At 40.5% G+C, this 72,089-nt stretch overlaps 1 protein-coding gene across 3 annotated transcripts; it reads right to left on the bottom strand.

The window, feature by feature from the left end:
- Positions 1-41,488: 41,488 nt before the first annotated feature.
- Positions 41,489-66,722, bottom strand: znf185 (zinc finger protein 185 with LIM domain). 3 transcript variants are annotated; one of them, XM_089134674.1, is made up of 26 exons: positions 66,638-66,722; positions 65,103-65,153; positions 63,788-63,911; positions 63,606-63,710; positions 61,781-61,810; positions 61,644-61,703; positions 61,410-61,457; positions 61,234-61,314; positions 61,061-61,141; positions 57,823-57,879; positions 56,347-56,409; positions 54,931-56,165; positions 54,720-54,804; positions 54,294-54,353; positions 53,007-53,045; positions 52,358-52,441; positions 50,565-50,615; positions 50,443-50,478; positions 50,312-50,362; positions 48,854-48,913; positions 48,633-48,659; positions 47,284-47,352; positions 47,148-47,195; positions 44,511-44,582; positions 42,119-42,221; positions 41,489-41,956 (listed from the first exon to the last, which is right to left on the bottom strand). In XM_089134674.1, exons 2-26 carry the CDS (start codon positions 65,110-65,112, stop codon positions 41,858-41,860), a joined length of 2,778 nt encoding a protein of 925 aa, XP_088990800.1. In that variant the 5' UTR covers positions 65,113-65,153; positions 66,638-66,722; the 3' UTR covers positions 41,489-41,857. The 3 variants fall into 3 exon arrangements, with proteins under 3 accessions (XP_088990800.1, XP_088990801.1, XP_088990802.1); XM_089134675.1 differs by having other exon boundaries at positions 42,119-42,218; XM_089134676.1 differs by having other exon boundaries at positions 48,633-48,656.
- Between the last annotated feature and the right edge of the window lie 5,367 nt (positions 66,723-72,089).

The raw sequence follows: 72,089 nt of genomic DNA, 5'->3' as shown, positions 1-72,089 counted from the left end.
CCAAAACTCTGGATTTTGATAGAGGGCCATGAGACTTAGACCTGAGTGCAAAAATGGAGGCTCTAGCCCCTTCCAGAGCTGAGATATCGAAACTCAAAAATTCGGCCCGAAAAAAAAACGACAGTGGTACCCCTTACGTTTTTTTTTTTTGGGCGAAAAATTAAGTTTCTCCAATCTTCCAAAAACTCTGGATTCTGATAGAGGGCCATGAGACTTAGACCTGAGTGCAAAAATGGAGGCTCTAGCCCCTTCCAGAGCTGAGATATCGAAACTCAAAAATTCGGCCCGAAAAAAAAACGACAGTGGTACCCCTTACGTTTTTTTTTTTTGGGGCGAAAAATTACGTTTCTCCAATCTTCCCAAAACTCTGTATTCTGATAGAGGGCCGTGAGACTTAGACCTGAGTGCAAAAATGGAGGCTCTAGCCCCTTCCAGAGCTGAGATATCGAAACTCAAAAATTCGGCCCGAAAAAAAAACGACAGTGGTACCCCTTACGTTTTTTTTTGGGGGGGCGAAAAATTAAGTTTCTTCAATCTTCCCAAAACTCTGGATTCTGATAGAGGGCCGTGAGACTTAGACCTGAGTGCAAAAATGGAGGCTCTAGCCCATTCCAGAGCTGAGATATCGAAACTCAAAAATTCGGCCCGAAAAAAAAACGACAGCGGTACCCCTTACGTTTTTTTTTTTGGGCGAAAAATTAAGTTTCTTCAATCTTCCCAAAACTCTGGATTCTGATAGAGGGCCATGAGACTTAGACCTGAGTGCAAAAATGGAGGCTCTAGCCCATTCCAGAGCTGAGATATCGAAACTCAAAAACTCGGCCCGAAAAAAAAACGACAGTGGTACCCCTTACGTTTTTTTTTTTTGGGCGAAAAATTAAGTTTCTCCAATCTTCCCAAAACTCTGGATTCTGATAGAGGGCCATGAGACTTAGACCTGAGTGCAAAAATGGAGGCTCTAGCCCCTTCCAGAGCTGAGATATTGAAACTCAAAAATTCGGCCCGAAAAAAAAACGACAGTGGTACCCCTTACGTTTTTTTTTTTTGGGCGAAAAATTAAGTTTCTCCAATCTTCCCAAAACTCTGGATTCTGATAGAGGGCCATGAGACTTAGACCTGAGTGCAAAAATGGAGGCTCTAGCCCCTTCCAGAGCTGAGATATCGAAACTCAAAAATTCGGCCCGAAAAAAAAAACGACAGTGGTACCCCTTACGTTTTTTTTTTTTGGGCGAAAAATTAAGTTTCTCCAATCTTCCCAAAACTCTGGATTCTGATAGAGGGCCATGAGACTTAGACCTGAGTGCAAAAATGGAGGCTCTAGCCCCTTCCAGAGCTGAGATATCAAAACTCAAAAATTCGGCCCGAAAAAAAAACGACAGTGGTACCCCTTACGTTTTTTTTTTTTGGGGCGAAAAATTAAGTTTCTTCAATCTTCCCAAAACTCTGGATTCTGATAGAGGGCCATGAGACTTAGACCTGAGTGCAAAAATGGAGGCTCTAGCCCATTCCAGAGCTGAGATATCAAAGCTCAAAAATTCGGCCCGAAAAAAAAACGACAGTGGTACCCCTTACGTTTTTTTTTTTTGGGGCGAAAAATTAAGTTTCTCCAATCTTCCAAAAACTCTGGATTCTGATAGAGGGCCATGAGACTTAGACCTGAGTGCAAAAATGGAGGCTTTAGCCCCTTCTAGAGCTGAGATATCGAAACTCAAAAATTCGGCCCGAAAAAAAAACGACAGTGGTACCCCTTACGTTTTTTTTTTTTTGGGCGAAAAATTACGTTTCTACAATCTTCCCAAAACTCTGGATTCTGATAGAGGGCCGTGAGACTTAGACCTGAGTGCAAAAATGGAGGCTCTAGCCCCTTCCAGAGCTGAGATATCGAAACTCAAAAATTCGGCCCGAAAAAAAAACGACAGTGGTACCCCTTACGTTTTTTTTTTTTGGGCGAAAAATTAAGTTTCTCCAATCTTCCCAAAACTCTGGATTCTGATAGAGGGCCGTGAGACTTAGACCTGAGTGCAAAAATGGAGGCTCTAGCCCCTTCCAGAGCTGAGATATCGAAACTCAAAAATTCGGCCCGAAAAAAAAACGACAGTGGTACCCCTTACGTTTTTTTTTTTTGGGCGAAAAATTAGGTTTCTCCAATCTTCCCAAAACTCTGGATTCTCATAGAGGGCCATGAGACTTAGACCTGAGTGCAAAAATGGAGGCTCTAGCCCCTTCCAGAGCTGAGATATCGAAACTCAAAAATTCTGCCCGAAAAAAAAACGACAGTGGTACCCCTTACGTTTTTTTTTTTTTTGGGCGAAAAATTAAGTTTCTCCAATCTTCCCAAAACTCTGGATTCTGATAGAGGGCCGTGAGACTTAGACCTGAGTGCAAAAATGGAGGCTCTAGCCCCTTCCAGAGCTGAGATATCGAAACTCAAAAATTCGGCCCGAAAAAAAAAACGACAGTGGTACCCCTTACGTTTTTTTTTTGGGGGGCAAAAAATTAAGTTTCTTCAATCTTCCCAAAACTCTGGATTTTGATAGAGGGCCATGAGACTTAGACCTGAGTGCAAAAATGGAGGCTCTAGCCCCTTCCAGAGCTGAGATATCGAAACTCAAAAATTCGGCCCGAAAAAAAAACGACAGTGGTACCCCTTACGTTTTTTTTTTTTGGGCGAAAAATTAAGTTTCTCCAATCTTCCAAAAACTCTGGATTCTGATAGAGGGCCATGAGACTTAGACCTGAGTGCAAAAATGGAGGCTCTAGCCCCTTCCAGAGCTGAGATATCGAAACTCAAAAATTCGGCCCGAAAAAAAAACGACAGTGGTACCCCTTACGTTTTTTTTTTTTGGGGCGAAAAATTACGTTTCTCCAATCTTCCCAAAACTCTGTATTCTGATAGAGGGCCGTGAGACTTAGACCTGAGTGCAAAAATGGAGGCTCTAGCCCCTTCCAGAGCTGAGATATCGAAACTCAAAAATTCGGCCCGAAAAAAAAACGACAGTGGTACCCCTTACGTTTTTTTTTTTTGGGCGAAAAATTAAGTTTCTCCAATCTTCCCAAAACTCTGGATTCTGATAGAGGGCCGTGAGACTTAGACCTGAGTGCAAAAATGGAGGCTCTAGCCCCTTCCAGAGCTGAGATATCGAAACTCAAAAATTCGGCCCGAAAAAAAAACGACAGTGGTACCCCTTACGTTTTTTTTTTTGGGCGAAAAATTAGGTTTCTCCAATCTTCCCAAAACTCTGGATTCTCATAGAGGGCCATGAGACTTAGACCTGAGTGCAAAAATGGAGGCTCTAGCCCCTTCCAGAGCTGAGATATCGAAACTCAAAAATTCTGCCCGAAAAAAAAACGACAGTGGTACCCCTTACGTTTTTTTTTTTTTTGGGCGAAAAATTAAGTTTCTCCAATCTTCCCAAAACTCTGGATTCTGATAGAGGGCCGTGAGACTTAGACCTGAGTGCAAAAATGGAGGCTCTAGCCCCTTCCAGAGCTGAGATATCGAAACTCAAAAATTCGGCCCGAAAAAAAAAAACGACAGTGGTACCCCTTACGTTTTTTTTTTGGGGGGCAAAAAATTAAGTTTCTTCAATCTTCCCAAAACTCTGGATTTTGATAGAGGGCCATGAGACTTAGACCTGAGTGCAAAAATGGAGGCTCTAGCCCCTTCCAGAGCTGAGATATCGAAACTCAAAAATTCGGCCCGAAAAAAAAACGACAGTGGTACCCCTTACGTTTTTTTTTTTTGGGCGAAAAATTAAGTTTCTCCAATCTTCCAAAAACTCTGGATTCTGATAGAGGGCCATGAGACTTAGACCTGAGTGCAAAAATGGAGGCTCTAGCCCCTTCCAGAGCTGAGATATCGAAACTCAAAAATTCGGCCCGAAAAAAAAACGACAGTGGTACCCCTTACGTTTTTTTTTTTTGGGGCGAAAAATTACGTTTCTCCAATCTTCCCAAAACTCTGTATTCTGATAGAGGGCCGTGAGACTTAGACCTGAGTGCAAAAATGGAGGCTCTAGCCCCTTCCAGAGCTGAGATATCGAAACTCAAAAATTCGGCCCGAAAAAAAAACGACAGTGGTACCCCTTACGTTTTTTTTTTTTGGGCGAAAAATTAAGTTTCTCCAATCTTCCCAAAACTCTGGAATCTGATAGAGGGCCATGAGTCTTAGACCTGAGTGCAAAAATGGAGGCTCTAGCCCCTTCCAGAGCTGAGATATCGAAACTCAAAATTCGGCCCGAAAAAAAAACGACAGTGGTACCCCTTACGTTTTTTTTTTTTGGGCGAAAAATTAAGTTTCTCCAATCTTCTAAAAACTCTGGATTCTGATAGAGGGCCATGAGACTTAGACCTGAGTGCAAAAATGGAGGCTCTAGCCCCTTCCAGAGCTGAGATATCGAAACTCAAAAATTCGGCCCGAAAATAAAACGACAGTGGTACCCCTTACGTTTTTTTTTTTGGGGCGAAAAATTAAGTTTCTTCAATCTTCCCAAAACTCTGGATTCTGATAGAGGGCCATGAGACTTAGACCTGAGTGCAAAAATGGAGGCTCTAGCCCCTTCCAGAGCTGAGATATCGAAACTCAAAAATTCGGCCCGAAAAAAAAACGACAGTGGTACCCCTTACGTTTTTTTTTTTTGGGCGAAAAATCAAGTTTCTCCAATCTTCTAAAAACTCTGGATTCTGATAGAGGGCCATGAGACTTAGACCTGAGTGCAAAAATGGAGGCTCTAGCCCCTTCCAGAGCTGAGATATCGAAACTCAAAAATTCGGCCCGAAAAAAAAAACGACAGTGGTACCCCTTACGTTTTTTTTTTTGGGCGAAAAATTAAGTTTCTCCAATCTTCCCAAAACTCTGGATTCTGATAGAGGGCCATGAGACTTAGACCTGAGTGCAAAAATGGAGGCTCTAGCCCCTTCCAGAGCTGAGATATTGAAACTCAAAAATTCGGCCCGAAAAAAAAAACGACAGTGGTACCCCTTACGTTTTTTTTTTTTGGGCGAAAAATTAAGTTTCTCCAATCTTCCAAAAACTCTGGATTCTGATAAATGGCCATGAGACTTAGACCTGAGTGCAAAAATGGAGGCTCTAGCCCCTTCCAGAGTTGAGATATCGAAACTCAAAAATTCAGCCCGAAAAAAAAAAACGACAGTGGTACCCCTTACGGTTTTTTTTGGGGGGCGAAAAATTAGGTTTCTCCAATCTTCCCAAAACTCTGGATTCTGATAGAGGGCCATGAGACTTAGACCTGAGTGCAAAAATGGAGGCTTTAGCCCCTTCCAGAGCTGAGATATCGAAACTCAAAAATTCGGCCCGAAAAAAAAACGACAGTGGTACCCCTTACGTTTTTTTTTTTTTGGGCGAAAAATTACGTTTCTACAATCTTCCCAAAACTCTGGATTCTGATAGAGGGCCGTGAGACTTAGACCTGAGTGCAAAAATGGAGGCTCTAGCCCCTTCCAGAGCTGAGATATCGAAACTCAAAAATTCGGCCCGAAAAAAAAACGACAGTGGTACCCCTTACGTTTTTTTTTTTTGGGCGAAAAATTAAGTTTCTCCAATCTTCCCAAAACTCTGGATTCTGATAGAGGGCCGTGAGACTTAGACCTGAGTGCAAAAATGGAGGCTCTAGCCCCTTCCAGAGCTGAGATATCGAAACTCAAAAATTCGGCCCGAAAAAAAAACGACAGTGGTACCCCTTACGTTTTTTTTTTTTGGGCGAAAAATTAGGTTTCTCCAATCTTCCCAAAACTCTGGATTCTGATAGAGGGCCGTGAGACTTAGACCTGAGTGCAAAAATGGAGGCTCTAGCCCCTTCCAGAGCTGAGATATCGAAACTCAAAAATTCGGCCCGAAAAAAAAAACGACAGTGGTACCCCTTACGTTTTTTTTTGGGGGGGCAAAAAATTAAGTTTCTTCAATCTTCCCAAAACTCTGGATTTTGATAGAGGGCCATGAGACTTAGACCTGAGTGCAAAAATGGAGGCTCTAGCCCCTTCCAGAGCTGAGATATCGAAACTCAAAAATTCGGCCCGAAAAAAAAACGACAGTGGTACCCCTTACGTTTTTTTTTTTTGGGCGAAAAATTAAGTTTCTCCAATCTTCCAAAAACTCTGGATTCTGATAGAGGGCCATGAGACTTAGACCTGAGTGCAAAAATGGAGGCTCTAGCCCCTTCCAGAGCTGAGATATCGAAACTCAAAAATTCGGCCCGAAAAAAAAACGACAGTGGTACCCCTTACGTTTTTTTTTTTTGGGGCGAAAAATTACGTTTCTCCAATCTTCCCAAAACTCTGGATTCTGATAGAGGGCCGTGAGACTTAGACCTGAGTGCAAAAATGGAGGCTCTAGCCCCTTCCAGAGCTGAGATATCGAAACTCAAAAATTCGGCCCGAAAAAAAAAACGACAGTGGTACCCCTTACGGTTTTTTTTGGGGGGCGAAAAATTAGGTTTCTCCAATCTTCCCAAAACTCTGGATTCTGATAGAGGGCCATGAGACTTAGACCTGAGTGCAAAAATGGAGGCTTTAGCCCCTTCCAGAGCTGAGATATCGAAACTCAAAAATTCGGCCCGAAAAAAAAACGACAGTGGTACCCCTTACGTTTTTTTTTTTTTGGGCGAAAAATTACGTTTCTACAATCTTCCCAAAACTCTGGATTCTGATAGAGGGCCGTGAGACTTAGACCTGAGTGCAAAAATGGAGGCTCTAGCCCCTTCCAGAGCTGAGATATCGAAACTCAAAAATTCGGCCCGAAAAAAAAACGACAGTGGTACCCCTTACGTTTTTTTTTTTTTGGGCGAAAAATTAAGTTTCTCCAATCTTCCCAAAACTCTGGATTCTGATAGAGGGCCGTGAGACTTAGACCTGAGTGCAAAAATGGAGGCTCTAGCCCCTTCCAGAGCTGAGATATCGAAACTCAAAAATTCGGCCCGAAAAAAAAACGACAGTGGTACCCCTTACGTTTTTTTTTTTTGGGCGAAAAATTAGGTTTCTCCAATCTTCCCAAAACTCTGGATTCTGATAGAGGGCCGTGAGACTTAGACCTGAGTGCAAAAATGGAGGCTCTAGCCCCTTCCAGAGCTGAGATATCGAAACTCAAAAATTCGGCCCGAAAAAAAAAACGACAGTGGTACCCCTTACGTTTTTTTTTGGGGGGGCAAAAAATTAAGTTTCTTCAATCTTCCCAAAACTCTGGATTTTGATAGAGGGCCATGAGACTTAGACCTGAGTGCAAAAATGGAGGCTCTAGCCCCTTCCAGAGCTGAGATATCGAAACTCAAAAATTCGGCCCGAAAAAAAAACGACAGTGGTACCCCTTACGTTTTTTTTTTTTGGGCGAAAAATTAAGTTTCTCCAATCTTCCAAAAACTCTGGATTCTGATAGAGGGCCATGAGACTTAGACCTGAGTGCAAAAATGGAGGCTCTAGCCCCTTCCAGAGCTGAGATATCGAAACTCAAAAATTCGGCCCGAAAAAAAAACGACAGTGGTACCCCTTACGTTTTTTTTTTTTGGGGCGAAAAATTACGTTTCTCCAATCTTCCCAAAACTCTGGATTCTGATAGAGGGCCGTGAGACTTAGACCTGAGTGCAAAAATGGAGGCTCTAGCCCCTTCCAGAGCTGAGATATCGAAACTCAAAAATTCGGCCCGAAAAAAAAACGACAGTGGTACCCCTTACGGTTTTTTTTTTGGGCGAAAAATTAAGTTTCTCCAATCTTCCCAAAACTATGGATTCTGATAGAGGGCCATGAGACTTAGACCTGAGTGCAAAAATGGAGGCTCTAGCCCCTTCCAGAGCTGAGATATCGAAACTCAAAAATTCGGCCCGAAAAAAAAAACGACAGTGGTACCCCTTACGTTTTTTTTTTTTGGGCGAAAAATTAAGTTTCTCCAATCTTCCCAAAACTCTGGATTCTGATAGAGGGCCATGAGACTTAGACCTGAGTGCAAAAATTGAGGCTCTAGCCCCTTCCAGAGCTGAGATATCAAAACTCAAAAATTCGGCCCGAAAAAAAACGACAGTGGTACCCCTTACGTTTTTTTTTTTTGGGCGAAAAATTAAGTTTCTCCAATCTTCCCAAAACTCTGGATTCTGATAGAGGGCCGTGAGACTTAGACCTGAGTGCAAAAATGGAGGCTCTTGCCCCTTCCAGAGTTGAGATATCGAAACTCAAAAATTCGGCCCGAAAAAAAAAACGACAGTGGTACCCCTTACGTTTTTTTTTTTTGGGTGAAAAATTAAGTTTCTCCAATCTTCCCAAATTCTGATAGAGGGCCATGAGACTTAGACCTGAGTGCAAAAATGGAGGCTCTAGCCCCTTCCAGAGCTGAGATATCGAAACTCAAAAATTCGGCCCGAAAAAAAAAACGACAGTGGTACCCCTTACGTTTTTTTTTTTGGGCGAAAAATTACGTTTCTCCAATCTTCCCAAAACTCTGGATTCTGATAGAGGGCCATGAGACTTAGACCTGAGTGCAAAAATGGAGGCTCTAGCCCCTTCCAGAGCTGAGATATCGAAACTCAAAAATTCGGCCCGAAAAAAAAAACGACAGTGGTACCCCTTACGTTTTTTTTTTTGGGCGAAAAATTAAGTTTCTCCAATCTTCCCAAAACTCTGGATTCTGATAGAGGGCCGTGAGACTTAGACCTGAGTGCAAAAATGGAGGCTCTTGCCCCTTCCCGAGTTGAGATATCGAAACTCAAAAATTCGGCCCGAAAAAAAAAACGACAGTGGTACCCCTTACGTTTTTTTTTTTTGGGTGAAAAATTAAGTTTCTCCAATCTTCCCAAATTCTGATAGAGGGCCATGAGACTTAGACCTGAGTGCAAAAATGGAGGCTCTAGCCCCTTCCAGAGCTGAGATATCGAAACTCAAAAATTCGGCCCGAAAAAAAAAACGACAGTGGTACCCCTTACGTTTTTTTTTTTGGGCGAAAAATTACGTTTCTCCAATCTTCCCAAAACTCTGGATTCTGATAGAGGGCCATGAGACTTAGACCTGAGTGCAAAAATGGAGGCTCTAGCCCCTTCCAGAGCTGAGATATCGAAACTCAAAAATTCGGCCCGAAAAAAAAAACGACAGTGGTACCCCTTACGTTTTTTTTTTGGGCGAAAAATTAAGTTTCTCCAATCTTCCCAAAACTCTGGATTCTGATAGAGGGCAGTGAGACTTAGATCTGAGTGCAAAAATGGAGGCTCTAGCCCCTTCCAGAGCTGAGATATCGAAACTCAAAAATTCGGCCCGAAAAAAAAAACGACAGTGGTACCCCTTACGTTTTTTTTTGGGGGGCGAAAAATTAGGTTTCTCCAATCTTCCCAAAACTCTGGATTCTGATAGAGGGCCATGAGACTTAGACCTGAGTGCAAAAATGGAGGCTTTAGCCCCTTCCAGAGCTGAGATATCGAAACTCAAAAATTCGGCCCGAAAAAAAAACGACAGTGGTACCCCTTACGTTTTTTTTTTTTTGGGCGAAAAATTACGTTTCTACAATCTTCCCAAAACTCTGGATTCTGATAGAGGGCCGTGAGACTTAGACCTGAGTGCAAAAATGGAGGCTCTAGCCCCTTCCAGAGCTGAGATATCGAAACTCAAAAATTCGGCCCGAAAAAAAAAACGACAGTGGTACCCCTTACGTTTTTTTTTTTTGGGCGAAAAATTAAGTTTCTCCAATCTTCCCAAAACTCTGGATTCTGATAGAGGGCCGTGAGACTTAGACCTGAGTGCAAAAATGGAGGCTCTAGCCCCTTCCAGAGCTGAGATATCGAAACTCAAAAATTCGGCCCGAAAAAAAAACGACAGTGGTACCCCTTACGTTTTTTTTTTTTGGGCGAAAAATTAGGTTTCTCCAATCTTCCCAAAACTCTGGATTCTCATAGAGGGCCATGAGACTTAGACCTGAGTGCAAAAATGGAGGCTCTAGCCCCTTCCAGAGCTGAGATATCGAAACTCAAAAATTCTGCCCGAAAAAAAAACGACAGTGGTACCCCTTACGTTTTTTTTTTTTGGGCGAAAAATTAAGTTTCTCCAATCTTCCCAAAACTCTGGATTCTGATAGAGGGCCGTGAGACTTAGACCTGAGTGCAAAAATGGAGGCTCTAGCCCCTTCCAGAGCTGAGATATCGAAACTCAAAAATTCGGCCCGAAAAAAAAAACGACAGTGGTACCCCTTACGTTTTTTTTTTGGGGGGCAAAAAATTAAGTTTCTTCAATCTTCCCAAAACTCTGGATTCTGATAGAGGGCCATGAGACTTAGACCTGAGTGCAAAAATGGAGGCTCTAGCCCCTTCCAGAGCTGAGATATCGAAACTCAAAAATTCGGCCCGAAAAAAAAACGACAGTGGTACCCCTTACGTTTTTTTTTTTTGGGGCGAAAAATTACGTTTCTCCAATCTTCCCAAAACTCTGGATTCTGATAGAGGGCCGTGAGACTTAGACATGAGTGCAAAAATGGAGGCTCTAGCCCCTTCCAGAGCTGAGATATCGAAACTCAAAAATTCGGCCCGAAAAAAAAACGACAGTGGTACCCCTTACGTTTTTTTTTTTTGGGCGAAAAATTAAGTTTCTCCAATCTTCCCAAAACTCTGGAATCTGATAGAGGGCCATGAGACTTAGACCTGAGTGCAAAAATGGAGGCTCTAGCCCCTTCCAGAGCTGAGATATCGAAACTCAAAATTCGGCCCGAAAAAAAAACGACAGTGGTACCCCTTACGTTTTTTTTTTTTGGGCGAAAAATTAAGTTTCTCCAATCTTCCCAAAACTCTGGATTCTGATAGAGGGCCGTGAGACTTAGACCTGAGTGCAAAAATGGAGGCTCTAGCCCCTTCCAGAGCTGAGATATCGAAACTCAAAAATTCGGCCCGAAAATAAAACGACAGTGGTACCCCTTACGTTTTTTTTTTTTGGGGCGAAAAATTAAGTTTCTTCAATCTTCCCAAAACTCTGGATTCTGATAGAGGGCCATGAGACTTAGACCTGAGTGCAAAAATGGAGGCTCTAGCCCCTTCCAGAGCTGAGATATCGAAACTCAAAAATTCGGCCCGAAAAAAAAACGACAGTGGTACCCCTTACGTTTTTTTTTTTTGGGCGAAAAATTAAGTTTCTCCAATCTTCTAAAAACTCTGGATTCTGATAGAGGGCCATGAGATTTAGACCTGAGTGCAAAAATGGAGGCTCTAGCCCCTTCCAGAGCTGAGATATCGAAACTCAAAAATTCGGCCCGAAAAAAAAAACGACAGTGGTACCCCTTACGTTTTTTTTTTTGGGCGAAAAATTAAGTTTCTCCAATCTTCCCAAAACTCTGGATTCTGATAGAGGGCCATGAGACTTAGACCTGAGTGCAAAAATGGAGGCTCTAGCCCCTTCCAGAGCTGAGATATTGAAACTCAAAAATTCGGCCCGAAAAAAAAAACGACAGTGGTACCCCTTACGTTTTTTTTTTTTGGGCGAAAAATTAAGTTTCTCCAATCTTCCAAAAACTCTGGATTCTGATAAATGGCCATGAGACTTAGACCTGAGTGCAAAAATGGAGGCTCTAGCCCCTTCCAGAGTTGAGATATCGAAACTCAAAAATTCAGCCCGAAAAAAAAAACGACAGTGGTACCCCTTACGTTTTTTTTTTTGGGCGAAAAATTACGTTTCTCCAATCTTCCCAAAACTCTGGATTCTGATAGAGGGCCATGAGACTTAGACCTGAGTGCAAAAATGGAGGCTCTAGCCCCTTCCAGAGCTGAGATATCGAAACTCAAAAATTCGGCCCGAAAAAAAAAACGACAGTGGTACCCCTTACGTTTTTTTTTTTGGGCGAAAAATTAAGTTTCTCCAATCTTCCCAGAACTCTGGATTCTGATAGAGGGCAGTGAGACTTAGATCTGAGTGCAAAAATGGAGGCTCTAGCCCCTTCCAGAGCTGAGATATCGAAACTCAAAAATTCGGCCCGAAAAAAAAAACGACAGTGGTACCCCTTAAGTTTTTTTTTTGGGGGGCGAAAAATTAAGTTTCTCCAATCTTCTAAAAACTCTGGATTCTGATAGAGGGCCATGAGATTTAGACCTGAGTGCAAAAATGGAGGCTCTAGCCCCTTCCAGAGCTGAGATATCGAAACTCAAAAATTCGGCCCGAAAAAAAAAACGACAGTGGTACCCCTTACGTTTTTTTTTTTGGGTGAAAAATTAAGTTTCTCCAATCTTCCCAAAACTCTGGATTCTGATAGAGGGCCATGAGACTTAGACCTGAGTGCAAAAATGGAGGCTCTAGCCCCTTCCAGAGCTGAGATATTGAAACTCAAAAATTCGGCCCGAAAAAAAAAACGACAGTGGTACCCCTTACGTTTTTTTTTTTGGGGCGAAAAATTAAGTTTCTCCAATCTTCCAAAAACTCTGGATTCTGATAAATGGCCATGAGACTTAGACCTGAGTGCAAAAATGGAGGCTCTAGCCCCTTCCAGAGTTGAGATATCGAAACTCAAAAATTCAGCCCGAAAAAAAAAACGACAGTGGTACCCCTTACGGTTTTTTTTTTGGGCGAAAAATTACGTTTCTCCAATCTTCCCAAAACTCTGGATTCTGATAGAGGGCCATGAGACTTAGACCTGAGTGCAAAAATGGAGGCTCTAGCCCCTTCCAGAGCTGAGATATCGAAACTCAAAAATTCGGCCCGAAAAAAAAAACGACAGTGCTACCCCTTACGTTTTTTTTTTTGGGCGAAAAATTAAGTTTCTCCAATCTTCCCAGAACTCTGGATTCTGATAGAGGGCAGTGAGACTTAGATCTGAGTGCAAAAATGGAGGCTCTAGCCCCTTCCAGAGCTGAGATATCGAAACTCAAAAATTCGGCCCGAAAAAAAAAACGACAGTGGTACCCCTTAAGTTTTTTTTTTGGGGGGCGAAAAATTAGGTTTCTCCAATCTTCCCAAAACTCTGGATTCTGATAGAGGGCCATGAGACTTAGACCTGAGTGCAAAAATGGAGGCTCTAGCCCCTTCCAGAGCTGAGATATCGAAACTCAAAAATTCGGCCCGAAAAAAAAACGACAGTGGTACCCCTTACGTTTTTTTTTTTTTTGGGGCGAAAAATTAAGTTTCTTCAATCTTCCCAAAACTCTGGATTCTGATAGAGGGCCGTGAGACTTAGACCTGAGTGCAAAAATGGAGGCTCTAGCCCCTTCCAGAGCTGAGATATCGAAACTCAAAAATTCGGCCCGAAAAAAAAACGACAGTGGTACCCCTTACGTTTTTTTTTTTTGGGGCGAAAAATTACGTTTCTCCAATCTTCCCAAAACTCTGGATTCTGATAGAGGGCCGTGAGACTTAGACCTGAGTGCAAAAATGGAGGCTCTAGCCCCTTCCAGAGCTGAGATATCGAAACTCAAAAATTCGGCCCGAAAAAAAAACGACAGTGGTACCCGTTACGTTTTTTTTTTTTGGGCGAAAAATTAAGTTTCTCCAATCTTCCCAAAACTCTGGATTCTGATAGAGGACCATGAGACTTAGACCTGAGTGCAAAAATGGAGGCTCTAGCCCCTTCCAGAGTTGAGATATCGAAACTCAAAAATTCGGCCCGAAAAAAAAAACGACAGTGGTACCCCTTACGTTTTTTTTTTTTGGGCGAAAAATTAAGTTTCTCCAATCTTCCCAAAACTCTGGATTCTGATAGAGGGCCATGAGACTTAGACCTGAGTGCAAAAATGGAGGCTCTAGCCCCTTCCAGAGCTGAGATAACGAAACTCAAAAATTCGGCCCGAAAAAAAAAACGACAGTGGTACCCCTTACGTTTTTTTTTTTTTGGGCGAAAAATTAAGTTTCTCCAATCTTCCCAAAACTCTGGATTCTGATAGAGGGCCGTGAGACTTAGACCTGAGTGCAAAAATGGAGGCTCTAGCCCCTTCCAGAGCTGAGATATCGAAACTCAAAAATTCGGCCCGAAAAAAAAACGACAGTGGTACCCCTTACGTTTTTTTTTTTTTGGGCGAAAAATTAAGTTTCTCCAATCTTCCCAAAACTCTGGATTCTGATAGAGGGCCATGAGACTTAGACCTGAGTGCAAAAATGGAGGCTCTAGCCCCTTCCAGAGCTGAGATATCGAAACTCAAAAATTCGGCCCGAAAAAAAAAACGACAGTGGTACCCCTTACTTTTTTTTTTTTGGGCGAAAAATTAAGTTTCTCCAATCTTCCCAAAACTCTGGATTCTGATAGAGGGCCATGAGACTTAGACCTGAGTGCAAAAATGGAGGCTCTAGCCCTTCCAGAGCTGAGATATCGAAACTCAAAACTTCGGCCCGAAAAAAAAACGACAGTGGTACCCCTTACGTTTTTTTTTTGGGCGAAAAATTAAGTTTCTCCAATCTTCCCAAAACTATGGATTCTGATAGAGGGCCATGAGACTTAGACCTGAGTGCAAAAATGGAGGCTCTAGCCCCTTCCAGAGCTGAGATATCGAAACTCAAAAATTCGGCCCGAAAAAAAAAACGACAGTGGTACCCCTTGCGTTTTTTTTTTTTGGGCGAAAAATTAAGTTTCTCCAATCTTCCCAAAACTCTGGATTCTGATAGAGGGCCGTGAGACTTAGACCTGAGTGCAAAAATGGAGGCTCTAGCCCCTTCCAGAGCTGAGATATCGAAACTCAAAAATTCGGCCCGAAAAAAAAACGACAGTGGTACCCCTTACGTTTTTTTTTTGGGCGAAAAATTAAGTTTCTCCAATATTCCCAAAACTCTGGATTCTGATAGAGGGCCGTGAGACTTAGACCTGAGTGCAAAAATGGAGGCTCTAGCCCCTTCCAGAGCTGAGATATCGAAACTCAAAAATTCGGCCCGAAAAAAAAACGACAGTGGTACCCCTTACGTTTTTTTTTTTGGGCGAAAAATTAAGTTTCTCCAATCTTCCCAAAACTCTGGATTCTGATAGAGGGCCATGAGACTTAGACCTGAGTGCAAAAATGGAGGCTCTAGCCCCTTCCAGAGCTGAGATATCGAAACTCAAAAATTCGGCCCGAAAAAAAAAACGACAGTGGTACCCCTTACGTTTTTTTTTTTTGGGCGAAAAATTAAGTTTCTCCAATCTTCCCAAAACTCTGGATTCTGATAGAGGGCCATGAGACTTAGACCTGAGTGCAAAAATGGAGGCTCTAGCCCCTTCCAGAGCTGAGATATCGAAACTCAAAAATTCGGCCCGAAAAAAAAACGACAGTGGTACCCCTTACGTTTTTTTTTTTTGGGGCGAAAAATTAAGTTTCTCCAATCTTCCCAAAACTCTGGATTCTGATAGAGGGCCGTGAGACTTAGACCTGAGTGCAAAAATGGAGGCTCTAGCCCCTTCCAGAGCTGAGATATCGAAACTCAAAAATTCGGCCCGAAAAAAAAACGACAGTGGTACCCCTTACGTTTTTTTTTTTGGGCGAAAAATTAAGTTTCTCCAATCTTCCCAAAACTATGGATTCTGATAGAGGGCCATGAGACTTAGACCTGAGTGCAAAAATGGAGGCTCTAGCCCCTTCCAGAGCTGAGATATCGAAACTCAAAAATTCGGCCCGAAAAAAAAAAACGACAGTGGTACCCCTTACGTTTTTTTTTTTGGGCGAAAAATTAAGTTTCTCCAATCTTCCCAAAACTCTGGATTCTGATAGAGGGCCATGAGACTTAGACCTGAGTGCAAAAATTGAGGCTCTAGCCCCTTCCAGAGCTGAGATATCAAAACTCAAAAATTCGGCCCGAAAAAAAACGACAGTGGTACCCCTTACGTTTTTTTTTTTTGGGCGAAAAATTAAGTTTCTCCAATCTTCCCAAAACTCTGGATTCTGATAGAGGGCCATGAGACTTAGACCTGAGTGCAAAAATTGAGGCTCTAGCCCCTTCCAGAGCTGAGATATCGAAACTCAAAAATTCGGCCCGAAAAAAAAACGACAGTGGTACCCCTTACGTTTTTTTTTTTGGGCGAAAAATTAAGTTTCTCCAATCTTCCAAAAACTCTGGATTCTGATAGAGGGCCATGAGCCTTAGACCTGAGTGCAAAAATGGAGGCTCTAGCCCCTTCCAGAGTTGAGATATCGAAACTCAAAAATTCGGCCCGAAAAAAAAACGACAGTGGTACCCCTTACGTTTTTTTTTTTTGGGTGAAAAATTAAGTTTCTCCAATCTTCCCAAATTCTGATAGAGGGCCATGAGACTTAGACCTGAGTGCAAAAATGGAGGCTCTAGCCCCTTCCAGAGCTGAGATATCGAAACTCAAAAATTCGGCCCGAAAAAAAAAACGACAGTGGTACCCCTTACGTTTTTTTTTTGGGCGAAAAATTACGTTTCTCCAATCTTCCCAAAACTCTGGATTCTGATAGAGGGCCATGAGACTTAGACCTGAGTGCAAAAATGGAGGCTCTAGCCCCTTCCAGAGCTGAGATATCGAAACTCAAAAATTCGGCCCGAAAAAAAAAACGACAGTGGTACCCCTTACGTTTTTTTTTTGGGGCGAAAAATTAAGTTTCTCCAATCTTCCCAAAACTCTGGATTCTGATAGAGGGCCGTGAGACTTAGACCTGAGTGCAAAAATGGAGGCTCTAGCCCCTTCCAGAGCTGAGATATCGAAACTCAAAAATTCGGCCCGAAAAAAAAACGACAGTGGTACCCCTTACGTTTTTTTTTTTGGGCGAAAAATTAAGTTTCTCCAATCTTCCCAAAACTATGGATTCTGATAGAGGGCCATGAGACTTAGACCTGAGTGCAAAAATGGAGGCTCTAGCCCCTTCCAGAGCTGAGATATCGAAACTCAAAAATTCGGCCCGAAAAAAAAAAACGACAGTGGTACCCCTTACGTTTTTTTTTTTGGGCGAAAAATTAAGTTTCTCCAATCTTCCCAAAACTCTGGATTCTGATAGAGGGCCATGAGACTTAGACCTGAGTGCAAAAATTGAGGCTCTAGCCCCTTCCAGAGCTGAGATATCAAAACTCAAAAATTCGGCCCGAAAAAAAACGACAGTGGTACCCCTTACGTTTTTTTTTTTTGGGCGAAAAATTAAGTTTCTCCAATCTTCCCAAAACTCTGGATTCTGATAGAGGGCCGTGAGACTTAGACCTGAGTGCAAAAATGGAGGCTCTAGCCCCTTCCAGAGCTGAGATATCGAAACTCAAAAATTCGGCCCGAAAAAAAAACGACAGTGGTACCCCTTACGTTTTTTTTTTTGGGCGAAAAATTAAGTTTCTCCAATCTTCCAAAAACTCTGGATTCTGATAGAGGGCCATGAGCCTTAGACCTGAGTGCAAAAATGGAGGCTCTAGCCCCTTCCAGAGTTGAGATATCGAAACTCAAAAATTCGGCCCGAAAAAAAAACGACAGTGGTACCCCTTACGTTTTTTTTTTTGGGTGAAAAATTAAGTTTCTCCAATCTTCCCAAATTCTGATAGAGGGCCATGAGACTTAGACCTGAGTGCAAAAATGGAGGCTCTAGCCCCTTCCAGAGCTGAGATATCGAAACTCAAAAATTCGGCCCGAAAAAAAAAACGACAGTGGTACCCCTTACGTTTTTTTTTTGGGCGAAAAATTACGTTTCTCCAATCTTCCCAAAACTCTGGATTCTGATAGAGGGCCATGAGACTTAGACCTGAGTGCAAAAATGGAGGCTCTAGCCCCTTCCAGAGCTGAGATATCGAAACTCAAAAATTCGGCCCGAAAAAAAAAACGACAGTGGTACCCCTTACGTTTTTTTTTTGGGTGAAAAATTAAGTTTCTCCAATCTTCCCAAAACTCTGGATTCTGATAGAGGGCAGTGAGACTTAGATCTGAGTGCAAAAATGGAGGCTCTAGCCCCTTCCAGAGCTGAGATATCGAAACTCAAAAATTCGGCCCGAAAAAAAAAACGACAGTGGTACCCCTTACGTTTTTTTTGGGGGGGCGAAAAATTAGGTTTCTCCAATCTTCCCAAAACTCTGGATTCTGATAGAGGGCCATGAGACTTAGACCTGAGTGCAAAAATGGAGGCTCTAGCCCCTTCCAGAGCTGAGATATCGAAACTCAAAAATTCGGCCCGAAAAAAAAACGACAGTGGTACCCCTTACGTTTTTTTTTTTTGGGCGAAAAATTAAGTTTCTCCAATCTTCCCAAAACTCTGGATTCTGATAGAGGGCCATGAGACTTAGACCTGAGTGCAAAAATGGAGGCTCTAGCCCCTTCCAGAGCTGAGATATCGAAACTCAAAAATTCGGCCCGAAAAAAAAAACGACAGTGGTACCCCTTACGTTTTTTTTTTTTTGGGCGAAAAATTAAGTTTCTCCAATCTTCCCAAAACTCTGGATTCTGATAGAGGGCAGTGAGACTTAGATCTGAGTGCAAAAATGGAGGCTCTAGCCCCTTCCAGAGCTGAGATATCGAAACTCAAAAATTCGGCCCGAAAAAAAAAACGACAGTGGTACCCCTTACGTTTTTTTTTTTTGGGGCGAAAAAATTGGTTTCTCCAATCTTCCCAAAACTCTGGATTCTGATAGAGGGCCATGAGACTTAGACCTGAGTGCAAAAATGGAGGCTCTAGCCCCTTCCAGAGCTGAGATATCGAAACTCAAAAATTCGGCCCGAAAAAAAAAACGACAGTGGTACCCCTTACGTTTTTTTTTTGGGCGAATAATTAAGTTTCTCCAATCTTCCCAAAACTCTGGATTCTGATAGAGGGCCTTGAGACTTAGACCTGAGTGCAAAAATGGAGGCTCTAGCCCCTTCCAGAGCTGAGATATCAAAACTCAAAAATTCGGCCCGAAAAAAAAACGACAGTGGTACCCCTTACGTTTTTTTTTTTTTTTGGGCGAAAATTTAAGTTTCTCCAATCTTCCAAAAACTCTGGATTCTGATAGAGGGCCATGAGACTTAGACCTGAGTGCAAAAATGGAGGCTCTAGCCCCTTCCAGAGCTGAGATATCGAAACTCAAAAATTCGGCCCGAAAAAAAAACGACAGTGGTACCCCTTACGTTTTTTTTTTTTGGGCGAAAAATTACGTTTCTCCAATCTTCCCAAAACTCTGGATTCTGATAGAGGGCCGTGAGAATTAGACCTGAGTGCAACAATGGAGGCTCTAGCCCCTTCCAGAGCTGAGATATCGAAACTCAAAAATTCGGCCCGAAAAAAAAACGACAGTGGTACCCCTTACGTTGTTTTTTTTTGGGCAAAAAATTAAGTTTCTCCAATCTTCCCAAAACTCTGGATTCTGATAGAGGGCCATGAGACTTAGACCTGAGTGCAAAAATGGAGGCTCTAGCCCCTTCCAGAGCTCAGATATCGAAACTCAAAAATTCGGCCCGAAAAAAAAAACGACAGTGGTACCACTTACGTTTTTTTTTTTTGGGCGAAAAATTAAGTTTCTCCAATCTTCCCAAAACTTTGGATTCTGATAGAGGGCCATGAGACTTAGACCTGAGTGCAAAAATGGAGGCTCTAGCCCCTTCCAGAGTTGAGATATCGAAACTCAAAAATTCGGCCCGAAAAAAAAAACGACAGTGGTACCCCTTACGTTTTTTTTTTGGGCGAAAAATTACGTTTCTCCAATCTTCCCAAAACTCTGGATTCTGATAGAGGGCCATGAGACTTAGACCTGAGTGCAAAAATGGAGGCTCTAGCCCCTTCCAGAGCTGAGATATCGAAACTCAAAAATTCGGCCCGAAAAAAAACCACAGTGGTACCCCTTACGTTTTTTTTTTGGGGCGAAAAATTAAGTTTCTCCAATCTTCCCAAAACTCTGGATTCCGATAGAGGGCCGTGAGACTTAGATCTGAGTGCAAAAATGGAGGCTCTAGCCCCTTTCAGAGCTGAGATATCGAAACTCAAAAATTCGGCCCGAAAAAAAAACGACAGTGGTACCCCTTACGTTTTTTTTTTTGGGGGCGAAAAATTAGGTTTCTCCAATCTTCCCAAAACTCTGGATTCTGATAGAGGGCCATGAGACTTAGACCTGAGTGCAAAAATGGAGGCTCTAGCCCCTTCAAGAGCTGAGATATCGAAACTCAAAAATTCGGCCCGAAAAAAAAACGACAGTGGTACCCCTTACGTTTTTTTTTTTTGGGCGAAAAATTAAGTTTCTCCAATCTTCCCAAAACTCTGGATTCTGATAGAGGGCCATGAGACTTAGACCTGAGTGCAAAAATGGAGGCTCTAGCCCCTTCCAGAGCTGAGATATCGAAACTCAAAAATTCGGCCCGAAAAAAAAAACGACAGTGGTACCCCTTACGTTTTTTTTTTTTGGGCGAAAAATTAAGTTTCTCCAATCTTCCCAAAACTCTGGATTCTGATAGAGGGCCGTGAGACTTAGACCTGAGTGCAAAAATGGAGGCTCTAGCCCCTTCCAGAGCTGAGATATCGAAACTCAGAAATTCGGCCCGAAAAAAAACCGACAGTGGTACCCCTTACGTTTTTTTTTGGGCGAAAAATTAAGTTTCTCCAATCTTCCCAAAACTCTGGATTCTGATAGAGGGCCATGCGACTTAGACCTGAGTGCAAAAATGGAGGCTCTAGCCCCTTCCAGAGCTGAGATATCGAAACTCAAAAATTCGGCCCGAAAAAAAAACGACAGTGGTACCCCTTACGTTTTTTTTTTTTGGGCGAAAAATTAAGTTTCTCCAATCTTCCCAAAACTCTGGATTCTGATAGAGGGCCATGAGACTTAGACCTGAGTGCAAAAATGGAGGCTCTAGCCCCTTCCAGAGCTGAGATATCGAAACTCAAAAATTCGGCCCGAAAAAAAAACGACAGTGGTACCCCTTACGTTTTTTTTTTTTGGGCGAAAAATTAAGTTTCTCCAATCTTCCCAAAACTCTGGATTCTGATAGAGGGCAGTGAGACTTAGATCTGAGTGCAAAAATGGAGGCTCTAGCCCCTTCCAGAGCTGAGATATCGAAACTCAAAAATTCGGCCCGAAAAAAAAAACGACAGTGGTAGCCCTTACGTTTTTTTTTTTTGGGGCGAAAAATTAGGTTTCTCCAATCTTCCCAAAAATCTGGATTCTGATAGAGGGCCATGCGACTTAGACCTGAGTGCAAAAATGGAGGCTCTAGCCCCTTCCAGAGCTGAGATATCGAAACTCAAAAATTCGGCCCGAAAAAAAAAACGACAGTGGTACCACTTACGTTTTTTTTTTTTTTGGGCGAAAAATTAAGTTTCTCCAATCTTCCCAAAACTCTGGATTCTGATAGAGGGCCATGAGACTTAGACCTGAGTGCAAAAATGGAGGCTCTAGCCCCTTCCAGATTTGAGATATCGAAACTCAAAAATTCGGCCCGAAAAAAAAAACGACAGTGGTACCCCTTACGGTTTTTTTTGGGCGAAAAATTACGTTTCTCCAATCTTCCCAAAACTCTGGATTCTGATAGAGGGCCATGAGACTTAGACCTGAGTGCAAAAATGGAGGCTCTAGCCCCTTCCAGAGCTGAGATATCGAAACTCAAAAATTCGGCCCGAAAAAAAACCACAGTGGTACCCCTTACGTTTTTTTTTTTGGGCGAAAAATTAAGTTTCTCCAATCTTCCCAAAACTCTGGATTCCGATAGAGGGCCGTGAGACTTAGATCTGAGTGCAAAAATGGAGGCTCTAGCCCCTTTCAGAGCTGAGATATCGAAACTCAAAAATTCGGCCCGAAAAAAAAACGACAGTGGTACCCCTTACGTTTTTTTTTTTTGGGGGCGAAAAATTAGGTTTCTCCAATCTTCCCAAAACTCTGGATTCTGATAGAGGGCCATGAGACTTAGACCTGAGTGCAAAAATGGAGGCTCTAGCCCCTTCCAGAGCTGAGATATCGAAACTCAAAAATTCGGCCCGAAAAAAAAACGACAGTGGTACCCCTTACGTTTTTTTTTTTGGGGCGAAAAATTAAGTTTCTCCAATCTTCCCAAAACTCTGGATTCTGATAGAGGGCCATGAGACTTAGACCTGAGTGCAAAAATGGAGGCTCTAGCCCCTTCCAGAGCTGAGATATCGAAACTCAAAAATTCGGCCCGAAAAAAAAACGACAGTGGTACCCCTTACGTTTTTTTTTTTTGGGCGAAAAATTAAGTTTCTCCAATCTTCCCAAAACTCTGGATTCTGATAGAGGGTCGTGAGACTTAGACCTGAGTGCAAAAATGGAGGCTCTAGCCCCTTCCAGAGCTGAGATATCGAAACTCAGAAATTCGGCCCGAAAAAAAACCGACAGTGGTACCCCTTACGTTTTTTTTGGGGCGAAAAATTAAGTTTCTCCAATCTTCCCAAAACTCTGGATTCTGATAGAGGGCCATGCGACTTAGACCTGAGTGCAAAAATGGAGGCTCTAGCCCCTTCCAGAGCTGAGATATCGAAACTCAAAAATTCGGCCCGAAAAAAAAACGACAGTGGTACCCCTTACGTTTTTTTTTTTGGGGCGAAAAATTAAGTTTCTTCAATCTTCCCAAAACTCTGGATTCTGATAGAGGGCCATGAGACTTAGACCTGAGTGCAAAAATGGAGGCTCTAGCCCCTTCCAGAGCTGAGATATCGAAACTCAAAAATTCGGCCCGAAAAAAAAACGACAGTGGTACCCCTTACGTTTTTTTTTTTTGGGCGAAAAATTAAGTTTCTCCAATCTTCCAAAAACTCTGGATTCTGATAGAGGGCCATGAGACTTAGACCTGAGTGCAAAAATGGAGGCTCTAGCCCCTTCCAGAGCTGAGATATCGAAACTCAAAAATTCGGCCCGAAAAAAAAACGACAGTGGTACCCCTTACGTTTTTTTTTTTTTGGGCGAAAAATTACGTTTCTCCAATCTTCCCAAAACTCTGGATTCTGATAGAGGGCCGTGAGAATTAGACCTGAGTGCAACAATGGAGGCTCTAGCCCCTTCCAGAGCTGAGATATCGAAACTCAAAAATTCGGCCCGAAAAAAAAAACGACAGTGGTACCCCTTACGGTTTTTTTTTTTGGGCGAAAAATTAAGTTTCTCCAATCTTCCCAAAACTCTGGATTCTGATAGAGGGCCATGAGACTTAGACCTGAGTGCAAAAATGGAGGCTCTAGCCCCTTCCAGAGTTGAGATATCGAAACTCAAAAATTCGGCCCGAAAAAAAAGACGACAGTGGTACCCCTTACGGGTTTTTTTTGGGCGAAAAATTACATTTCTCCAATCTTCCCAAAACTCTGGATTCTGATAGAGGGCCATGAGACTTAGACCTGAGTGCAAAAATGGAGGCTCTAGCCCCTTCCAGAGCTGAGATATCGAAACTCAAAAATTCGGCCCGAAAAAAAAACGACAGTGGTACCCCTTACGTTTTTTTTTTTGGGCGAAAAATTAAGTTTCTCCAATCTTCCCAAAACTCTGGATTCCGATAGAGGGCCATGAGACTTAGACCTGAGTGCAAAAATGGAGGCTCTAGCCCCTTCCAGAGCTGAGATATCGAAACTCAAAAATTCGGCCCGAAAAAAAAAACGACAGTGGTACCCCTTACGTTTTTTTTTTTTTTGGGCGAAAAATTAAGTTTCTCCAATCTTCCCAAAACTCTGGATTCTGATAGAGGGCCATGAGACTTAGACCTGAGTGCAAAAATGGAGGCTCTAGCCCCTTCCAGAGCTGAGATATCGAAACTCAAAAATTCGGCCCGAAAAAAAAAACGACAGTGGTACCCCTTACGTTTTGTTTTTTTTGGGCGAAAAATTAAGTTTCTCCAATCTTCCCAAAACTCTGGATTCTGATAGAGGGCCATGAGACTTAGACCTGAGTGCAAAAATGGAGGCTCTAGCCCCTTCCAGAGCTGAGATATCGAAACTCAAAAATTCGACCCGAAAAAAAAAACGACAGTGGTACCCCTTACGTTTTTTTTTTTTGGGCGAAAAATTAAGTTTCTCCAATCTTCCCAAAACTCTGGATTCTGATAGAGGGCCATGAGACTTAGACCTGAGTGCAAAAATGGAGGCTCTAGCCCCTTCCAGAGTTGAGATATCGAAACTCAAAAATTCGGCCCGAAAAAAAAAACGACAGTGGTACCCCTTACGTTTTTTTTTTGGCGAAAAATTACGTTTCTCCAATCTTCCCAAAACTCTGGATTCTGATAGAGGGCCATGAGACTTAGACCTGAGTGCAAAAATGGAGGCTCTAGCCCCTTCCAGAGCTGAGATATCGAAACTCAAAAATTCGGCCCGAAAAAAAAAACGACAGTGGTACCCCTTACGTTTTTTTTTTTGGGGCGAAAAATTAAGTTTCTCCAATCTTCCCAAAACTCTGGATTCTGATAGAGGGCCGTGAGACTTAGATCTGAGTTCAAAAATGAAGGCTCTAGCCCCTTCCAGAGCTGAGATATCGAAACTCAAAAATTCGGCCCTAAAAAAAAACGACAGTGGTACCCCTTACGTTTGTTTTTTTTGGGGCGAAAAATTAGGTTTCTCCAATCTTCCCAAAACTCTGGATTCTGATAGAGGGCCATGAGACTTAGACCTGAGTGCAAAAATGGAGGCTCTAGCCCCTTCCAGAGCTGAGATATCAAAACTCAAAAATTCGGCCCGAAAAAAAAACGACAGTGGTACCCCTTACGTTTTTTTTTTTTTTGGGCGAAAAATTCAGTTTCTCCAATCTTCCCAAAACTCTGGATTCTGATAGAGGGCCGTGAGACTTAGACCTGAGTGCAAAAATGGAGGCTCTAGCCCCTTCCAGAGCTGAGATATCGAAACTCAAAAATTCGGCCCGAAAAAAAAAACGACAGTGGTACCCCTTACGTTTTTTTTTTTTTGGGGGCGAAAAATTAAGTTTCTTCAATCTTCCCAAAACTCTGGATTCTGATAGAGGGCCGTGAGACTTAGACCTGAGTGCAAAAATGGAGGCTCTAGCCCCTTCCAGAGCTGAGATATCGAAACTCAAAAATTCGGCCCGAAAAAAAAACGACAGTGGTACCCCTTACGTTTTTTTTTTTTGGGCGAAAAATTAAGTTTCTCCAATCTTCCCAAAACTCTGGATTCTGATAGAGGGCCATGAGACTTAGACCTGAGTGCAAAATGGAGGCTCTAGCCCCTTCCAGAGTTGATATATCGAAACTCAAAAATTCGGCCCGAAAAAAAAAACGACAGTGGTACCCCTTACGTTTTTTTTTTGGGCGAAAAATTACGTTTCTCCAATCTTCCCAAAACTCTGGATTCTGATAGAGGGCCATGAGACTTAGACCTGAGTGCAAAAATGGAGGCTCTAGCCCCTTCCAGAGCTGAGATATCGAAACTCAAAAATTCGGCCCGAAAAAAAAAACGACAGTGGTACCCCTTACGTTTTTTTTTTTTGGGCGAAAAATTAAGTTTCTCCAATCTTCCCAAAACTCTGGATTCTGATAGAGGGCCATGAGACTTAGACCTGAGTGCAAAAATGGAGGCTCTAGCCCCTTCCAGAGCTGAGATATCGAAACTCAGAAATTCGGCCCAAAAAAAAAACGACAGTGGTACCCCTTACGTTTTTTTTTTTTTGGGCGAAAAATTAAGTTTCTCCAATCTTCCCAAAACTCTGGATTCTGATAGAGGGCCATGAGACTTAGACCTGAGTGCAAAAATGGAGGCTCTAGCCCCTTCCAGAGCTGAGATATCGAAACTCAAAAATTCGGCCCGAAAAAAAAACGACAGTGGTACCCCTTACGTTTTTTTTTTTGGGCGAAAAATTAAGTTTCTCCAATCTTCCAAAAACTCTGGATTCTGATAGAGGGCCATGAGACTTAGACCTGAGTGCAAAAATGGAGGCTCTAGCCCCTTCCAGAGCTGAGATATCGAAACTCAAAAATTCGGCCCGAAAAAAAAACGACAGTGGTACCCCTTACGTTTTTTTTTTTTGGGCGAAAAATTAAGTTTCTCGAATCTTCCCAAAACTCTGGATTCTGATAGAGGGCCGTGAGACTTAGACCTGAGTGCAAAAATGGAGGCTCTAGCCCCTTCCAGAGCTGAGATATCGAAACTCAAAAATTCGGCCCGAAAAAAAAAACGACAGTGGTACCCCTTACGTTTTTTTTTTTTGGGCGAAAAATTAAGTTTCTCCAATCTTCCCAAAACTCTGGATTCTGGTAGAGGGCCGTGAGACTTAGACCTGAGTGCAAAAATGGAGGCTCTAGCCCCTTCCAGAGCTGAGATATCGAAACTCAAAAATTCGGCCCGAAAAAAAAACAACAGTGGTACCCCTTACGTTTTTTTTTTTGGGCGAAAAATTAAGTTTCTCCAATCTTCCCAAAACTCTGGATTCTGATAGAGGGCCATGAGACTTAGACCTGAGTGCAAAAATGGAGGCTCTAGCCCCTTCCAGAGCTGAGATATCGAAACTCAAAAATTCGGCCCGAAAAAAAAACGACAGTGGTACCCCTTACGTTTTTTTTTTTTGGGCGAAAAATTAAGTTTCTCCAATCTTCCCAAAACTCTGGATTCTGATAGAGGGCCATGAGACTTAGACCTGAGTGCAAAAATTGAGGCTCTAGCCCCTTCCAGAGTTGAGATATCTAAACTCAAAAATTCGGCCCGAAAAAAAAAACGACAGTGGTACCCCTTACGTTTTTTTTTTGGGCGAAAAATTACGTTTCTCCAATCTTCCCAAAACTCTGGATTCTGATAGAGGGCCATGAGACTTAGACCTGAGTGCAAAAATGGAGGCTCTAGCCCCTTCCAGAGCTGAGATATCGAAACTCAAAAATTTGGCCCGAAAAAAAAACGACAGTGGTACCCCTTACGGTTTTTTTTTTTGGGCGAAAAATTAAGTTTCTCCAATCTTCCCAAAACTCTGGATTCTGATAGAGGGCCATGAGACTTAGACCTGAGTGCAAAAATGGAGGCTCTAGCCCCTTCCAGAGTTGAGATATCGAAACTCAAAAATTCGGCCCGAAAAAAAAGACGACAGTGGTACCCCTTACGTTTTTTTTTTGGGCGAAAAATTACATTTCTCCAATCTTCCCAAAACTCTGGATTCTGATAGAGGGCCATGAGACTTAGACCTGAGTGCAAAAATGGAGGCTCTAGCCCCTTCCAGAGCTGAGATATCGAAACTCAAAAATTCGGCCCGAAAAAAAAACGACAGTGGTACCCCTTACGTTTTTTTTTTTGGGCGAAAAATTAAGTTTCTCCAATCTTCCCAAAACTCTGGATTCCGATAGAGGGCCGTGAGACTTAGATCTGAGTGCAAAAATGGAGGCTCTAGCCCCTTTCAGAGCTGAGATATCGAAACTCAAAAATTCGGCCTGAAAAAAAAACGACAGTGGTACCCCTTACGTTTTTTTTTTTGGGGGCGAAAAATTCGGTTTCTCCAATCTTCCCAAAACTCTGGATTCTGATAGAGGGCCATGAGACTTAGACCTGAGTGCAAAAATGGAGGCTCTAGCCCCTTCCAGAGCTGAGATATCGAAACTCAAAAATTCGGCCCGAAAAAAAAACGACAGTGGTACCCCTTACGTTTTTTTTTTTGGGCGAAAAATTAAGTTTCTCCAATCTTCCCAAAACTCTGGATTCTGATAGAGGGCCGTGAGACTTAGACCTGAGTGCAAAAATGGAGGCTCTAGCCCCTTCCAGAGCTGAGATATCGAAACTCAAAAATTCGGCCCGAAAAAAAAACGACAGTGGTACCCCTTACGTTTTTTTTTTTTGGGCGAAAAATTAAGTTTCTCCAATCTTCCCAAAACTCTGGATTCTGATAGAGGGCCATGAGACTTAGACCTGAGTGCAAAAATGGAGGCTCTAGCCCCTTCCAGAGCTGGGATATCGAAACTCAAAAATTCGGCCCGAAAAAAAAACGACAGTGGTACCCCTTACGTTTTTTTTTTTTGGGCGAAAAATTAAGTTTCTCCAATCTTCCCAAAACTCTGGATTCTGATAGAGGGCCATGAGACTTAGACCTGAGTGCAAAAATGGAGGCTCTAGCCCCTTCCAGAGCTGAGATATCGAAACTCAAAAATTCGGCCCGAAAAAAAAACGACAGTGGTACCCCTTACGTTTTGTTTTTTTTGGGCGAAAAATTAAGTTTCTCCAATCTTCCCAAAACTCTGGATTCTGATAGAGGGCCATGAGACTTAGACCTGAGTGCAAAAATGGAGGCTCTAGCCCCTTCCAGAGCTGAGATATCGAAACTCAAAAATTCGACCCGAAAAAAAAACGACAGTGGTACCCCTTACGTTTTTTTTTTTTGGGCGAAAAATTAAGTTTCTCCAATCTTCCCAAAACTCTGGATTCTGATAGAGGGCCATGAGACTTAGACCTGAGTGCAAAAATGGAGGCTCTAGCCCCTTCCAGAGTTGAGATATCGAAACTCAAAAATTCGGCCCGAAAAAAAAAACGACAGTGGTACCCCTTACGTTTTTTTTTTGGCGAAAAATTACGTTTCTCCAATCTTCCCAAAACTCTGGATTCTGATAGAGGGCCATGAGACTTAGACCTGAGTGCAAAAATGGAGGCTCTAGCCCCTTCCAGAGCTGAGATATCGAAACTCAAAAATTCGGCCCGAAAAAAAAAACGACAGTGGTACCCCTTACGTTTTTTTTTTGGGGCGAAAAATTAAGTTTCTCCAATCTTCCCAAAACTCTGGATTCTGATAGAGGGCCATGAGACTTAGACCTGAGTGCAAAAATGGAGGCTCTAGCCCCTTCCAGAGCTGAGATATCGAAACTCAAAAATTCGGCCCTAAAAAAAAAACGACAGTGGTACCCCTTACGTTTGTTTTTTTTGGGGCGAAAAATTAGGTTTCTCCAATCTTCCCAAAACTCTGGATTCTGATAGAGGGCCATGAGACTTAGACCTGAGTGCAAAAATGGAGGCTCTAGCCCCTTCCAGAGCTGAGATATCAAAACTCAAAAATTCGGCCCGAAAAAAAAAACGACAGTGGTACCCCTTACGTTTTTTTTTTTTTTGGGCGAAAAATTCAGTTTCTCCAATCTTCCCAAAACTCTGGATTCTGATAGAGGGCCGTGAGACTTAGACCTGAGTGCAAAAATGGAGGCTCTAGCCCCTTCCAGAGCTGAGATATCGAAACTGAAAAATTCGGCCCGAAAAAAAAAACGACAGTGGTACCCCTTACGTTTTTTTTTTTTTGGGGGTGAAAAATTAAGTTTCTTCAATCTTCCCAAAACTCTGGATTCTGATAGAGGGCCGTGAGACTTAGACCTGAGTGCAAAAATGGAGGCTCTAGCCCCTTCCAGAGCTGAGATATCGAAACTCAAAAATTCGGCCCGAAAAAAAAACGACAGTGGTACCCCTTACGTTTTTTTTTTTTGGGCGAAAAATTAAGTTTCTCCAATCTTCCCAAAACTCTGGATTCTGATAGAGGGCCATGAGACTTAGACCTGAGTGCAAAATGGAGGCTCTAGCCCCTTCCAGAGCTGAGATATCGAAACTCAAAAATTCGGCCCGAAAAAAAAACGACAGTGGTACCCCTTACGTTTTTTTTTTTGTGCGAAATATTAAGTTTCTCCAATCTTCCAAAAACTCTGGATTCTGATAGAGGGCCATGAGACTTAGACCTGAGTGCAAAAATGGAGGCTCTAGCCCCTTCCAGAGTTGATATATCGAAACTCAAAAATTCGGCCCGAAAAAAAAAACGACAGTGGTACCCCTTACGTTTTTTTTTTGGGCGAAAAATTACGTTTCTCCAATCTTCCCAAAACTCTGGATTCTGATAGAGGGCCATGAGACTTAGACCTGAGTGCAAAAATGGAGGCTCTAGCCCCTTCCAGAGCTGAGATATCGAAACTCAAAAATTCGGCCCGAAAAAAAAAACGACAGTGGTACCCCTTACGTTTTTTTTTTTGGGCGAAAAATTAAGTTTCTCCAATCTTCCCAAAACTCTGGATTCTGATAGAGGGCCATGAGACTTAGACCTGAGTGCAAAAATGGAGGCTCTAGCCCCTTCCAGAGCTGAGATATCGAAACTCAGAAATTCGGCCCAAAAAAAAAAACGACAGTGGTACCCCTTACGTTTTTTTTTTTTGGGCGAAAAATTAAGTTTCTCCAATCTTCCCAAAACTCTGGATTCTGATAGAGGGCCATGAGACTTAGACCTGAGTGCAAAAATGGAGGCTCTAGCCCCTTCCAGAGCTGAGATATCGAAACTCAAAAATTCGGCCCGAAAAAAAAACGACAGTGGTACCCCTTACGTTTTTTTTTTTGGGCGAAAAATTAAGTTTCTCCAATCTTCCAAAAACTCTGGATTCTGATAGAGGGCCATGAGACTTAGACCTGAGTGCAAAAATGGAGGCTCTAGCCCCTTCCAGAGCTGAGATATCGAAACTCAAAAATTCGGCCCGAAAAAAAAACGACAGTGGTACCCCTTACGTTTTTTTTTTTTTGGGCGAAAAATTAAGTTTCTCGAATCTTCCCAAAACTCTGGATTCTGATAGAGGGCCGTGAGACTTAGACCTGAGTGCAAAAATGGAGGCTCTAGCCCCTTCCAGAGCTGAGATATCGAAACTCAAAAATTCGGCCCGAAAAAAAAAAACGACAGTGGTACCCCTTACGTTTTTTTTTTTTGGGCGAAAAATTAAGTTTCTCCAATCTTCCCAAAACTCTGGATTCTGGTAGAGGGCCGTGAGACTTAGACCTGAGTGCAAAAATGGAGGCTCTAGCCCCTTCCAGAGCTGAGATATCGAAACTCAAAAATTCGGCCCGAAAAAAAAACGACAGTGGTACCCCTTACGTTTTTTTTTTTTGGGCGAAAAATTAAGTTTCTCCAATCTTCCCAAAACTCTGGATTCTGATAGAGGGCCATGAGACTTAGACCTGAGTGCAAAAATGGAGGCTCTAGCCCCTTCCAGAGCTGAGATATCGAAACTCAAAAATTCGGCCCGAAAAAAAAACGACAGTGGTACCCCTTACGTTTTTTTTTTGGGCGAAAAATTACGTTTCTCCAATCTTCCCAAAACTCTGGATTCTGATAGAGGGCCATGAGACTTAGACCTGAGTGCAAAAATGGAGGCTCTAGCCCCTTCCAGAGCTGAGATATCGAAACTCAAAAATTCGGCCCGAAAAAAAAAACGACAGTGGTACCCCTTACAGTTTTTTTTTTGGGCGAAAAATTAAGTTTCTCCAATCTTCCCAAAACTCTGGATTCTGATAGAGGGCCGTGAGACTTAGATCTGAGTGCAAAAATGGAGGCTCTAGCCACTTCCAGAGCTGAGATATCGAAACTCAAAAATTCGGCTCGAAAAAAAAAACGACAGTGGTACCCCTTACGTTTTTTTTTTTGGGGCGAAAAATTAGGTTTCTCCAATCTTCCCAAAACTCTGGATTCTGATAGAGGGCCATGAGACTTAGACCTGAGTGCAAAAATGGAGGCTCTAGCCCCTTCCAGAGCTGAGATATCGAAACTCAAAAATTCGGCCCGAAAAAAAAACGACAGTGGTACCCCTTACGTTTTTTTTTTTGGGGTGAAAAATTAAGTTTCTCCAATCTTCCCAAAACTCTGGATTCTGATAGAGGGCCATGAGACTTAGACCTGAGTGCAAAAATGGAGGCTCTAGCCCCTTCCAGAGCTGAGATATCGAAACTCAAAAATTCGGCTCGAAAAAAAAAAACGACAGTGGTACCCCTTACGTTTTTTTTTTTTGGGCGAAAAATTAAGTTTCTCCAATCTTCCCAAAACTCTGGATTCTGATAGAGGGCCATGAGACTTAGACCTGAGTGCAAAAATGGAGGCTCTAGCCCCTTCCAGAGCTGAGATATCGAAACTCAAAAATTCGGCCCGAAAAAAAAACGACAGTGGTACCCCTTACGTTTTGTTTTTTTTGGGCGAAAAATTAAGTTTCTCCAATCTTCCCAAAACTCTGGATTCTGATAGAGGGCCATGAGACTTAGACCTGAGTGCAAAAATGGAGGCTCTAGCCCCTTCCAGAGCTGAGATATCGAAACTCAAAAATTCGACCCGAAAAAAAAACGACAGTGGTACCCCTTACGTTTTTTTTTTTTGGGCGAAAAATTAAGTTTCTCCAATCTTCCCAAAACTCTGGATTCTGATAGAGGGCCATGAGACTTAGACCTGAGTGCAAAAATGGAGGCTCTAGCCCCTTCCAGAGCTGAGATATCAAAACTCAAAAATTCGGCCCGAAAAAAAAAACGACAGTGGTACCCCTTACGTTTTTTTTTTTTTGGGCGAAAAATTCAGTTTCTCCAATCTTCCCAAAACTCTGGATTCTGATAGAGGGCCGTGAGACTTAGACCTGAGTGCAAAAATGGAGGCTCTAGCCCCTTCCAGAGCTGAGATATCGAAACTGAAAAATTCGGCCCGAAAAAAAAAACGACAGTGGTACCCCTTACGTTTTTTTTTTTTTGGGGGTGAAAAATTAAGTTTCTTCAATCTTCCCAAAACTCTGGATTCTGATAGAGGGCCGTGAGACTTAGACCTGAGTGCAAAAATGGAGGCTCTAGCCCCTTCCAGAGCTGAGATATCGAAACTCAAAAATTCGGCCCGAAAAAAAAACGACAGTGGTACCCCTTACGTTTTTTTTTTTTGGGCGAAAAATTAAGTTTCTCCAATCTTCCCAAAACTCTGGATTCTGATAGAGGGCCATGAGACTTAGACCTGAGTGCAAAATGGAGGCTCTAGCCCCTTCCAGAGCTGAGATATCGAAACTCAAAAATTCGGCCCGAAAAAAAAACGACAGTGGTACCCCTTACGTTTTTTTTTTTGTGCGAAATATTAAGTTTCTCCAATCTTCCAAAAACTCTGGATTCTGATAGAGGGCCATGAGACTTAGACCTGAGTGCAAAAATGGAGGCTCTAGCCCCTTCCAGAGTTGATATATCGAAACTCAAAAATTCGGCCCGAAAAAAAAAACGACAGTGGTACCCCTTACGTTTTTTTTTTGGGCGAAAAATTACGTTTCTCCAATCTTCCCAAAACTCTGGATTCTGATAGAGGGCCATGAGACTTAGACCTGAGTGCAAAAATGGAGGCTCTAGCCCCTTCCAGAGCTGAGATATCGAAACTCAAAAATTCGGCCCGAAAAAAAAAACGACAGTGGTACCCCTTACGTTTTTTTTTTTGGGCGAAAAATTAAGTTTCTCCAATCTTCCCAAAACTCTGGATTCTGATAGAGGGCCATGAGACTTAGACCTGAGTGCAAAAATGGAGGCTCTAGCCCCTTCCAGAGCTGAGATATCGAAACTCAGAAATTCGGCCCAAAAAAAAAAACGACAGTGGTACCCCTTACGTTTTTTTTTTTTGGGCGAAAAATTAAGTTTCTCCAATCTTCCCAAAACTCTGGATTCTGATAGAGGGCCATGAGACTTAGACCTGAGTGCAAAAATGGAGGCTCTAGCCCCTTCCAGAGCTGAGATATCGAAACTCAAAAATTCGGCCCGAAAAAAAAACGACAGTGGTACCCCTTACGTTTTTTTTTTTGGGCGAAAAATTAAGTTTCTCCAATCTTCCAAAAACTCTGGATTCTGATAGAGGGCCATGAGACTTAGACCTGAGTGCAAAAATGGAGGCTCTAGCCCCTTCCAGAGCTGAGATATCGAAACTCAAAAATTCGGCCCGAAAAAAAAACGACAGTGGTACCCCTTACGTTTTTTTTTTTTTGGGCGAAAAATTAAGTTTCTCGAATCTTCCCAAAACTCTGGATTCTGATAGAGGGCCGTGAGACTTAGACCTGAGTGCAAAAATGGAGGCTCTAGCCCCTTCCAGAGCTGAGATATCGAAACTCAAAAATTCGGCCCGAAAAAAAAAAACGACAGTGGTACCCCTTACGTTTTTTTTTTTTGGGCGAAAAATTAAGTTTCTCCAATCTTCCCAAAACTCTGGATTCTGGTAGAGGGCCGTGAGACTTAGACCTGAGTGCAAAAATGGAGGCTCTAGCCCCTTCCAGAGCTGAGATATCGAAACTCAAAAATTCGGCCCGAAAAAAAAACGACAGTGGTACCCCTTACGTTTTTTTTTTTTGGGCGAAAAATTAAGTTTCTCCAATCTTCCCAAAACTCTGGATTCTGATAGAGGGCCATGAGACTTAGACCTGAGTGCAAAAATGGAGGCTCTAGCCCCTTCCAGAGCTGAGATATCGAAACTCAAAAATTCGGCCCGAAAAAAAAACGACAGTGGTACCCCTTACGTTTTTTTTTTGGGCGAAAAATTACGTTTCTCCAATCTTCCCAAAACTCTGGATTCTGATAGAGGGCCATGAGACTTAGACCTGAGTGCAAAAATGGAGGCTCTAGCCCCTTCCAGAGCTGAGATATCGAAACTCAAAAATTCGGCCCGAAAAAAAAAACGACAGTGGTACCCCTTACGGTTTTTTTTTTGGGCGAAAAATTAAGTTTCTCCAATCTTCCCAAAACTCTGGATTCTGATAGAGGGCCGTGAGACTTAGATCTGAGTGCAAAAATGGAGGCTCTAGCCACTTCCAGAGCTGAGATATCGAAACTCAAAAATTCGGCTCGAAAAAAAAAACGACAGTGGTACCCCTTACGTTTTTTTTTTTGGGGCGAAAAATTAGGTTTCTCCAATCTTCCCAAAACTCTGGATTCTGATAGAGGGCCATGAGACTTAGACCTGAGTGCAAAAATGGAGGCTCTAGCCCCTTCCAGAGCTGAGATATCGAAACTCAAAAATTCGGCCCGAAAAAAAAACGACAGTGGTACCCCTTACGTTTTTTTTTTTGGGGTGAAAAATTAAGTTTCTCCAATCTTCCCAAAACTCTGGATTCTGATAGAGGGCCATGAGACTTAGACCTGAGTGCAAAAATGGAGGCTCTAGCCCCTTCCAGAGCTGAGATATCGAAACTCAAAAATTCGGCTCGAAAAAAAAAAACGACAGTGGTACCCCTTACGTTTTTTTTTTTTTGGGCGAAAAATTAAGTTTCTCCAATCTTCCCAAAACTCTGGATTCTGATAGAGGGCCATGAGACTTAGACCTGAGTGCAAAAATGGAGGCTCTAGCCCCTTCCAGAGCTGAGATATCGAAACTCAAAAATTCGGCCCGAAAAAAAAACGACAGTGGTACCCCTTACGTTTTGTTTTTTTTGGGCGAAAAATTAAGTTTCTCCAATCTTCCCAAAACTCTGGATTCTGATAGAGGGCCATGAGACTTAGACCTGAGTGCAAAAATGGAGGCTCTAGCCCCTTCCAGAGCTGAGATATCGAAACTCAAAAATTCGACCCGAAAAAAAAACGACAGTGGTACCCCTTACGTTTTTTTTTTTTGGGCGAAAAATTAAGTTTCTCCAATCTTCCCAAAACTCTGGATTCTGATAGAGGGCCATGAGACTTAGACCTGAGTGCAAAAATGGAGGCTCTAGCCCCTTCCAGAGTTGAGATATCGAAACTCAAAAATTCGGCCCGAAAAAAAAAACGACAGTGGTACCCCTTACGTTTTTTTTTTGGCGAAAAATTACGTTTCTCCAATCTTCCCAAAACTCTGGATTCTGATAGAGGGCCATGAGACTTAGACCTGAGTGCAAAAATGGAGGCTATAGCCCCTTCCAGAGCTGAGATATCGAAACTCAAAAATTCGGCCCGAAAAAAAAAAACGACAGTGGTACCCCTTACGTTTTTTTTTTGGGGCGAAAAATTAAGTTTCTCCAATCTTCCCAAAACTCTGGATTCTGATAGAGGGCCATGAGACTTAGACCTGAGTGCAAAAATGGAGGCTCTAGCCCCTTCCAGAGCTGAGATATCGAAACTCAAAAATTCGGCCCTAAAAAAAAAACGACAGTGGTACCCCTTACGTTTGTTTTTTTTGGGGCGAAAAATTAGGTTTCTCCAATCTTCCCAAAACTCTGGATTCTGATAGAGGGCCATGAGACTTAGACCTGAGTGCAAAAATGGAGGCTCTAGCCCCTTCCAGAGCTGAGATATCAAAACTCAAAAATTCGGCCCGAAAAAAAAAACGACAGTGGTACCCCTTACGTTTTTTTTTTTTTGGGCGAAAAATTCAGTTTCTCCAATCTTCCCAAAACTCTGGATTCTGATAGAGGGCCGTGAGACTTAGACCTGAGTGCAAAAATGGAGGCTCTAGCCCCTTCCAGAGCTGAGATATCGAAACTGAAAAATTCGGCCCGAAAAAAAAAACGACAGTGGTACCCCTTACGTTTTTTTTTTTTTGGGGGGCGAAAAATTAAGTTTCTTCAATCTTCCCAAAACTCTGGATTCTGATAGAGGGCCGTGAGACTTAGACCTGAGTGCAAAAATGGAGGCTCTAGCCCCTTCCAGAGCTGAGATATCGAAACTCAAAAATTCGGCCCGAAAAAAAAACGACAGTGGTACCCCTTACGTTTTTTTTTTTTGGGCGAAAAATTAAGTTTCTCCAATCTTCCCAAAACTCTGGATTCTGATAGAGGGCCATGAGACTTAGACCTGAGTGCAAAATGGAGGCTCTAGCCCCTTCCAGAGCTGAGATATCGAAACTCAAAAATTCGGCCCGAAAAAAAAACGACAGTGGTACCCCTTACGTTTTTTTTTTTTGTGCGAAATATTAAGTTTCTCCAATCTTCCAAAAACTCTGGATTCTGATAGAGGGCAATGAGACTTAGACCTGAGTGCAAAAATGGAGGCTCTAGCCCCTTCCAGAGTTGATATATCGAAACTCAAAAATTCGGCCCGAAAAAAAAAACGACAGTGGTACCCCTTACGTTTTTTTTTTGGGCGAAAAATTACGTTTCTCCAATCTTCCCAAAACTCTGGATTCTGATAGAGGGCCATGAGACTTAGACCTGAGTGCAAAAATGGAGGCTCTAGCCCCTTCCAGAGCTGAGATATCGAAACTCAAAAATTCGGCCCGAAAAAAAAAACGACAGTGGTACCCCTTACGTTTTTTTTTTTGGGCGAAAAATTAAGTTTCTCCAATCTTCCCAAAACTCTGGATTCTGATAGAGGGCCATGAGACTTAGACCTGAGTGCAAAAATGGAGGCTCTAGCCCCTTCCAGAGCTGAGATATCGAAACTCAGAAATTCGGCCCAAAAAAAAAACGACAGTGGTACCCCTTACGTTTTTTTTTTTTGGGCGAAAAATTAAGTTTCTCCAATCTTCCCAAAACTCTGGATTCTGATAGAGGGCCATGAGACTTAGACCTGAGTGCAAAAATGGAGGCTCTAGCCCCTTCCAGAGCTGAGATATCGAAACTCAAAAATTCGGCCCGAAAAAAAAACGACAGTGGTACCCCTTACGTTTTTTTTTTTGGGCGAAAAATTAAGTTTCTCCAATCTTCCAAAAACTCTGGATTCTGATAGAGGGCCATGAGACTTAGACCTGAGTGCAAAAATGGAGGCTCTAGCCCCTTCCAGAGCTGAGATATCGAAACTCAAAAATTCGGCCCGAAAAAAAACCGACAGTGGTACCCCTTACGTTTTTTTTTTTTTTTGGGCGAAAAATTAAGTTTCTCGAATCTTCCCAAAACTCTGGATTCTGATAGAGGGCCGTGAGACTTAGACCTGAGTGCAAAAATGGAGGCTCTAGCCCCTTCCAGAGCTGAGATATCGAAACTCAAAAATTCGGCCCGAAAAAAAAAACGACAGTGGTACCCCTTACGTTTTTTTTTTTTGGGCGAAAAATTAAGTTTCTCCAATCTTCCCAAAACTCTGGATTCTGGTAGAGGGCCGTGAGACTTAGACCTGAGTGCAAAAATGGAGGCTCTAGCCCCTTCCAGAGCTGAGATATCGAAACTCAAAAATTCGGCCTGAAAAAAAAACGACAGTGGTACCCCTTACGTTTTTTTTTTTTGGGCGAAAAATTAAGTTTCTCCAATCTTCCCAAAACTCTGGATTCTGATAGAGGGCCATGAGACTTAGACCTGAGTGCAAAAATGGAGGCTCTAGCCCCTTCCAGAGCTGAGATATCGAAACTCAAAAATTCGGCCCGAAAAAAAAACGACAGTGGTACCCCTTACGTTTTTTTTGGGGGGGGCGAAAAATTACGTTTCTCCAATCTTCCCAAAACTCTGGATTCTGATAGAGGGCCATGAGACTTAGACCTGAGTGTGAAAATGGAGGCTCTAGCCCCTTCCAGAGCTGAGATATCGAAACTCAAATATTCGGCCCGAAAAAAAACGACAGTGGTACCCCTTACGTTTTTTTTTTGGGGGCGAAAAATTAAGTTTCTCCAATCTTCCCAAAACTCTGGATTCTGATAGAGGGCCATGAGACTTAGACCTGAGTGCAAAAATGGAGGCTCTAGCCCCTTCCAGAGCTGAGATATCGAAACTCAAAAATTCGGCCCGAAAAAAAAAACGACAGTGGTACCCCTTACGTTTTTTTTTTTTTTGGGCGAAAAATTAAGTTTCTCCAATCTTCCCAAAACTCTGGATTCTGATAGAGGGCCATGAGACTTAGACCTGAGTGCAAAAATGGAGGCTCTAGCCCCTTCCAGAGCTGAGATATCGAAACTCAAAATTTCAACCCGAAAAAAAAAAAAACGACAGTGTTACCCCTTTCGTTTTTTTTTTTTTTCGTTTTCGGGCGAAAAATTAAGTTTCTCCAATCTTCTCAAAACTCTGGATTCTGATAGAGGGCCATGAGACTTAGACCTGAGTGTGAAAATGGAGGCTCTAGCCCCTTCCAGAGCTGAGATATCGAAACTCAAATATTCGGCCCGAAAAAAAAACGACAGTGGTACCCCTTACGTTTTTTTTTTTGGGGCGAAAAATTAAGTTTCTCCAATCTTCCCAAAACTCTGGATTCTGATAGAGGGCCATGAGACTTAGACCTGAGTGCAAAAATGGAGGCTCTAGCCCCTTCCAGAGCTGAGATATCGAAACTCAAAAATTCGGCCTGAAAAAAAAACGACAGTGGTACCCCTTACAGGTTTTTTTTGGGGCGAAAAATTAAGTTTCTCCAATCTTCCCAAAACTCTGGATTCTGATAGAGGGCCATGAGACTCAGACCTGAGTGCGAAAATGGAGGCTCTAGCCCCTTCCAGAGCTGAGATATCGAAACTCAAAAATTCGACCCGAAAAAAAAACGACAGTGGTACCCCTTACGTTTTTTTTTGGGGGGGGGGGAGAAATTAAGTTTCTCCAATCTTCCCAAAACTCTGGATTCTGATAGAGGGCCATGAGACTTAGACCTGAGTGTGAAAATGGAGGCTCTAGCCCCTTCCAGAGCTGAGATATCGAAACTCAAATATTCGGCCCGAAAAAAAAAACGACAGTGGTACCCCTTACGTTTTTTTTTTTGGGGCGAAAAATTAAGCTTCTCCAATCTTCCCAAAACTCTGGATTCTGATAGAGGGCCATGAGACTTAGACCTGAGTGCAAAAATGGAGGCTCTAGCCCCTTCCAGAGCTGAGATATCGAAACTCAAAAATTCGGCCCGAAAAAAAAAACGACAGTGGTACCCCTTACGTTTTTTTTTTTTTGGGCGAAAAATTAAGTTTCTCCAATCTTCCCAAAACTCTGGATTCTGATAGAGGGCCATGAGACTTAGACCTGAGTGCAAAAATGGAGGCTCTAGCCCCTTCCAGAGCTGAGATATCGAAACTCAAAATTTCAACCCGAAAAAAAAAAAAAACGACAGTGTTACCCCTTTCGGGCTTTTTTTTTTCGTTTTTGGGCGAAAAATTAAGTTTCTCCAATCTTCTCAAAACTCTGGATTATGATAGAGGGCCACGAGAATTTGACCTGAGTGCAAAAATGGAGGCTCTAGACCCTTCCAGAGCTGAGATATCAAAATTCAAAATTTCGACCCAAAAAAAAAAACGACAGTGTTACCCCTTTCGTTTTTTTTTTAGTTTTCGGGCGAAAAATTAAGTTTCTCCAATCTTCTCAAAACTCAGGATTCTGATAGAGGGCCACCAGACTTTGACCTGAGTGCAAAAATGGAGGCTCTAGACCCTTCCAGAGCTGAGATATGGAAATTCAAAATTTCAACCCGAAAAAAAAAAACGACAGTGTTACCCCTTTGGTTTTTTTTTTCGTTTTCGGGCGAAAAATTAAGTTTCTCCAATCTTCTCAAAACTCTGGATTCTGATAAAGGGCCACGAGACTTTGACCTGAGTGCAAAAATGGAGGCTCTAGACCCTTCCAGAGCTGAGATATCAAAATTCAAAATTTCGACTCAAAAAAAAAAACGACAGTGTTACCCCTTTGGTTTTTTTCGTTAAAAACTTTTTTAATAGAACACTAAAAGATATTACAACGTTATTGTATTTGAAATTTGTAATATTTGTTATTGTTTTAAATATTGTTTGTACAACTTCAAGTCTGTATAAAAGATTTTTCTTTTAATAAAAATCACTAAACCTATTTGTTTTATGTCGTCCTTAAAGATTGAAAATGTATTGTTTTTCCACCATTTTGTAAATTTTTTGGTATTAATGGTTGTAGAATTGGGAGGAGCTACAAGGACGCTCCTCCTCTAATCCTGCGTGAAGAGGCGTGGGAACTTTCTATTTCCACGCCCCTCTTCATCACGTGTTGTGGGAGGGATCTAAGAGGCGGAGTTTGAGTCTGGTCACAGTACAGAGGTTCGAGATGTCATTCTTGGGTTGTTTCAGGAGTGTTCAGACGTGTTTCGTTGGGCTCCCCGGAATTACATTTACACAAGTTTGAATCGGAGGACTTTTGGAATATCTCTAAAGTTTTGGATATATCTTTTGGATAAAGCGTTGCTGTTGGATACCTTTTGGATTAAAGCGTGCTGTTGGACATATCTTTGGAGGTGATTAATCTTTAAACAGGATAATTTTGTTCTTCTTTCACCAAGAAAACAGAAGGTAAGTCAGTTTTTATGCTTTTAAGTTTTGATATGCTTAAATAATTGTTTGATGTAATTTAAATACACGCTGTTTTAATACGCATTTTGATAACGTTAATTATTGAATTATATTTTTAAATTTATTAATTATTTTATGTCTAAACGTTTGAAAGTGTTTGAACACTAAAGATACGTGTATTTTAATACTTTTAAACGGCGTGTAATTGTGTAAAAGTACATCATCAAATGTGGTTCGTGGGATAATTTTCCACGGTCACATGACCTCTCCAGAAGTGGGGTGGTGCTGGTGAGGGGTTCCGTATCGTGGGAAAATTTTCCCACAATCACGTGACCAGTCCAGAAGTGGTGGTGGTGGTGAGGGGTGGAAAGAGGAGGGAGACCGTGGGAATTTTCCCACGGTGTACGTACAGTTCATAAATGGGAGGGGTAAAAGGGGGCGGGGCTTATTTTTATGAGGGGCAATAAACCTGTCAGTTTGATGGGTTGTGCCTCATATCCTCTCTCTAACATCCAAAAGATGATTTTTTTATTCCTCTTTTTAGACAACTTTAGCATGGGTGTCCAAACTTATTCACATCACTGTATATTATTACTTGTCTATATATTACAAAATGTGTCTTTTATGGTGATGTTCGTGTTTGAAAAATGCAGATTTTGTTTTAGCATATTTTTTCATATTTCAGTATTGGAAATTTGGGGTGGGTGGGGGGATGTTGTATATTGTCATGAAAAAGTGTCAATAAGAAAAATGTAATTTCTTAAGATTTTTGACTGATGCAGTTGTTGAATTATTCATGCGATTTTTCCTATAAAACTTCTGAGACCTGTGCAAACATCAGTATTTTTTATGCAATATTTATATTTTTCTATGGCACAAACTTGCAACAAACCAATAAAATGAGAATACAACTTTATTCATGAGAACGTTGCTTTACAGTAATTCTGATACATATTTTCAGAATGAAACAGTTACTGAATCATTACATCAATAATATCACTTCTTCGAAACAGAAATAGGACGACACATGCATTCTTACTGTCTTGATGGCTAAACATTTAAAGGAACAGAATAAAAAAAATCCAAAACAGCATTCCCACTATTCTAGCACTAGAAGAGCTGAACGTGTTCTGAAGGTATCCGGTGTCCGCTTGTGTCTCGTGTGTCAGGGAGGAGGAGGAGGAGGAAGAGGAGCTTGTGTTGGGTCAGTAAACAGTCGTACAAGCGCGTCGTGAGGAGTGTGTGTGTGTGTGTGTGGATCTCTTTACAGCACGTTGGAGTAGCAGCTCTCGCAGTGAACCGTCCCGCGGTGGAGGAACATGTTGTACAGCAGATCTCCCATTGGTTTGCTGCAAATCCCACACTAGGGTGCAGAGGGAGGGAGGGAAATTCAATACGCCTCTTCATTATAGCATGTGGTCATGTATCATTAAGTACACTAGGGTTGTGTATCCCAAACAAGCATCCCGCACATTGTGCCTTCCAAACGAGAGTCGTCTGGGGGAAAGCGGATATCGGACGTTACCTTAAAGCAGGACGGGTGACAGGATATGTTCAGGTGTTCGATGGTGATTTTGGCATCGTTTCCCACCGGTTCCCCACAGTATGTACATGGCGTCACATCTCTACTAAACACAAAAAAATGAGGTCGTTAGTTCGGGTGCGTATGACTAATCAACAACGGGAACGCTTTCCATGAAGACCATGCTTATTATAAGTATACCTCCATTTATACTCAAGTATTATTATTAGGGCTGTCAAACGATTAATCGCATCCAAAATAAAAGTTTGTGTTTACATAAAATATGTGGGTGCACTGTGTATAATTATATATATATATATATATATATATATATATATATATATATATATATATATGCATGCATGTATATTTATTATATTATTTATTTTTATATATTATATATTATAAGAAAAAAATATTATTTATATATAAAATATTTATATATAATATAAAGTACATATAAATCTATATACAGTATATACATGAAAATATTTCTTAAATATATACAAGCATGTGTGTGTATTTATATATATATAAAATTATACACAGTGCACCCACATATTTTATGTAAACACAAACTTTTATTTTGTATGCAATTAATCAAAATTAATCGTTTGACAGCTCTAATTATTATTTAATAAATATATTTATAAAGACATATACTGCATTAAAGGAACAGTTATAGTTGATACCATGATACACTGATTTATAAATATTAATAAGTTAGTCGTACAGTCCCATTAATGCATTAATAAAGATGCTGCCTGCTTTGCTATAATGTTACTATACTATAGTTAAAATGACTTTTTAGTAACTCAGATTTATTTCTGTCAAATAAGTGAATATTTTGTTATTATTAGCCATAGTGTGTTCTTATAAATAATTGTTGTGAGTGATAATACAGTTAATAACTCTATAAATGCATCATGATGACCTTAATGTTAAGAAATCATGAAGATGTGCTCATCGTACATTTGAAGTATGCAACTAAAGAACGATAATTTCTGTAATAAAAGAATGAAAAGGACAACTCAAATAATTGACAATAAATTGATAACTAATTGATTCAGCACACAAGTGTCTCTGCATCTATTTATATTCAATTATTTATAAAACAGTGTATAACGGATTATGAGCATGCGAATTAAAAAAGCAAATACATGACTTATAAAAATAATATAAATGTAATAATATCTGTACTTATAATGCAGTATGACTTAATGAGACTCTATAAATGTATATATAGAATAGTAATACTTCTATAAATAGGGTTAAAAGTATAATTAGGGTTATAGTTCATTATAAGCATGGGTTTCATAGAATGTGAGATGTACTTACACACACACACACTGCTAGAGCATTACGTGACACTAGCACTGCGCTCTCCGTTTCAATCGATTCTCATTTTGGAGAACCGATACCCAACTAATCTTTGTTGCACCTCCCATTCAATACATCATAATAAGCTTTGCTATGTTTTAACACAATAAAAGTCTGTTTGTGTCCGTTTAATGTGTGTGCCAGATGAAGCGGTCATCTCTTTACTAGTTACAGCAGCAAATAAACATCAGTGAACATCAGGAGATACAGAACGACTCAGTGTTTCAGTGTTTTCAGATGTCACATAATCGATTTTACCTCAGAAAAGCCATTCAATGAACATAAACTCAATGTTTAATGAGAAAAATAACTCTAGAGAGCATTATTTGGAGCACTATATTGCATATTCGTTGTATATTTAAATGTTTTTATTTCAAAAACATAATTATGTCATTAAAAAGTTATTATTATAAAAACATCCTTATGTGTGATTTAAGTGCCTACACTCTAAAAAAAATGGGTTGGTTTAACCCAATTTTGGGTCAAATATGTACAAAGGCAGCCATTGGGTTACATTTTTAAATAGCATTTTTAATCCAGCGTTTGGGTTGGTCCATATTTGACCCAAAATTTAGTTAAAACAACCCAGCATTTTTTAGAGTGTATATAAATCAGTTTAACCTTCAAGAGTGATGTTTCAACTATATAGTTTAACATTAGTGAGAGATCCCAATTAATCAATCTTGAATCAAACTATCTCGGAACTGAATCGAATCGCAAGCTTGTGAATCAAAATTAAATTGAATCGTGAAACGCACCCAGCCCTAATTGTTAATTACTGTACAGACAGCAGCATAGTGTCCGTGTGAAACCCACGTGTGCCAGATGTGGGCCGAATCCGGGCCGACACTATGCTGCTGTCTGGTCTGTATAATAATATATAATAATAATATAATAATATAACATTGTGCATTTCCCACAAAAGCCATGAATGAGCCTGTGTGTGCAATAAATGCACAGTTGTTACATACCGAGCAGTCTGTATAATCATAATTAGTGATTATAGACATGTTACCTGGAGTAGTGGCTGCTGGGACTGCTGTAGTTGTAGCTGGAGGATGTGGAGGACACGTAGTCGGAGGAGCGGCTGTATGAGGGAAGAAGGGTGAATGTAGATTGATCCAGCATGATGTATAACAGGCAGGATAAAAACAGCAACACTGTCACTCCCAATCCCATCATTAGTGTATCCGATTGGAATCTGATCTAACGTTATTGAGGTTCTCACCCAGACCCACATCCGGTTAAAGTGGCTTCCGACACTATGTTGCTGTCTGGGAAGTGTGTATCGCAGCAGCTCAGATCTGAAGTGTGTGTCCATGGAGCGGTAATAACTGCACGGGTTTCTATGGTCATGACGTTACGTTGGCAGGAATACGGCAAATACAACAGGGAATCGCAATAGAGATGTTGTCTTATTGTAATTTTACAGGTCCTCACTGCGGAACATGAAATCCATGGGGAGGAGTCGGATCCAGATCCAACTCCTCCCACCTTACATACACCTAAACCTAACCAACTCCGCCCCCTGATCCCTAAACCCAACCCTCCACCCCTTGGATCGTGATCCGACTCCTCCCCGTGGATCTCATGTTCTGCATTGAGGTGCTACTGATGGAAGTGTGTATCCGGCGCGCTGGACTTCTGTGTCTCCTGAGGCAGATCGTCGGTTTACAAATATGTCTCGTTATACCGTCGTTTTCTGCTCGTCTGCCACTTTACAACAACACAGCGTTGTTTTTGGCAGCGAAACTATTTCCTATAACAACGTCTGACGTTTACGTGAGAAAGACTGCAAAAATGCGATTTGAATAGGGTTTCAAAGCACATGTAAATGTGTTTTTGTTGTTTACATTAGCTAATTCTGATCAGATACGCACAAAAATCTGATTTGGATTTGACGTCGTTTTGGCCCGTGAGGAATCCATGTGTACCGGATGTGAGCCGGATCTGGGCCGACACTGTGGCGTTAAAGGAGTCGTTCACTTTTTTAAAAAAAACTCGCCCCCATGTCATCCAAGATGTCCACGTCTTTCTTTCTTCAGTCGAAAACAAATTAAGATTTTTGATGAAAACATTCCAGGATTTCCTCCATATAATGCACTTCAATGGGGACCAAACGGTTCAAGGTCCAAAAGACAGTTTCAGTGCAAACTGTTCAAAGGGCTTTAAACGATTCCAGATGATGAATAAGGGTCTTATCAAGCGGAACGATCGCTCATTTAATCAATAAATAACAAAGTTTAAGTTTTATAAGCTCAAATGCTCGCCTTGCTCTGTTCTGTGTGACTCTCCTGTTCGAAGTCGTTTATCAAAATGAACAAATGTTTTCCAGAGTCAATTCGTTCATTTCGTTCGTTTAATCAACCAAATGACTCGGAAAAAGATTTGTTCATTTTGATGAACGAGTTCGAACAGGAGAGTCACACGGAACAGAGCAAGGCGAGCATTTGCGCTTATAAAACTTAAACTTTGTTATTTATTTATTAAATGAGCGATCGTTTCGCTTGATAAGACCCTTACACCGTGTCCTAACTACACGGGACAAAATTCCACCGACAGCAAGTGTGTCTGTCCACACTAGATGTGACGCGACTGTGAGACGCCACACGTCAATCAAAAATCACAGCCATTCAGAACAGCGTGAAAGCGCACTGTTGGCCCGCACTCACATTGGAAATGGGTAAGGACATAATCAAATCAAGAAAAACCATTATTAAAAATCAAAACATTAACAAAATATAGCCTACTCATTGACTAATTTTGTTATGAAGTACAGTCGTATGTTTGCATAGAATTCATTTTGAACGCTGTATTATATGATTTCAAAATCTGAGGTAAATTATCCGTTATCGCTTGTGGCACAGTGACCTATTTTTAACTAAAGATAAATAATGTGTACTCATAACCAGTGTAATTTCTTCATTCTGTCAGCCGCGACGTCGCATAAATAGGAACCGTTTCTAAATTAGAAACATCGCATGTCGCCGTCGCGTCTGGTTAGGACAAAAACTCAGATTAACATGGAAAAGATAGCTTTTATTGCGTGTTGCGGCGTCGCGCCGCGTGTAGTTAGGACACGGTGTTATTCATCGTCTGGAATCGTTTAAAGCCCTTTGAACAGTTTGCACTGAAACTGTCTTTTGAATCTTGAACCGTTTGGTCCCCATTGAAGTCCATTATATGGAGAAAAATCCTGGAATGTTTTCATCAAAAACCTTAATTTCTTTTCGACTGAAGAAAGAAAGACATGGACATCTTGGATGACATGGGGGCGAGTAAATTATCAGCAAACGTTTTTTTTAAAAGTGAACTACTCCTTTAAGATGCGACCTGTATCCGGATTTGTCCACATACACTTTGAAAAGACAAGTGTAAACACACTTCTGATGGGAATGTTATCCGATCAGTGTGTCGAGGATGCATTGTGATTGGATCTCAGTGTCATGTCGCGTCTGACGTCACACACACTGTGATTATCCCCCTCCTTTTTTGCGATACAGTCGAGTGCGAGGTACACCGCTCGTAAATACACTGAAATGTTTGCCTTCGCACCCGAGAGTTGCAGAACCGTTATGGTACGGTGTCGAGTCTTAAATCTGGATAAAGCAAAACAATTGAGAAACGCAAACTCATAATGCCTTCAGCTTACCTGAAATCAGGTTCATTATTCACATACTGCTTCACAAAGACAAACCCCCTGAAACACAGAGGACAAAGGAGATCAGGCACTCAACAGGACAATGAAGATCCGGTTAAACATCGGCTTTCACTGGAGGAACACTTACTTCCTGGAGTCCGCTTCGGGGGACTTCTCCGGGGCCGAACTAGCCACCGTTTTGGAGCTGGTTTTATTACTACGAGACAGAAGAGTCAGTGTGTGAGTAAGACAGCATCACACACTCTCACACGACTGGCAGTGAAGCTTCTCCTGTGTGTTTATGTAAATCATGTGTAATGACTGTTTATTTTGACTACAAACATGTGATCTAAGGCGGCTTTTATACTACAAACATGTGATCTAAGGCGGTGTTGTGTCTGTCAGGCTCTCTTTCAGTGAGATCCTTGAAGAAACAATGAGTAACCCAAGAGCTAATGTTATCCTAGTTAACCTGGCCCATATTTCCTAAACTGGAAAAGCTAGTTTTGACCAATATAAGAGTTTTACATGATGGTTTGACTGTGAATACTTGTTAACCCTTATTTTCAAAAGGCCTGACTTTATACATATCTTTTTTTCAGGGCTGGGAAACGATTAATCACGATTAATCGCATCCAAAATAAAAGTTTGTGTTTGCATAATATATGTGTGTGTAGTGTGTATAATTATTTTGTATATAAACACACACATATGCATGTATATATTTAAGAAAAATGTGTAATTAATATATCGAATATTTATTTTTATGTATAATATTATTTTTGTATAAATATATAGCTGCAAATATTTCTTAAATGTTTACATGCATGTGTGTGTATTTATATATACAAAATAATTATACACACTACACACACATATATTATGTAAACACAAACTTTAATTTTGGATGCGATTAATTGCGATTAATCGTTTCCTAGCCCTACTTTTTTATATATAATATCCTCAAACAGAAGTCTGTTAATGCAAAGATTACACATTAAAAAAGAGGTTGGAAACTTTCTTGTGGAAAATGTGTAATAAATCTGAAAGTTAATATTATACAAATAAATCATTGAGTAATATTTGTAAGAAAATATGCTCCTATGAGTGCATATATATAATAATTAATAATATATATATATATATATATATATATATATATATATATATACTTATTTTTTAAATATGTTTTTGTCAGGGGGGGAACTTAAATTTTCCCGTCAATAATTATTATTTTCATTGAAAAACATACAAATTCGAATCTTGAATCTTAAAGATTATCAAAATGAATCATTTGTAATTAATTTATTATATCAACACACCCAGTTAATGCTGATAAGAAACTTTGATGATAAAAATCACTGATATAATTACGTCAAAACTATCAAAGAACGATGTTTTCTTCAACCGCGCGTATGATTAGTGGGATTTGCTTGCATTATTGTTTTGGGAAGTTAAATAGTAAGACTTTATATGATAGTAAGAGCATCCCTTTACCTGTCCATGTCCGTCCTCCAGTCGCTGCTGTGAAGAAAGCAGAGGAAGTGTGTGAACGAGCGCTCGGTGTGTGTGAGAGTTCAGCTGTAAGTTTAGGGCTGGGTTTGCCACTTACACCTCCGGGACTTTAACCCATTATGGTACTGACTATTCATAGCAAACAATATGAATCAACACAGACATGATCCTCATAACGATGACGAAACCGATCTTTTAATTACCTTTTAGGGTCAAATGGAATGACATCTTCAGCCAAGGAAACCAAAACATCTTTTTGCATACTATTAATAAAATACAAAACATCTAGATTAATATTTCTGGTTAATCAAATGTGTATAATGACATCCTGAATCCTTTTAATATTATAAACAGGGCTTGACATTCACTGTTTTGCTCATCAGTCGCTGTGGCCAGTGCTTTTCTAAAGTTACGAGACATTCAACGGTTTCAATTTTGACATCGATATAATGGGGGGACACTGCTATATATATATACACAGTATTTTTAATATTATCTTATGATTTGTCAGCAGGAATATTAGTCTTCTGTCACTTTAAAGGAGTAGTTCACTTTTGAAAAAACTTTTGCTGATAATTTACTCGCCCCCATGTCATCCAAGATGTCCATGTCTTTCTTTCTTCAGTCGAAAAGAAATGAAGGTTTTTGATGAAAACATTCCAGGATTTTCTCCATATAATGGACTTCAATGGGAACCAAACGGTGCAAGGTTCAAATGAGAGTTTTTAAACGATTCCAGACGATGAATAAGGGTCTTATCAAGCGAAACGATCACTCATTTAATAAATAAATAACAAAGTTTAAGTTTTATAAGCACAAATGCTCGCCTTGTTTTGGTCTGTGTGACTCTTCTTTTCGAACTCGTTTATCAAAATGAACAAATATTTTTCGTGTCATTTGGTTCATTCAACGAACGAAATGAACGAATTGACTCGGGAAAAGATTCGTTCATTTTGATGAACAAGTTCAAACAGGAGAGTCACACGGAACAGAGAAAGGCGAGCATTTGAGCTTATAAAACTTAAACGTTGTTGTTTATTTATTAAATGAGCGATCGTTTCACTTGATAAGACCCTTATTCATCGTCTGGAATCGTTTAAAGCCCTTTGAACAGTTTGCACTGAAACTGTCTTTTGGACCTTGAACCGTTTGGTTCCCATTGAAGTCCATTATATGGAGAAAATCCTGGAATGTTTTTATCGAAAACCTTAATTTCTTTTCCACTGAAGAAAGAAAGACATGGACATCTTGGATGACATGGGGGCGAGTAAATTATCAGCAAAAGTTTTTTTTTAAAAGTGAACTACTCCTTTAAGTGCAATAAACAGTGAAAATGAGCTCAATTTATTACTGAGAGGCGGCTTTATGTGTGTGAACTTTGTGTTTGAGCACAAAATCTCCAGGAATGAGTTAAATGATGCGCAACACACACAATCCCACGGTGAAATTCAAGCCCATAACAGAAACAATATTCATCCGGAGCAAATGAACGGAGTGAGTGAGGAGAGGCGGGTTTGTGTGTCACTCGCTGTCGGAGAGATGAGGGAGAGAGAGGCGCTGGTATCCCGTTTCTATTCTGCGTGTGTTAATGTCAAGCCCTGATTATAAAAGAAATGAAATCAAATCAAATATAGAGCATGTGAATTGATTTAAACACTCACTTAGAAACCAAGTCTACAGGTCTCTGAACATCATTGACTGTATCTGTGGAGCTGAACACACAAATATACACTATTATTATGACCAACTATATCACGGCACACATCAAGATCATGAGGCTATCGAGAATCACCTGGAGTCCAGTGCAGGAGGACGGTACCATTGAGGACTGTGAGACACAAGCACACAGACACATAGATGTTAACACACACTGCTAAACACTGGGAACACACACACTCACGTCACACTCGTTACCTCTTTGTGGGCTCACCGTCCGCCGGTAAGGGGTCAAACTCGTCGACTGAGCTGAAAGATAAACCATTTCACACAGATTTAATGCTGAGCTCAGACACGTGTGTGTACTATGATCAACACATGTGCCATCTCTTTAATAAAGCAAAGAGATCATGAGAATTTGTGTATATTTGGGTGGTTTTCGTAAAAGATGTTCATTAAATAACCACGTGTATGTTGGTCGCACAAATCTGTGCCTTGTGGGATATCATGGTGTGTTTTCATTATTTAACAGGTGATTGCACTAGGAACCACGGCTTGTTATACATGCAGATTTATGCAGAAGTGTATTGCATTCACTTGAAGAAAAAAATCTACTCTGTTTTTCTGATTTAACGAGTTAATTATCTGAGAATTACGAGATCATTTTTCATGGAAAGAAGTTTTTGCTCTGTTTTTCTGAATTAATGACTTGATTATCTCAAAAATTAGGAGTAACTCATTAATTCATAAAAAGAGGGTTACATTTTTTTTTCAAGAAAAATACATCATAACTCTGAGATAATTAACTCGTTAATTTGTTTTTCCTTCAAGTGAATGCAATACGCTTCCGTAGATTTATGCCCTTGTTTTATTTTAATTAAAGGTACAGCATGTGTTCAAAATTCAATACATCAGTCAATACATCATCAATCTTCCTTCTAAAACATGTTTTTGTTTTACTCTAATTCACTATGGTAAGTCTTTCATAAGTGTATATATTTTAGATCTGACTGGATGGTTTTCCCGGTTACCGTAAAACTTCTAATAACAGCCCGGGCTTTTATTTTCCCAAATTGTCAAAATGTACCGGCTTGTATTTGAGACAGGCGTGCATCAAAATGAACGAATCTTTTTTCGAATCATTTGGTTTATTCAACGAATGAAATGAACGAATTGACTCGGGAAAAGATTTGTTCATTTTGATGAATGATTTCAAACAGGAGAGTCACACAGAACAGAGCAAGGCGAGCATTTGAGCTTATAAAACTTAAACTTTGTTATTTATTTATTAAATAACCGATCGTTTCGCTTGATAAGACCCTTATTCATCGTCTGGAATCGTTTAAAGCCCTTTGAACAGTTTGCACTGAAACTGTCTTTTGGACCTTGAACCGTTTGGTTCCCATTGAAGTCCATTATATGGAGAAAAACGCTGGAATGTTTTCATCAAAAACCTTCATTTCTTTTCCACTGAAGAAAGAAAGACATGGACATCTTGGATGACATGGGGGTGAGTAAATTATCAGCAAAAGTTTTTAAAAGTGAACGACTCCTTTAATGTGTAAAACTACAGTAATGTCCTCAGCCTCAGCTTGAGATCTTTCCATCTTAACTGGTTATTTCTCTTCAGACTAGCGGTGAATGTTTTATGAGCAGGAGGATATAATCTCTCTCTTAAGTTATGAGAAATAATATTCATCCGCACAGTCACACAGACCCAAACAATGTTCATCCGCAGAATACATGCAGTTTTGATGCACTCTAGAGGACCAAAAGTTACATTCTGTACCTAAAGTCGAATTTTTGTACTTTAAAAAATAAAACTTAAAGGGAAAAAATTGAAACAGAAGCTAAAGGCTGTTTTTCTGACGCACAATAACCAATCAGAAGTGAAAAAAAAAGTAGATTCAGATTTTACTGCACATGAAGGATATACTTTTGAATGTATGTTACAATTTTAGCTAAGATCTTGATATTTAAAAAAAAAAAAAAGAAAAAAAAAGTATAAATGTATTGTTTTGCACGACGTAAGAAAAGGTTGAGATGAGCACCTGGTGGTGTGAGTGCTGAAGGGAATCAGATCGTCCGCCAGCAGATCCAGACTGTGCTGTGTCGTCTTCGTCTGAGGAAGAGGACTAGAGGACGAACATCCACATGTACATCACGTGTTTGTGTTAATAAACTGCATTATGCCATCTCGAGCAATATGAATGCATCATTTCAATAAACGGTAAGAGATTTAGTAAGGAATCGGGTTGACAGTTTTAGTTTAATTTGACATTACAAAACTTGTGAACTGAAATATATGTATATTTAAAAAAAAGAGGCTGGTATTCCAACAAATATTTATTAAATTATGTTTTTTTACTATATCATTGTCTCCTACTAAAAATCATAAGAGAGAGTGATAAAAAGTGGTTTATGGTAAAAAAAAGAAAAGAAAAAAAATATAGTTTACTTGGGGACACAACTTATCTATAATATCTAATATAATAATCTAAAATTTAAAAATAAATATCTAAATTAATAAATATAAATTTCCTTGTGTTTATATTAGCATATTAGACAGTCTACAGTCAAATTTAGCCTCTGCATTCATATTTAAATTCATTTTGTACACATATTTCTATGCTTCCGTTTGCAGAATGACCATAACCTCACGGGATGTCAAATATAATGATAATAATGATCCGCTCTCACCTGTTGTCCAGATCCAGATTGAGCAGATCCACTCCAGAACTGAAGAACAAGAAATACAGTAATGATAATTACAGTCAGATTCTCTGATAGAGCTCTTGTGTCCTCTTGTGGTCTATTACAGAACAGCACGCTTTAAAATACTCTTTAAAGGCAGCCAGAAGACGTATTGCTACATAATTATAACATATCTGGAAAATAGTAGTGAATTACAAGTTCAACGCTGTTACAGTAAATCTGCTGTTCTGTTTATGTATTTATGATTTAAATAAGTGACACTAAACTTATGTTAGTATCACAAAACAAATATTAACCCTTGACAATTCTCTCTGTGATGTGTCATACTATAACAGTTGAAATGATGACATTTTATTTTGATGGTCCGTTGTTGGCTATCTATGTGCCAACTATAACTGCCATTAGAGTATTGGTGGACTGTCTGCTTAATATCTGCTAACTCTTTGTTGTGTTGATCCCCAACAGACATTATACTAAGTAACTTTGCATGTACATGTTAACTTGTTCTAATCCTAACAGAGTCTTCTAATACCCCACTAACACTGAGGGTTAGTAGACTTTTAGTCAACACAATGTGTTTAAGGGACCATCAAAATAAAGTGAAACCCAAATATTGAGCTTGTCAATGCCATGATAATTATTTATTTATTTATTTTTTCTGATTGTTTTCTGTCTAACCCTAAAGCGCATCTCCGGGATACTTGAGCATGAGTTGCATGGGATTGTTTTATGATTCCTATACACCCTTTATTAAAGCTTGGAAAGAGAGTCACAGTATATGAACACACACAAGCAGAGCAAATTATAAATACATAAACTCTCCTTTTGTGTTTGAAAAAAGAAAGAAGGTCATGTGGCTTTAGAACAACACCAGGGTGAGTAAATAATGAGTGAACTTTAGGCCTTCCCTTAACAACAGAAATGGAAACCATAACAACGGACCTATTGTTTGTAGTCTAGCTGTGCAAACATTTCTTTGAATATGTTCGTTCATTTGTGCATAGTACTTGACTAAATGCGTACTTCCACAATTACAACGAATGTTGCTTATGGACAGTGTTCATATTGAGTGAGTTTGTGTCCGTGAGAATCACACTACAATAAATCGACATGACAGTGAGGTCAGATAAACAGCAACACTATCAGCGCACTCACTCAGTAATACCGTACGGTGTGTGAAAGCCCTTTACACATGAACGACACTGAGATTAATGAACGTAATCTTTATATGACGGGGCTATTGTGTATTAATGGGATCATCTTGTACAGTACCTGGCAGGCTCTGTGTTGAAGGACATCAGGGAGTCGGACAGCTCAATCAGGCTCTTAGCACTGCAGAGGGATTCAAGAAAAACCAAGAAACCGCATCAACTGGATGATTGCATCTATAGACACACACAGGCTATATACACTGAACAAAATTATAAACGCAACACTTTGGTTTTGGAGCTGAACTCAAAGATCTATGTACACAAAAGGCCTATTTCTCTCAAATACTGTTCACAAATCTGTCTAAATCTGTGTTAGTGAGCCGAGATAATCCTTCGTCCTCACGGGTGTGGCATTATTGCACAGGTGTGCCTTAGGCTGGCCACAGTAAAAGGCCACTCTAAAACGATTTATACAGTTGTTTAGTGTATATACATTAGATATCCAATTATTTTAATTGAGTTGAATTCAAATATTTATAGAGCAAACCTTTTCTCTGGAACCGGCTCCGGCTTGGATTCAGCTGCTGTTTTCGTCACTGGTTTAGTTTCAGCTGCTGTTTTAGTTTCGGCTGCTGGTTTGGTTTGTGTCGTTGGTTTAGTTTCGGCTGCTGGTTTAATTTCGGCTGCTGGTTTAGTTTCAACTGCTGGTTTAGTTTCAACTGCTGTTTTAGTTTCGACTGCTGTTTTAGTTTGTGTCGTTGGTGTAGTTTCGGCTGCTGGTTTAATTTCGGCTGCTGTTTTAGTTTCGGCTGCTGGTTTAGTTTGTGTCGTTGGTGTAGTTTCGACTGCTGGTTTAGTTTCGGCTGCTGGTTTAGTTTCGACTGCTGTTTTAGTTTGTGTCGTTGGTGTAGTTTCGGCTGCTGGTTTAGTTTCGGCTGCTGGTTTAGTTTCGACTGCTGGTTTAGTTTGTGTCGTTGGTGTAGTTTCGGCTGCTGGTTTAGTTTCGACTGCTGTTTTAGTTTGTGTCGTTGGTGTAGTTTCGGCTGCTGGTTTAGTTTGTGTCGTTGGTGTAGTTTCGACTGCTGGTTTAGTTTCGGCTGCTGGTTTAGTTTCGACTGCTGTTTTAGTTTGTGTCGTTGGTGTAGTTTCGGCTGCTGGTTTAGTTTGTGTCGTTGGTGTAGTTTCGGCTGCTGGTTTAGTTTCGGCTGCTAGTTTAGTTTCGGCTGCTGGTTTAGTTTGTGTCGTTGGTGTAGTTTCGGCTGCTGGTTTAGTTTCGGCTGCTGGTTTAGTTTGTGTCGTTGGTGTAGTTTCGGCTGCTGGTTTAGTTTCGGCAGCTGGTTTAGTTTGTGTCGTTGGTGTAGTTTCGGCTGCTGGTTTAGTTTGTGTCGTTGGTGTAGTTTCGGCTGCTGGTTTTGGTTCGGCTGCTGGTTCAGGTCCTGATATAGTTATAGTTGGAGGTTTATGTATGGTTGTTGTTGTAGGTTTAGTTTCAACTGGTTTAGGTTCTGATATGGGTTTGGGATCAGTTGATGTTGCAAGCTGAGTTGTTGGTTTAGTTTCAAGTGCTGGTTTAGATTCAGTTGCTGTCATTATTTTTGTGGTCGGTTTTGGTTCAACTGCTTTAGGATCTGATGTAGAAGTTTGTGTTGTAGGTTTCATTACATCCACTAGTTTAGCCTCAGTTGTTGTTGTTGGTTTAATTTCAACTGGTTTAGTGTCAGCAACTGGTTTAGCTTCAGTAGTGGGTTTAGTTACAGTGACTGTTGTAGTTTGTGCTGTAGGTTTAGTTTCGGCAACTGTTTTAGTTTCAGCCACTAGTTTAGGTTCAGTTGTGGGTTTAGTCTCAGTTACTGTCTTAGTTTGTGGTGTAGGTTTAGTTTCAGTCACTGTTTTTGTTTCAAGCGCTGGTTTAGGGGCAGGTGTAGTTTCAGGTGCTGCTGGCTTGACCTCCTTCACCACTGGTGCAGTGAGTTGTTCAATGCTCGATTTAACACTGTAAATACAGAAAAATTGCAATTGAGAGCATGTAAAACAAGAAATAAGAGCATTAAGTTGAATAACTGACTGCCAAGAAACCAATAGTGTCGGCCCACATCTGGAATCCACTTGCACCAGATGTAGGCCGGATCTGGGCAGACACTATGTTGGTGTCTGGGAAATGTTGTGTAGTTTACCTTTGCTTAGACACAGGCTGAACAGATGCTGTAGTGTCATCATCATCACCACCGATAACTACCCTAAAACCACATACATATACACAAGCAATGAGGATGAGGCAATAGTAATTAAACATTGGGGTTATACAGAGGGACACTTGAACTTATTACTGATTTTTTTTAATGGAAACATACACTCACCTAAAAGATTATTAGGAACACCATACTAATACTGTGTTTGACCCCCTTTCGCCTTCAGAACTGCCTTAATTCTATGTGGCATTGATTCAACAAGGTGCTGAAAGCATTCTTTAGAAATCTTGGCCCATATTGATAGGATAGCATCTTGCAGTTGGTGGAGATTTGTGGGATCTCGTTCCACCACATCCCAAAGATGCTCTATTGGGTTGAGATCTGGTGACTGTGGGGGCCATTTTAGTACAGTCAACTCATTGTCATGTTCAAGAAACCAATTTGTAATGATTCAAGCTTTGTGACATGGTGCATTATCCTGCTGGAAGTAGCCATCAGAGGATGGGGACATGGTGGCCATGAAGGGATGGACATGGTCAGAAACAATGCTCAGGTAGGCCGTGGCATTTAAACGATGCCCAATTGGCACTAAGGGGCCTAAAGTGTGCCAAGAAAACATCCCCCACACCATTACATCACCACCACCAGCCTGCACAGTGGGAACAAGGCATGATGGATCCATGTTCTCATTCTGTTTACGCCAAATTCTGACTCTACCATCTGAATATCTCAACAGAAATCGAGACTCATCAGACCAGGCAACATTTTTCCATCTTCAACTGTCCAATGTTGGTGAGCTTTTGCAAATTGTCGCCTCTTTTTCCTATTTGTAGTGGAGATGAGTGGTACCCGGTGGGGTCTTCTGCTGTTGTAGCCCATCCGCCTCAAGGTTGTGTGTGTTGTGTCTTCTTCACAAATGCTTTGCTGCATACCTCGGTTGTAACGAGTGGTTATTTCACTCAAAGTTGCTCTTCTATCAGCTTGAATCAGTCGGCCCATTCTCCTCTGACCTTTAGCATCAACAAGGCATTTTCACCCACAGGACTGCCGCATACTGGATGTTTTTCCCTTTTCACATCATTCTTTGTAAACCCTAGAAATGGTTGTGTGTGAAAATCCCAGTAACTGAGCAGATTGTGAAATACTCGGCCCGTCTGAACACTCAAAATTGCTTAAATCACCTTTCTTTCCCATTCTGACATTGAGTTTGGAGTTCAGGAGATTGTCTTGACCAGGACCACACCCCTAAATGCACTGAAGCAACTGCCATGTGATTGGTTGATTAGATAATTGCATTAATTGAACAGGTGTTCCTGATAATCCTTTAGGTGAGTGTTTACACATAATGATAGATGATTAAGCGCAATTTCTTTCATATCATTAGCTGTGCCATTTCAGCTCTTTCAACCCTATTTATATTTAGTCAGTTTGTCCCATTTAACCCAGAACTTTCCCAGGTACCTTTTGGCAACAAAGGATGTGCTCGTCTCATCAGAGATGTCTGGGTTGTCTGAAGATCTGGAAATATTAGATGTGAACATTATGCAGTGAGGGATGGTATATGCATTCATCTTAATATTTTCACCAAATACTAGTGGTATCTACGGAGCCCCCCTAGTCCCTCTTTGGCAAAAAAAATTAATTGATACTATCTCGTGGCCTCAAGACAGTAACTCGTGGCCTCAAGATAGTAACTTGTGGCCTTAAGATAGTAACTCGTGGCCTCAAGATAGTAAGTCGTGGCCTCAAGATAGTAACTCGTGGCCTCAAGATAATATCTCGTGGCCTCAAGATAGTAACTCGTGGCCTCAAGATAGTAACTCGTGGCCTCAAGATAGTAACTCGTGGCCTTAAGATACTATCTCGTGGCCTCAAGATTGTAACTCGTGGCCTCAAGATTGTAACTCGTGTCCTCAAGATACTATCTCGTGGCCTCAAGATAGTAACTCGTGGCCTCAAGATAATAACTCGTGGCCTTAAGATACTATCTCGTGGCCTCAAGATTGTAACTCGTGGCCTCAAGATTGTAACTCGTGTCCTCAAGATACTATCTCGTGGCCTCAAGATTGTAACTCGTGGCCTCAAGATAGTAACTCGTGGCCTTAAGATACTATCTCGTGGCCTCAAGATTGTAACTCGTGGCCTCAAGATTGTAACTCGTGGCCTCAAGATAGTAACTCGTGGCCTTAAGATACTATCTCGTGGCCTCAAGATTGTAACTCGTGGCCTCAAGATAGTAACTCGTGGCCTTAAGATACTATCTCGTGGCCTCAAGATTGTAACTCGTGGCCTCAAGATTGTAACTCGTGTCCTCAAGATACTATCTCGTGGCCTCAAGATTGTAACTCGTGGCCTCAAGATTGTAACTCGTGTCCTCAAGATACTATCTCGTGGCCTCAAGATAGTAACTCGTGGCCTCAAGATAATATCTCGTGGCCTCAAGATAGTAACTCGTGGCCTCAAGATAGTAACTCGTGGCCTTAAGATACTATCTCGTGGCCTCAAGATTGTAACTCGTGGCCTCAAGATTGTAACTCGTGTCCTCAAGATACTATCTCGTGGCCTCAAGATAGTAACTCGTGGCCTCAAGATAGTAACTCGTGGCCTCAAGATAGTAACTCGTGGCCTCAAGATAGTATCTCGTGGCCTCAAGATAGTAACTCGTGGCCTCAAGATAGTAACTCGTGGCCTCAAGATACTAACTCGTGGCCTCAAGATAGTAACTCGTGGCCTCAAGATAGTAACTCGTGGGCTCAAGATAGTAACTCGTGGGCTCAAGATTGTAACTCGTGGCCTCAAGATACTATCTCGTGGCCTCAAGATAGTAACTCGTGGCCTCAAGATAGTAACTCGTGGCCTCAAGATAGTAACTCGTGGCCTCAAGATAGTAACTCGTGGCCTCAAGATAGTAACTCGTGGCCTCAAGATACTATCTCGTGGCCTCAAGATAGTAACTCGTGGCCTCAAGATTGTAACTCGTGGCCTCAAGATTGTAACTCGTGGCCTCAAGATAGTAACTCGTGGCCTCAAGATAGTAACTCGTGGCCTCAAGATAGTAACTCGTGGCCTCAAGATACTAACTCGTGGCCTCAAGATACTAACTCGTGGCCTCAAGATACTAACTCGTGGCCTCAAGATACTAACTCGTGGCCTCAAGATAGTAACTCGTGGCCTCAAGATACTATCTCGTGGCCTCAAGATAGTAACTCGTGGCCTCAAGATAGTAACTTGTGGGCTCAAGATTGTAACTCGTGGCCTCAAGATAGTAACTCGTGGCCTCAAGATACTATCTCGTGGCCTCAAGATAGTAACTCGTGGCCTCAAGATAGTAACTCGTGGGCTCAAGATTGTAACTCGTGGCCTCAAGATTGTAACTCGTGTCCTCAAGATACTATCTCGTGGCCTCAAGATAGTAACTCGTGGCCTCAAGATAGTATCTCGTGGCCTCAAGATAGTAACTCGTGGCCTCAAGATAGTAACTCGTGGCCTCAAGATACTAACTCGTGGCCTCAAGATAGTAACTCGTGGCCTCAAGATAGTAACTCGTGGGCTCAAGATAGTAACTCGTGGGCTCAAGATTGTAACTCGTGGCCTCAAGATACCATCTCGTGGCCTCAAGATAGTAACTCGTGGCCTCAAGATAGTAACTCGTGGCCTCAAGATAGTAACTCGTGGCCTCAAGATAGTAACTCGTGGCCTCAAGATACTATCTCGTGGCCTCAAGATAGTAACTCGTGGCCTCAAGATTGTAACTCGTGGCCTCAAGATTGTAACTCGTGGCCTCAAGATAGTAACTCGTGGCCTCAAGATACTATCTCGTGGCCTCAAGATAGTAACTCGTGGCCTCAAGATAGTAACTCGTGGCCTCAAGATAGTAACTCGTGGCCTCAAGATACTAACTCGTGGCCTCAAGATACTAACTCGTGGCCTCAAGATACTAACTCGTGGCCTCAAGATAGTAACTCGTGGCCTCAAGATACTAACTCGTGGCCTCAAGATAGTAACTCGTGGCCTCAAGATACTAACTCGTGGCCTCAAGATAGTAACTCGTGGCCTCAAGATTGTAACTCGTGGCCTCAAGATTGTAACTCGTGGCCTCAAGATACTATCTCGTGGCCTCAAGATAGTAACTCGTGGCCTCAAGATAGTAACTCGTGGCCTCAAGATAGTAACTCGTGGCCTCAAGATAGTAACTCGTGGCCTCAAGATACTAACTCGTGGCCTCAAGATACTAACTCGTGGCCTCAAGATACTAACTCGTGGCCTCAAGATAGTAACTCGTGGCCTCAAGATACTAACTCGTGGCCTCAAGATAGTAACTCGTGGCCTCAAGATACTAACTCGTGGCCTCAAGATAGTAACTCGTGGCCTCAAGATACTAACTCTATCTTGATTCCACGATTTACTATCTTGAGGCTACGAAATAGTATCTTGAGGCCAAGAGTTACTATCTTGAGGCCACAAGATAGTTATAATTATTTTTTTTTTGCCAAAGTGGGGGGCTCCGTAGTTATCTACTAATCCAGACCAAAAAAAAAAAATAGTGGAGATACACATATTTACTTAATTTAGCTCTAAAGGGAACATACAATTACGGAGAGTGCAGGACACTACCAAAATCCATGGGATTACCTTGATGCATTTAAAAAAACAGCAGCCTTCTGTATTTCAGAAGACATATTTTTAACAAGGCACGTACCCATATTTCTTTGCCGCAGACATTACGTACGAACGGCGATTTGTCGCCGAACTTTTCAGCACATTGATGGCGGCCTCTGTCCTACACACACACACACACACACACACAACAGAAATGTTATTTTATGAAGAAGTCATCTTGGATTAGTCAGCTTGTAGTGTGTGGACTCGCACCTCTTCTCCATTTCTTCAGGATCCAGAGCTGGTTCAGACAGCACTGTCTTTCCATTGCTGGGCCGGATCGTGTGAGGGGCTCTGGCAAATTAATATTTATGGGAATAAATCTTATTAAGATGTTCTAAAAATGAGCTCAAGAGACCCACAAGCTCAAGTGTTCTCGGCTCACTTACATTTTCTTGTAACTATCAGATGGCTTTTTGGTGAAGCTATTTACTCCACTAAGGCAGGAGACACAAACAGCATACTATTAACATTGATTTACAAGACCACATCTTATATTAGCAATACAGTTTATTTGCAAATAAACTACATCTATATTAATGTGATGGGATTTATCTAATGATGTTCTAAAGTCAATAGAAACTATGGTTTCAGGCACTAAATGAAAAGTGTTCTTTGCTTACGCATATCCATTGGTGGATGGAGTTGATGTTGGCTTGGAATCCGTTTTTATGAAAACGCCTCTGCAAAAGTAAATTATCACACATGAGGGAAGCGATACACACTAAAAATCACTAAATTGACTGAATATTCTCATTACCTGATCATGTATCCAGATGGTGGTTTTGGTCTGTGAAATTGAAATTAAATATTGACATTTTTAACAAATTTGGGGGTTTACAGAACATCTATACATCACAGATTTATTGACTCTATCCTCGAAATCTTCTACAAGCCCTATCTCCTAGTATCAGGTAATAAAAAAAATAATAATAATAATAATATATATATATATATATATATATATATATATATATATATATATATATATATATATATATAGGCCCTGAGAGGTGTACGCACTTCCCACGCATAAGTTGTGATTTATAAAAACAAACTTGACGCGAAAATGTGCGCATCTGCACGCAAACTCTGATCATGCGTACGAACGTTTGAGACGGAGCAGTTTGGCGACGCTGATGGTGATCTGATGAAGGAAAATCATCATGAATCCTAATCATATACTCAGTGCATGTTCACAATAACAGTTTATATAAATAAAATAATGATTTAAACTCTGTTTTACATCTGATATACATTTAAATATGCAATTCTCATCAATGGAATTAAGCACTTAAAGGGATAGTTCACTTTGAAATTAATTTTTGATATGTTTTAGCTTACCTCAAGGGCATCCAAGATGTACAGTAGGTGTCTTTGTTTCCACAGTATTTTCAATTTTGAAATTTTTCAGTCAAACTGTGTGGCTGTCTATCAGTCATACACTGGAGGCTAAGGGGGTCCACCAAAAAGCATGCACAGAGAAGTCAAAAGGTAAAACGATATAAATACTGTTGGTTTTCTCACACAAACCGCTCGTTTCGTGTCTTAGGGCATCAATGTGTACTTAAGTCATTAAATCATGTTTAATTTTGACTTCTCTGTGCTGCCCTTTGAGGTGAACCGATTGAGGACCCCCTTAGCCTCCAGTGTATGACTGATAGACAACAACGGTTTGACTGAAAAATGTCAAAATTGAAAATACTGTGGAAACAAAGACACCTACATCTTGGATGCCCTCGAGGTAAGCTAAAACATATAAAAAATTTATTACAAAGTGAACTATCCCTTTAAACTACATGAAATCATTACCGAGAAGTTACAACATTTCTTATATTCTAATAAATAGAAATATTTGTTAGTGGATGCTATGCTTTTGAACACTTTTCCAGTGGCATGCTGTGTTTTAATGTTTGCTGAGCGCAATTAAAAAATATTTTTGCACAAATATTGATCGATAATGCACATTAAAACCTATCTGTTTCCATTAAGAATATAAAGCAATTAAAAATATTATTTGGTCAGTGGAAAAGATTGAGAAAAAATTTCCATGAAATGTATTTTATATTATTATAAATAAAGGAAGGCAATGATAGGCTACTAAAAGATTTGTAGCAATGTAATGTGACGCATCGCTTATTTTCCTAATAAACATTGTGTCACGTGGATGAATAATCATATGCAAATGATATGCAGATGAGGGTATGCATAGCTCCATATACTGTATGGTTATTTCGGGGAGGAGACGCATGCGTGCACAATCTTCCGCTGACTGGGATCTATAAAGGGAATTTTACGCAAGTTCTGGTTTTTCTTGACATACGCCATTCTGTCCTACGCACAGTTTATAAACGAGACCCCCGATCCTTCTGTCCACCTTATTGTTCAGAGAACTACACTCTGCTGGTTTGTGTTTTACTTCACAGATCTCTTGGCGTCAACTAACTGCTGGTGTACCTCAGGGTTCGGTTATCGGCCCCTTCCACTTCTTGAAATTCCTTTCCTATCATCTAAACACATCGATTTTCATACTCGTACTGGCATTTTCCACATTGGCTCTGGCCTGCTAATTGAACAGTACATACTTCTCTGTGTCGGATGTGGGCTGGGGCGCATTAACCGTGGGGGAAGAATCAGCCCCTGTGTCTTCAAACACACCATTTGAGCGGGTTGCTCGCACCTCAGCGATCCTAAAAGGGAGAACGTGTTAGAAATATTGCACTGTGATCTTTTAACTTAGTTTCTCAAGCTTTATTTGTTTGTTCACCATGGTTTCTCCTCCTCCTGCTCCATCTCAAGTTTAGCTTGCTGTTGTCTCTGGATCCAGCTGGCGTCTCCTTTCAGAGCGGTGCGGACCTTGGTGGTCCGTAAAACTGACTGTCTGTCCCCCTCTGAAATCCACAGAAACATATAAGACATCTTTTAAGATCTTATTCATTTTTATCAACGGTAATACACGCGCAGTTGTTTGAGTATTAAAAAAATATCTGTAAGTAACGTAAGTTTTTGTGTCTTATTTCCAATCCAAATATCAAAACATTTTTAAAGCCAGATGCATTTGCTAAAGTGGTAAAATACCATACCATATTATGTCTTGTTTTTTGGGGAAATAAATCTAAATTAAGGGAGTTTTTGCTTAAAATAAGCACAATTATCCGCCAATGGGGTAAAAGAATTAATCAAAAACTCACTTCATTTTTATTTATTTAACCAGAAAACAAGACATGATAACTTATGTCATTTTACTCATCTAGTAAATGCATCTTGATTTAAGGATTGGAAACAAGACTAGTGCTAACTTAGAAAAGCATTTTATCAATGTATTTATTTTTAGGGGTCATTGCTTCAGGGGTTACGGAGGTGTATTGCATTCACTTGAAGAAAAAAAAATCTACTCTGTTTTTCTGAATTAACAAGTTAATTATCTCAGAATTAAGAGATAATTTTTCATGGAAAAAAAGTTTTTGCTCTGTTTTTCTGAATTAACGAGTTAATTTTTCATGGAATTTTTTTGCTCTGTTTTTCTGAATTAACAAGTTATCCATGAAATCCATTAAAAAGGAACTCATTAATTCAGAAAAACAGAGCAAAAACCTTTTTTTTTCTCATGAAAAATTAACTCATTAATTCAGAAAAACAGAGCAAAAACTTTTTTTCTCATGAAAAATTAACTCATTAATTCAGAAAAACAGAGCAAAAACTTTTTTCCATGAAAAATTAACTCATTAATTCAGAAAAACAGAGCAAAAACTTTTTTCCATGAAAAATTCTCGTAATTCTGAGATAATTTTCTTGTTAATTCAGAAAAACAGAGTAGATTTTTTTTCTTCAAGTGAATGCAATACGTAATACATAATATATGCGCAGTTGTTTGAGTATTTAAAGAAGAAGTATGGCTGAACGTTGAGTGTGTTAAGCAATGTGTGACATGTGGCACGACAGGATTTGACGCGTTGACGCAGGACATAATTGTTTTGGTTGTAAGTGTGGAATGCCATAAATGAATGGCAGCAGTTTATGAACAAACGCCGACAGTTTGACCCGTGTGAGATTCAATCCAAACACTGGACACAGCAACGTACCTTTAGACATTGTTAGTGGCGATCAAGTGAAAAACCTTCCTGAGAAGACACCTGGACATTATAAAGACAGAAAAAAATATTATTATTTTTTTTATGTATACATCATACATTTTTCATTTTCACGTGGTGAAACTTGCTTTGTCAAAATGGATTGCATTGACAATACGACGTGCATTGACATTGATATATGTATAAAGATATACGAATTTTAACGTGACACTGAAGATGATGAAAATTCAATGACATCATATAGGAATAGATTAAAATTTAAAACTGACCGCAGACTTTTGAATGGTAGTCTATGTATATTAACCCATTTAATCCCACTGGTAACTTCCATTTTCCAATCATTTATGTCATTTTGTCATCATTTCATTTGATTATTTGTGTCGTACTGCTATTTAGCTCTTTTTGAAAGTGAGCCTTCTTTGTTAATAGAATAAAACACTCATTTCAACAATTTAACCCAGACCTTGAACTCATTGCTGGAGGTTTGTGAGTTTATAAATGCATTAACACCAGTAGGTCACATTTTTCATGGAATTTTCAATTGTTTTTTGACATAATTGTTAAAAATCCCTACAAATACCATAGAAATATGTCAACATTTGGAATTTAATGGGCTAATATGAATTATTATTATTGAATTGGTCTTATTCCTGGAAGCACTGCATATGTTCTAAATAATGACACTATTTATTAAATAAAGGCGGATTGTTGGCAAGTTAAACAACCACCAACCAACACAAAAAGAAATTGTCATTGTGGGAGTGTCTCACAACTCACGCACTGAAAAATTCATTCAGAAATTCTCCAAGAAACCGACAGATTTACAGAAAACTGGGAAGATGAGGAGCCGTGTTAACTTACATAAAGCAGATTCCTTAAATGATTCATTCCTTACATCATGCATATCTCTGTTTATTTAACAGGGTTATTTTGAACCTAGGATATACATCTGTAGGGACACTGAAGGATTATGCAAGAGTTTCTTTTCTAAACCATGTAGAAGAGCCTGTCCATCCAGGCAAAACACACACACACAAACACACACTCTCTGAAAACCAAGACCTCCTGATCATGAACATCTGATCATCTGTACATAACCCTTCCCTTACGTTATATCCTATACATTAACTAGTTCATTAAAAGCAGATTTTTTTGTAAAACTGACTTGAAAAATCAACCACCCTAGTGTCCATAATTGTTTGTTTGGTTTCCAAATGAACTTCCCAGTGTGTGTATAAAGCCCAACACTCCTCACACACCGCAGTGACACCGCATGACCTTCAGAGTCAACAGAGCTCGAGCAAGAGGAAACATGTTTGAGTGCTGATCATGACCGTGTGAAAGAAATCATTGATATATGACGGCAAAAACACTTTCACTGCGCCACACACCACATGATACCAGCTGATATATAAGAAACTGAAATAAATATGTCATCTCAAGCTTTCAATGCTTCAGATCTGTTAAACATTTGACAACACCAAATAGCTACATTAGAAAGGGTCTTAATGAACATGAGGACTTACCTGATGAGTATGAGTTAAGCTCCAGTCGAAGGCAGATGCACTGGTGATTTGAGAGCTCACACACACACTGAGGGAGGTGTTGCAGGTATGGGTGTAGGCACAGACCAGCCCAGCCAGTCGGGTAGGCCAACCAAACCTATAGGTGTGTACCTGCATGTGTGTGTGTGTTTCTATGTACTTCTTGCTTTGGTGTGATACTCTCCCACCTTTATTTGTTTTATTCTGTTTTATACGCATTTCAATACATACAAACCTGAGATCAATTACTGTGAGTGATGTCACATGTCTCCAGAGGGAAAGTGGGGCTGTTCTAGAAGCTCCCAAAAATATCCACTTGTGCCTGGAGATGCACTCTTAAAAACAACCCAATTTGGGGTTACATAGCATTTCCCTTTGTTTGATGATAATACTATAGCCTTATTATTAGACTGTCTTCAAAGTCAACCACACCTTATTAGTGTCCATAATTGTGTTAAAAACAACTCAATTTGGGGTTACACTAAAAATGCTGGGATGTTTCAACCTAATTTTGGGTCAAATATGGACAAACCCATAGTTGGGTTAAAAATGTAATATAAAAATTGTAACCCAGGGGCATGAGTCCATGTTTGACCCAAAGTTGAGTTTAAACAACCCAGGATTTTTTAGAGTGTACATAGCATTTCCCTTACGTTATATGCTAAACGTTAACTTGCCTAGTTTGATGACACAAGGGATATTACTATATTATTCATTAATAATAGCATTATTATTAGTAGACTTTTTTGTTAAACTTCAGTCAACCACCCTTTGTGTCCATAATTGTGTTAAAAACAACCCAATTTGGGTTTACATAGCACTTCCTTTATGTTATATCCTGAACGTTAACGTAATCAACCATTCTCTGGTCTCGTACCAGTGTTGTGTAACCCCTCCCTTAATCCTAGCTAGGTTGTTACGTCTGACCCAGGACCTGGGTAACACAAAAACTGGGTTGTTACATCTGACCCAGGACCTGGGTAACACAAAAACTGGGTTGTTACATCTGACCCAGGATCTGGGTAACACAAAAACTAGGTTGTTACGTCTGACCCAGGATCTGGGTAACACAAAAACTGGGTTGTTACGTCTGACCCAGGACGTGGGTAAAACAAAAACTGGGTTGTTACATCTGACCCAGGACCTGGGTAATACAAAAACTGGGTTGTTACATCTGACCTAGGACATGGGTAATACAAACACATGGGTTGTTACGTCTGACCCAGGATCTGGGCAACACAAAAACTGGGTTGTTACATCTGACCCAGGATCTGGGCAACACAAAAACTGGGTTGTTACATCTGACCCAGGACCAGGGTAATACAAACACTGGGTTGTTACGTCTGACCCAGGACCTGGGTAATACAAAAACTGGGTTGTTACGTCTGACCCAGGATCTGGGCAACACAAAAACTGGGTTGTTACATCTAACCCAGGACCTGGGTAACACAAAAACTGGGTTGTTACATCTGACCCAGGACCAGGGTAATACAAACACTGGGTTGTTACGTCTGACCCAGGACCTGGGTAATACAAAAACTGGGTTGTTACATCTGACCTAGGACATGGGTAATACAAACACATGGGTTGTTACGTCTGACCCAGGATCTGGGCAACACAAAAACTGGGTTGTTACATCTGACCCAGGATCTGGGCAACACAAAAACTGGGTTGTTACGTCTGACCCAGGATCTGGGCAACACAAAAACTGGGTTGTTACATCTAACCCAGGACCTGGGTAATACAAAAACTGGGTTGTTACGTCTGACCCAGGATCTGGGTAACACAAAAACTGGGTTGTTACATCTGACCCAGGATCTGGGCAACACAAAAACTGGGTTGTTACATCTGACCCAGGATCTGGGCAACACAAAAACTGGGTTGTTACATCTGACCCAGGATCTGGGTAACACAAAAACTGGGTTGTTACATCTGACCCAGGATCTGGGTAACAGAAAAACTAAGTTGTTACGTCTGACCCAGGACCTGGGTAATTCAAAAACTGGGTTGTTACGTCTGACCCAGGATCTGGGTAACAGAAAAACTAAGTTGTTACGTCTGACCCAGGACCTGGGTAACACAAAAACTGGGTTCTTGCGTCTGACCCAGGACCTGGGTAATACAAAAACTGGGTTGTTACGTCTGACCCAGGATCTGGGTAACACAAAAACTGGGTTGTTACATCTGACCCAGGATCTGGGTAACACAAAAACTGGGTTGTTACATCTGACCCAGGACATGGGTAACACAAAAACTGGGTTGTTACATCTGACCCAGGATCTGGGTAACACAAAAACTGGGTTGTTACATCTGACCCAGGACATGGGTAACACAAAAACTGGGTTGTTACATCTGACCCAGGATCTGGGTAACAGAAAAACTAAGTTGTTACGTCTGACCCAGGACCTGGGTAATTCAAAAACTGGGTTGTTACGTCTGACTCAGGATCTGGGTAACAGAAAAACTGGGTTCTTGCGTCTGACCCAGGACCTGGGTAACAAAAACTAGGTTGTTACGTCTGACCCAGGACCTGGGTAACACAAAAACTGGGTTCTTGCGTCTGACCCAGGACCTGGGTAACAAAAACTAGGTTGTTACGTCTGACCCAGGACCTGGGTAACATAAAAGCTGAAACACTGAAAAAAAAAATCTAACGCAAATATGTACATAATTGTATACATAAATTCAAAATACACAAGTATACATACAACGTACGTATTTAACCCAACAGCTGGATTATTACTAGAAATTACCCAACGATTTTAACAATGACCCAATATTTTTGGGAAAAATAACCCAACATAGTGACCCAAGGTTTTTTACGGTGTGATGGTAAAGGGAGGCAACTTGCCTCAACCACGTTAACAGGAGGTACCCGAGGAGTGGGTCAGGACAAAAGTATATTTTTTTTCACGAAAAAGGTCACGCAATCAAGGCCATGGTCAAGATGTAAATCAGCTTTACAGTTCAAACAGTAAATACTTCTGGATAAATCTGGATCTGTTTCCTGTAAGTCTTGATGATATCACAGTATTATGATATAATATATCAACACTTGATGAAATATTAACATTTTTGTGTAGGTTATAAATAAAGGTTTTGAATTTATGTGTGCTGTATTTACACTTGTCTATTTTGAATTAAATTAGATTAAATTCCCCAATATATAGTTTGTCTTTTAAAAATACATTTGTTGAAACGTGTGTATTGTTAATACAAATAAACAATCTGTATTTGTAAAAAAAAGTGTATTTTATTTAGTAAAAAATTATTATTAAAAAAAAAGTTAACTGAACTGTTGGGTTACTTTTAACGCAATGCATTGGGTTAAAATAACCCACAGTTGGGAAGGTGCTATACCACCCCATAGCTGGGTTAGTCGTTGGGTTATTCGTAACCCAACATTATTAAGTGCGTAGACTTGCACTTGAAACACAGTTAAGGAACATGAGGGCAGATCTTATGAAGGAGAACCGGTGTTAAATACATCTTGTAAATGAACTTAAAGTTTTTCTCCTGATCCGTTAATGAGACGGATAACCTCTCCTCCAAGTCTGAGGGAGATCAAAGTGTTTTCTTTCATCTTTTAGGAGAGCTTTAGAGATTTCTATTCTAATTTCTAAAAACCATTATTAGGTAAATACATTTCTGTCCAATTTTTTTTTTTTTTTAAAAACATACCAAATTCTTAAAAGGTTTTAACGAAAGTTCTGATTGAATGACCCGGTTGTTTTGCAAACGTGTTTCACACAGTGTTTGTAACAAATGAAAAAGTTGTCCTGAGGTTATTGTCACAGCAGGAGGAGCCGCACAACACACATGTCTGACATTTTTCAGTCTTTATTCAAGATGCTTTAGTGAAACCAAAGAATGCAAGGATTCTCAATAGAGTGTGTGTGTGTTTTCACATCTGTGTCGTGTTTTATTTTCTTTATTTTTTATACAATTTAATGCTTATAATCTACGATCACTAGTCATTTATGTAGTTGCAATTTGATTTATCATTAGTATTTGATTGTCATTTTATGTTGTTATATTTTTTTACTCATTTCCTCTTGCAATGCCTGCTATTGTGGTTTAATCGTATGATTGTGTGTTTTGTAAGGGATAAGAGAATGTCTCCAGGTTTTTAACATACAGGACGATGTTGTGAAGCAGTAATTTTTCAGACATTCAGATGAACATATGCAACTAAGATTATTACTAAAGCTCTTTTCACCATCATCATCATCATCTCCTTCTGCTCCTTTCTTTCTCAGTCAGACTCTCCGGCTGATAGAGACAGACTGAAGCTCTGATACCAGACTGGACTGGTTTTACTGGTTTTGGACAACGGATATCTTCTGGCAGGGATTAACTATCAGATGTATCTATATATTTCTGACTTGGAGATCCATCTGATCAAACAAAACGGTAGGAGAACTAGCAAACCACACTAACCCATAAACGAGAACAGAGTATGTATCCATAGCAAACATAAAGACACCAGTGCAAATCACACGCAACCACAGAACCAAACATAGACAAATGAGGAAACCAAAACTAAACTGAGAGGAGAAACAGGAACTAAAGGAACCAAAACAGAACATGAATATGACACATAGCAGTTTGTGTGTGAATTTCAGTAAGTTATCAGTCGGTTTTATGGTTGTCCTGTGATGTGACAACAACACGACTTGGCTACACAACACTGACTTCAGAGGAAACCATTTGGATCATTTTTTTTCTTTTCAAATATTAATATTTTTAAACAAAATTGATTTACTACATAAATACTATTTTATTATTTATTATCATTAAATATCATTGAATGGGACAGCAAGGAGCTTGGACTAAATGGGAAAATGTTCGGCATCTGGGCCGACATCTAGAAAGGAGACTTCCATCGTATCAGGTTCTTAGTCCAACTATGTCCTACCAAGTCCAGTCATACTCAGACTGTAGTCAGAATGTGAGTCTGATGCCCCATTGGCTGTGATTATAGGGCGTTTCAACCAAACCAGGAAAGAAAATGCCTCTGCACTCAATTGGATAGACCGAATCACGTAGGAAGGACAGCAAAAACATCTTTGTGATTGACAAATGCCTTGATCGTTCCTCTTTTAAAATGAATGTGCTGTATACATCTAATACAGACGCAACGGCTGAATCTACACATCTCAGTTCTCCAGCGGCGGCCATCTTTGTTGTAAACAAACTCAACCCAAGCGCTATAGACCTTATTCAGAGCAGCGCCAAGACCGGTATGAAAGTGAGGCTGTGAGGGACAGACTTACCGTGTTTCCAAAGGCATCCGCTGTAAAAAGCTGAATAAAGCGGCTAGATTACTTACAATTTTCCACAGCTTACATTGTCAGGAGTTTTTTGTCAACTGACATTTCTTGGAAAGATATTTTCCCAGTGTTTCATGAGCAGAACAATCCGAAAACACATT

This window comes from Pimephales promelas, chromosome 9 (assembly GCF_988280905.1).
Source record: "Pimephales promelas chromosome 9, fPimPro1.hap1.1, whole genome shotgun sequence".
Lineage (NCBI taxonomy): Eukaryota > Metazoa > Chordata > Actinopteri > Cypriniformes > Leuciscidae > Pimephales > Pimephales promelas.
This window is presented reverse-complemented; position numbering and strand designations above follow the sequence as displayed.

What these genes read in the sequence shown, in the direction of transcription:
- znf185 (XM_089134674.1), bottom strand. An exon ending in CCCACATCCGACACAGAGAA is followed by an intron (nt 61,811 to 63,605) that starts GTATGTACTGTT and finishes TCAATTTCACAG; the next exon opens with ACCAAAACCACCATCTGGAT. An exon ending in CCCAGCAGCCACTACTCCAG is followed by an intron (nt 42,222 to 44,510) that starts GTAACATGTCTA and finishes TTTTGTGTTTAG; the next exon opens with TAGAGATGTGACGCCATGTA.